The sequence below is a fragment of the Arvicanthis niloticus genome, chromosome 13 (genome assembly GCF_011762505.2).
Source record: "Arvicanthis niloticus isolate mArvNil1 chromosome 13, mArvNil1.pat.X, whole genome shotgun sequence".
Lineage (NCBI taxonomy): Eukaryota > Metazoa > Chordata > Mammalia > Rodentia > Muridae > Arvicanthis > Arvicanthis niloticus.
In genome coordinates, this window is record NC_047670.1 from 30,222,344 (window position 1) to 30,291,766 (window position 69,423).

At 38.8% G+C, this 69,423-nt stretch overlaps 1 pseudogene; it reads right to left on the bottom strand.

The window, feature by feature from the left end:
- Positions 1–36,554: 36,554 nt before the first annotated feature.
- Positions 36,555–37,163, bottom strand: LOC117719062 (high mobility group protein B1 pseudogene; annotated as a pseudogene).
- Between the last annotated feature and the right edge of the window lie 32,260 nt (positions 37,164–69,423).

Sequence of the window (69,423 nt, forward strand, 5' to 3'; positions counted from 1 at the left end):
TGGCTCCGTGTGCAGGTCCTTTCTTCCTGCCTGGGCTCCGAATGTCCTCAGTTTGAGAGTAGCTTCCATAGATAGAGTTGAGTGTCTGTGCTTAAAAGACATAGAGACTCCATTAACTGTGCCCTGTAGTCCATCCACATTCAGATGATACAAAGACAGTCTTTTGGATTAAATCCACAGTCATAATAGCGAAATGTTCCACCCTTCCTCCCCAAACTCATACTGTTCCAAATCTGAAGTCATTGCTGTGGTGTTGCTGAGGGCAAGGTCTTTAATTAGTTCAATATGCATTGAGTACTCTAAATGACAGCCATTGTATTTCTTTTTTCTTGAATAAAAAGGTCTCGGTCAAACTAAGTATATAATGAGTCAGCTTATTTCACTTCCTGACAATTTTTCTACCTTGAGTGTGAGAACTGATGTGTCAGGAACTTAGACTAATACCTCTTTGACACTTAAAATTCACTGCTGAAATTAAGTAATTAATTGGTGAATCAATAAAGTAACCAATTCACAACAAAAACATGATGTCTGTGGCGACAAGCACTAAACATGTGCAATGGAAATATCTAGGCTTTTATAGTTAGAGTCAAATTTGGGTTTGTCTCCCAAGCTTTTGGTAGCCCCATTATATATATATAAAAAATATTTATCTGACAGAATTGTAAAGACTAAGTTCATAGTCATGAAATGCTTGACATATTTAATAAATGTAAGGTAGCTGGATTCTTGTAATGGGTCAAAATGTTTATTCATCACTTCTATTTGCTGTTTTTAAACCTTAGCTAATAGTTATTACCACTTGGAGTCATTCGGTGTTTTGGAGGATTTTTCCTGAAGGTAGTCCTCTCACCTCCCTCTTCCTCCCTCCCTCCTTCCCTCCCTCCCTCTTTGTCTCTGTCTTTCTCTGTCTCTGTGTCTCTGTCTGTTTCTCTCCCACTGTCCCTCCTTCTTCATCTCCCTTCCCTGTACACACTCTGCAATGAGATGCTTTGTCCCTAGCCATACTCCTCTACTATTTGCTACCCTTTACCACCCTCACCAGAGCTCAACCCAATGGGAATTCCAGTCTGCTACTAGATGTTGAGCCTTCCAGCCCATGAGCTAATTTGAGCAACGCTTAAGTCACAAGAAAATTGTTTCAAGTATCTCAGTCCAGCGACACAAATCTGACCAACAGGACTATCTTTAAATTACAATGACATTGCCCGATTCTCCATGGTCCTGTGAAGATTAAGTCCCTGTAGAAAGTGGATAAAGAACACTTGGCACATCTCTTCTGTTTCATTATTAAGCTAACGGCTAAAGTTGGAAGAAAAATGTAGATTAACCATAGCCACCAGCCTCACTGAAAGTATGTCAGAGTTGTGATTGCTAGGACATGAGATCGTAACAGAGACAGAAACTACCTGTGCCCTAAAGTTTAATTTTTTTAAAGTTTATTTATATTTAAATATAATATATTTAAAGTTTAATAATTTATTATTTATTAAACATAATATATTTAAAGTTTAATATATATTTAAAAATAAAATTCTCTTATCTTCAAGTCTAGAATCATTCTTGTCCAATGCTTTCTAGCCCTTCTTGTCACTAATCTTGTCCATATGACTGAGTTATCAACAAGAAGACTAAATAGCAATGATCAGTGTCATCTAGATCTTGCCTTTGTAGAGTGAAAAATTATAAAGACCATTTTGTGAAATATATGCGGGCTTTTTCTTTGCCCTTAGACCTGAGCAGAAAGAGTGCAGGTTCCAGAACGTGGAACTGGATGTAAGATTTCAGGCCTTTACTGCCACTGCCCCAGATACATTCAGGGAAGAGCAACATTCCTCAAGCCTCAGGGTGGGAAAGTCCCAAAGCAAGAAGACACATTCCTCACCACAGAGAAAGATGCAAGTCATCTGGGTGGTTCCAAGAACTAGCTAACTTTCCACTGTTCTTGGTTACCCCGCCCCCCTGGAGGTTTTCCCAGTGTTACAGCCTGCTGATGTTCAAAATTTGTAAAACAACCAATCATGTGTAACTGCGCGAAAATGCAACCAATCATGTGTAACCGCACGGAAATTCCTTCTTTTCCCCACCCCGAGCTAAAAAAAAAAAAAAAAAAAAAAAAAGCCCCTCAGCTTGCTGGCCTTTTGTCAAAATTCTGTTCCTGCATCGACAAGCAGTTTTGACTTTGGCTAGCCAACTCTTCCCAATAAACCTCTGCTGATTGCATCCAGATATGGTTTCTTGTGATTTTTGGGTGGTCATGATTTCTTGAGACTTGAGGAAGGGTCTCCCAAATTTGGGGGTCTTCACCTTCACGAGGGAGGGATGTATATATTCTCTTTCCTATTCCTTGTGTATGAGACTCAGTCTTAGCAGTGAGCCATTTTGGTCAATGTGAGCAAGAACACTAACCTGTAGAAAGCAGATCATAATATAACAATAGCTGTCACAGTCTATTCGTACTGGTATAAATGCTTTATACTGGGAAAACAGTAGACCTCTATTGCTCACAGTTAAAACTAGCCTACCAACAGACCTTGTGTCTGGTAAGGGCGCTCTCTTTGCTTCGTACATAGTGACCTCTTCCTGCCACCTCACATGTTTGATTAAATAAGGATGCTTACTGTGATCTGTTTTCTCAGATAGAAATCTAATGTCACCTTCATGACTTAATCATTTCACAGACTTAGTACCGTCTCATTCTGTGCACATTGCAACAGAGACAGAAACTACCTGTGCCCTAAACTTTAATGTATTTTAAAGTTTATTTATATTTAAATATAATATATTTACCATTTAATGATTTATTTATTATTATTTACAAATATAACTTGTTTAATGAATTGGAAGGCCCATCAGCATTGACACGGTAACAGTAGCATCTGTAACTGAATCATAGAGGAAACCATGCTAGTCCCAGAATGGTTGCATTTAGTCATCTAAGACAGAGAAAAATATGTCTTTTTCCTAAAGTGCAGATAGTCTGGGAATTTACTGTTGCAGACAAAACCAAATCTGATTGAGTGCAAAACATCTAGACATCTGTGGCTATCCAGACTCTATTCATTCAATCTTCAGTTTATTTCAGCCTCCCCTGAAATCTTCTCAGCCACAAGAACAAAACTGACCTGCTGGGTATGTATTGCTTATTGACATTCACACTGGCCTCCCCTTCCATAGATTTTAAGACCACACTTGCTTTGGGGATAACTAATCAGAATCCGGCTCACCCCTCGAAATGAAAGCTCCCTTCAAGGGCACTGTTGTCTGTGAATCCTTCCCTGCTGGATGGCTGTTCTCTGGGATTTTTCCCTTTGTCTGAGCTCTAAAACAGCTGACCATACCATCTGCCATTTAGTTCCAACACCACTTTCTTTTCTAACCCATGGGTTTTTATTAAAACAACTGCATCCTCCTACCCCACCCCCCTTTATCCAACAGCAAATGTACTAGTAACAAGAAACATAATTTAGACATATTTATCATGTTTATATATTCTTATCAAATTTGAGAAGTAATTTCTAAGTATGAAACATCATGTTCTTTACTCTCAAAAACATTTCTGGTCTTTAATGGTTTGTTTGTAAGTTTTCCTACAATATGATGTTCTCAAAAGTAAACAAGTGTATCATAATAATCTGTGCATCCATAGCGTCTGACTCATGAATGAAATTCAGAAAATGTTTACTGATAGATAAATGAATCATAGTAGCAGCCTAGCATCTCTGATAATGCTTGTACTTACTTCATGTCCAAATGCCTAATTCCCTGCTGTAGGTTGCCAAGGAGGAAAGCTTCTTGCTTTTGTCCTTTTATTTTAAACAGCATAAGCTTGACAAACTGACTTATGCAATAAGATATTTCATAATCTTATAATAGGAAATTCTAATGAGTTTACATATGACTTGTCAAGACATTTGAAAAAAAAAATCATAAGAGCAGTGTGGATCACTCTCCATGTCTTAGATGTGAATCTTCGTAGTCGCTTCATGGATGAGCAAATATTACAGGAAAACAAAGAACATGTCCTAAAATATCAAAAGTCGACAGTAAGTAGTTTGAATGGTGAAACCTGAGGGAAATGATCTATGTTAGCTGTGTTAAATGTTCTGTTAGCTGTTGTAGCCAATAGGTTTATGCATGTTACTGGAAGTACCTAGGTCACATTTCTACTTCTGAAGGAATAGAACAGAATGAGCTGAGAAATCTCCACACAAGCCCCAGGAAGAAGAGTGATAGTCCAGGAAGTGTATTATATGTTATATCTTTATAATATATTATTTATTTAAACCTCAAAATATATCTATCACCATTCTGTAGTTCATAATTGCTCATAGGCTCATTCTACCCAAACCCTTTTTGCCAAAAACTATTCTGATTTTCTTTTACCCACATGTTTGCCTCCTGTTATTTTCCAGTTACCTTAAAGCCTTATTCAGCGTTTACCCATGAATTTGTCTTTCCCTGAAATGGTCCAAATCTACCAGAGTTAACGGGCATCCAGAGATTTGCAGAACTGCTTTACCTCCTATTTTAAGCTTATAATGCCAGGTACCTTGAGCAAGTCCCTGGAGACGTCACACAAAAGTTGTAAAGCATGCCTTAGTGACAAGGAAAAAAAATCAAGTTGACCTTATTGACCGGCCCCCATCAACTTGGCAAGAAAGCACTTGGTAATTAATCAAGTAATTTATCTTTTAATTGAGATCAGGGTTATTCTGCAACTTCAGAAGACATTAGACTAGTTTCGTCATTGAAAAGATAGGCCCTTTGAACAATTTAAGAGCCATAAGGTCTCTGAGTTCCTGGCTTGCCCAGTTTTCCAGTACTTATTGAACAAGTACTCTCCTAGTGAAACAAGAGTTGCCCTAGGTTGTATATTTAGAGGTTCAAAATGTGAATTATGAATAGGAGGCTGGAACCCCAGTATTCTTTCCATGCCTTTCCCTCCTTCTACCAGCCTATACTCAAAACTCTTTGAAATCTTAACCCAGATTTTATGCAAGACTTCCAGAATCACTGTCTCCTGCCTGAGCATTCTCTGCAGTCAGAGCCATCCTCTGCTGTTCTTACAAGTATGTTCTTGGTATTTTTAACACTATAGGCATCTTTCTAATATGGCTGCCGAGCCATATTTGCAATCATTGTTTCTCAAGAGTTATTCTGCATTGCCACAGCACTGAGAGATAAATGGCACCATTCACTTTGCGTGATGATGAAATCGAGATTCAGAGATTATGTAAGTATTTTAGGTCACGCGGCTAGTAAGTGACACAGCATGTCTCAAATCCAAACCCTCTCACTAAAAACCTCTTGCTTACAGTGCTCAAGGGATGGGTCAGTCTATAAATTGCCAGCTGTGTGAGCTTACGCACCTAAATTGGTTCCCCGGCCCTCTTGGAAAAGTTGGGCATGGTAAATGGTGCTTGCTGGAACCCTAGTGCAAAAGCGTCAGACTTGAAGCTCACTGGCCTGCTAGTGCAGACCCTGAATTTAGTAATGAACGCAGTCTCAAATAAGGCGAAGGAGAAAAGACACTCTCTGTAACTTCTGACCTCTACACATGCGTGCAAGCATATACGCATGCATCGGCATGCAGAAGCATTCACACAACACACACACACACACACACACACACACACACACACGTTTCTTTTCTTCCCCTATGACACTGACTCTAATTATAACCTGTTTGATCTAGACTTATCAGTAAGTCTGACATCTTGCGGGTTTGAGACAAGGCCAATTTGCTTCTGGGTTCTGTCTTCAGAAAGCCTAGACTAACTTGTGGTATTGATTGGTATTAGTGTTAGTCAGTTTTGTATGGCTCTCATAAAATACCTCAAAGAAACATACTGAAAGAGAAAAGATTGATTTCCTTCACAGTTTCAGATGTTTGGGCCCATGCTCATACATCCCCCATCTCGAAGGAAATAGGCATGCATTTCCTGCGCTCCTAGTGAACCTGGTGTTCTTGGGAATTCTGCCTCACTTAGGCTTTTTTAGTGAGTTTTGGAACAGGAGACTGTACTCTCATTGATCCTAGGAAGTGCCAACTTACAAGCAAAACACACAAAGAACCAAAAATACATGGTGATAATCTCTGGATATGCAAGGCTTGCTTAGTGTCTAACCCCAGTTCGAGTGTAGTCTTTTCTGTAAACTGCAAATGGCCATTGGCAACCAAGGATCCTAAGGCTGAAGCTGTGATGGGTGGTGACACTACTCTCGTTGATAACCTTCAGAAAAGAAAATATAATATGTCTGTGGCCAGGTTTTTCTGAGAGATACCAGGTGTGCAATTTGTAAGCAAATGACAATCGACATGACTATTGATTGCTCTGACCAGCCAATTATGAGCTCGAGATTTCCCCGAAGCCTTAAAATTTCTCCCGTTTCCCATCTTGGACACCTCCCAGCCGATCTCATTTGTTTGCCTTCAACCCATCCCTAGAGGGAAACATCTTCTCTCACCAGCATTCCCTGTGTCCTTCTCTAGCTTGCCAGCTTCTTAATAGCTGTCACCAGATATCAAAGGGGCTTTAGCTTATTGCATAATCAGCTCTTCCTCTGAGACCCACCCCCCCTCCCATCATTACCTCAGGGTGTTGGAACTTTGCTGAGAGCTGCTGACAGATCTTTAAAGATCCCAGCTGTTTCTCAGCCCTAACAACCTCTTTCAGCTGGTCTCCTTCCGAGAACAGCTGCAAAAGCTTCAGCAAAGAAGGGTGGAGACACAGTTTAGCATGATAACAAATCAGTAGGGAGTGGTCAGTTCCCAAGAAAAGCTGTGAGGTAGTAGACGCCCAGCCACACCCTCGGCTCCCACCCTCCATAAGAAAGGCAAATTTATGCTACCTCTGTGTGAAATTTCCTCTTCACTAAAAGAAGGAAATCGAAGAGTCATAGCCCCACGCTTGATGCCAGAAGGGCTGGAAAAGTTTCTTGCTGTCTCCAAGGTTCACAAAATGATCTGTCAGTAGACACAAAAAGATTATCCTACACACAAAATGTGAAATATGCACTCACTTGCACTAAATTTACCAGGTGGAAGAAACACTGATAGCTGACATGTAGTCACACTCGGGGTGATGGGAAAAGTACTCAGCACATGTTTTCTTGTGTATTTTCATAGCAAGTGACGCATGGTGGAGGGAGCCAAGGCCCCAAGTGATTGAATAATGTGTTTAATGTTTCATAATTCAAAGGCAGTAGAGCTAGCGTTTGATCTGGAGTCTGGCTAAAAAGTAGAGTGTAGTACTGTAGCCAACACATTTCCTTATGTATATTCATAGCAGCCTGCATCACCTCGCCAGTAGTAGATTGAATGGGTTCCTTTTTTAACGAAGCCCTATTCTTATCATTTTAAAAATAATATTTTCATTAATTGTTTGAGAATTTCATAAACATCTTTATCGTATTCACCATCCACACTTAAATTCACCCCACCTCTCTACACATCCAAGTTTGGGTTTGCCATCTTTTAACCCATGAAGTTCAGTTTGTACTGCCTAGTTACTCTTGGGCATAAGGCTATCCCCGTGTGCAATCTTCTTACCAGGGATCATACCCTTAAAGCAACCCAGCTCTTTCTCTCCTGGAAACTATCAATTGCCAATAACTCCCCAGCCAGGGGTGGGAGTTTGCACCCATTTTCCCTTCCCATGATGATGGGATTGTGTTTGTCTTGAGCACATGCAGGTCATTTTATGCTGTCACGGTTGCTGTGACATATACAGCTGCCTTGTTGAGTCTGGAAAATACTATTTCCTTATTGTTAGTTCTTAACAATTTTTCTTACTCCTCTTTCATGATGGTCTCTGAGCCTTTGGGTAAGGAGTATGATATAAACAACCTATTTAGGGCTGCGCATATTACAGTCTTTTAGTCACTGCTCATTGGCCAGTAGAATTGTTCTTTGCATTCATTGCCATCTACTGTAAGAAGATTCTCTGGTGAGAGATGAGGGATATTCTCACCTACAGGCATAGTAACATCTTAGTATGAGTTGCATTAATATTATGTTCTTTTAGCATCATAATGGTAGTAGATTCTCCTCTAGAGTCATTATTGTAGTTCACAGGGTGCACAGCTGAGCAAGACTGGAGACTGCTTTTCTACTCCAGTGATAGTCATAGCACCTTCCAGAGCTTTAAAAGTGACTCAGCACATTTACTGCATGGATGTTGGTGGATGAATTGTTCAGTTTAATACTGACTTAATTTCTCTATGGAGAATGTAGTACCTTTACTCAAGTATGCAGTGTCTTCAGCAATAGGGTAGCAAGAAGTTCTTGACGGTAACCAAGAGCAATGGCAATACTCTGTATGTTTGGTGGAGTCTATGGGACTCGTTGGCTAACAAGTCCAAAAATGGTAACTCATTCCTGGTATTGAATTTTTTATTTGTTAGTCTGTGATGTCTAATAAGGGGTATTGTCTACCCATTACATGATAATTTTATTGAAATACTTAACTATAGCATTTTCTTTTCCTAAGATATTTTTTTACTCTTAATCACTTTATTAAGTTAATTTCTAATAACTTTTTCAATGTTTTTCTTTATCCTCATATATAATACAAAAAAATCCTTTCAATTTATTCACTGAATCCAAGAAATTAATTATTTCTTCTAATTTGTTTGTTTGTTTGTTTGTTTATGGAGACAAGGTCTCACTATGAAGCTCTGGCTGTTCTAAAACTCACTATGCAGCCCAGGCTAGCCTCAAACTCACACACATCTGTCATCCGCCTGCTTTTGAGTGCTGGGATTAAAGGTATGTGCTTCTTATTCTCTGTCCTTAAATCTCTTTGTGGCATAATTCTTTATGTATAAAAGCTTTTAATTACTCTCTAAACCATGAGAGGTAAGAAAAGTGTGTTGAGGTAACTGGAGAGATGGCTCACTCATTAAGAGCACTCGTTGTTCTTCCAGAGGTAATTCCCAGCACGCAGATGGTAACTTACAACCATCTAAAGCTGTAGTCCTGTGACAGTCAATGCACTCTTCTGACATGTAGATACACATGAAGACAAACACACACACACACACATATATATAATATATATGTATATATTATATATAAGCATTATATATAATATATACATATTATATATAAGCATTATATATATAATATAAGCATTATATATATAATATATACACATATATTTTATATATAATATTTATATATATAATATATACAATATATTTATATATAATATTTATATAAAATATTATATATATAATAAATCTTTTTAAAAAGGAAGTATGTTGAACTTCTCGTTTTCAAGGCCTCAGCGAACATTGCCACAATATTTCAGCTAGTTCCCAAGAGTTTTATAGCAGCAGCTTTGCTCCATCTCTGATCCCGTTTCCTCTTGTGGTGCGTTTGTCTATCACTACACCACTTTGAAACGAAACTCAATACCTTCTCTGCTTTCCACCGTCAATATCAGTTTTTCATGGCTGTCATAGTTTTAAGGGGAAAGCATCAAATCAAATCAAATAACGTAGCACTCTGCCTTTTACCTTCTTATTCACTATTTGCCTCTTCTCCCTCCCTCTATTTGGGAGCAATAGGATTCCCAAATTCTTCACATATTCTATGCAGGAGAATGTCTTACATATTTTTGGTACCAAGTACTGTCAAGGCCTTGTAGTAAAGATGCCATGAGGGACTGAGAGTTGAAAGTGAAGGGTAGGGAGTTAACATTCCCCAAACTCAAAACCTCCTGTTTTAAGTGTGTATTTAGCTTAAATACTCACTGTTATCAGGTAAGGATCCAGAGATAAAGAGTGTGAGGAGCTGTTTCTCCATCGTGATAAAAATCTATCTACTGAAGATTTTTGGGCTAGAGGACAGATAGATAGATCAACATTTCAAAGTATAAAAGTAGAGTGCAAATCTTAAAAGGAACAAGAGATGATGTTTTACTGAATTTGTAATGTATGATGTAGTTAATTAGAAAATAAATATGTTGACTCATTTAAACAAAGGTCAAGAACAAATACACAAAGATCAAAATAATTTAGATATGATTATTAATAGAAAACATGAAGCTGGTATCAGAAATTACATTCAATGTAAATGGCTGTTAAAGATTGAGTTAAAGGGTAACTATGACCAGACTGTATTAAACAGAAATTAACTGTATCTCCAGATAAGAGATAGAACTGTGAGAAAATGTGAAAGCAAAAGAATGTTTAAGAAGGATAGCCAATATAAACCCATTCAAAAAATGCTGATGTTGAAATATTATCAGTTACGGTAGATCTTTAAAATTCCATTTTAACATAACAAGCAAAATAATGGGTTCCGTGATGGTATTTTTATGTACCTTTTCTTTCTTTTCATCCCTCACCACTGTCCTGCCCTATTCCCTCTCCCATCCTCTTGCTGTTGTCCTTTGCATCCCCAACAGCCCCTTCTACATTCATTGCAATAAAATTTTAAAACAGAAATAATAAATATCAATAAAGGCAAAAAAGCATTCCAAACATTAACAAAATTGGAAAACTCAAAAATGATTGTAGAAAAAAGGGGAGAATTACAATTACAGAATCAAGGAAAATTAAGCCATCACTCCAGTTATAAAGAGTTGAAAGGAAAATAATGCAATATGTATATTCTAAAAAGTGCTCTTAGCAAGAATTTATGAGTGCCTACAGAAAAAAAGAAGCAAGTAGCCAATGTTTATAGAAAAAAATCCTTAAAAGATAATTCATGTAAGAAAGATTTAAAAATGTCAATAAAGAAATGTATATATTAGGCATAAAAATATGAAATTCAAAATGTAATAATATACTAGCCAATCTGCAGGGGGAAACTGAAAATTAAAAAAAAAATTAATTAATAAAACCAAGTTTAGATTAGGACAGAAAAACAACTCAAATTCTCAAGCATAGCTGGATGGGATAAAAGCTGATAGTCTTTGGCAAGCAGTTTATCAGTGGCTGTTTAAGCAAGCATGCATGTTTCTGTGACTTGCCTTTTCCAATCCTGTGTATGCTGCCCTCCAAATGTACACTTATGCCATTAAAAATGTGTACATCAATGCCGTTATTGAAAAATACATAAACAATAATGCCTGTAGAGGCTTTATAGCAATAGTCTAAAACTAGCAATAACCATGTATCTAAGATTATGAAAGATGCATTCATACCCACAACCAATAACACGAATCTTACAGATAATGCTAGGCCAAGAAAGACAGAGCAGATTCATGCTCCATCAGTCCATTCTTATGAAATTAAAATCTATGAAGTTAATCTATAGTATTGTATGTGGCATGTGTTGAATACAAAGAGGCATAAAGTGCCCTTCTAGAGTATCAAAGTGTACTGCTTTGATCTGAGCTATAATCTCACAAGTCATCTATATAAATGATTATTGCATACTATAGCCAAATATATGGACTTTACTGTTTGTGGAATAAGTTCCAGTTTAAAAATCTATAAAGATTATATATATATAATATTGTATGTATAATATATATATAATCTTTATGGATTATGCAGGCAGATGGCATGGAGACAGAAAGCTGGTTGGCCACATTTACCCACATACAGGAACCAGAGGCATTTCTTTTTTTATTGGATATTTGATTTACATTTCAGATGTTATCCCCTAACCTCATTTCTTCCCACCCCCACAAGAAACCCCCTATCCCATCCCTCCTCCTCCTGCTTCTATGAGGATGTGCCCCAACATACCCCCCACTCTCACCTCCTCACCCTCGAATTCCCCCACACTTAGCATCCAGCCTTCACAGGACCAAGGATCTCTTCTCCTACCTATGCCCAACAAGGCCATCCTTCCCTACATATACAGCTGGAGACATGGGTCCCTCTCTATGTGCTCCCAGGCTGGTGGTTTAGACTCTGGGAGCTCTGGTTGGTTGATATTGTTGCTCTCCTTGTGGGGCTGCAAATCCTTTCAGCTCCTTCAGTCTCCTCTCTAACTCCTCCATTGGGATCCCCATGATCAGTTCAATGGTTAGCTGTGAGCATCCGCCTCTGAATATGTCAGACTCTGGCAGATCTCTAAGGAGACAGCTAGATCAGGCTCCTGTCAGCATGCTTTTTTTTTTTTTATTATTCAAACATCATTAACTCTAGAAACTGTGCATTGGTCAATTACATTGAAGACAAGTTGAACAAAGACAGTACCAGTGATGCAGTCAGTATATAGCTTTTATCCTTGGTCCTCCTTGAAGTCACCCATATAGACAGAAAACCCAGTACCATTTAGTTGTGATCTCTTCTTCCTGGAGAATAGGACACTTCTTCATAGAAAATATCTACACAGGAAATGTTTATGAAACTAGAACCCACCATGGTACATTATCCTTTTAGTTTAGATCCACAGAATCAAATATAGCTAAGAATTCAATGGGAATTCTCTTACTTAATTTCCATATAGCCTTAACAAATGACAAAATTCAACTTTAGTCTAACAGGTTATAATACTAAGTTTTAACACAAAATCAAAAAGTATGATATTTCATCTAGTATAAATAAAACCCTTTGGGTAATGGTTCCGTGGTGCTTTCTGAACATCTCTGAATAACCGAAATGTTCTGCCTGAGCCTTTCAAAACTACAGTCTGCTGGAAACCCAGGGCTTGGCTTTTATAAGTTCTACTGTTTTACTTCCAAGGAAGTCAATGTCTGTAAAATATCAGTGCAAAATAGTCACAGTGGGAGGAGCAATGGATGAGGAGGAGGATGAAAAGGCAGAGGAGGAGGAGGAATAATAAAATGGTCCTATAATTTTAGAAGAGTGAGGAAAACATTAGATTCTATTTCTTCTCCTGCTTCCACTTTTAAACCAGCATCTCTCTCTACTCTTGGCTCACTTAATAACAGAACATACAGACAGTATACAGCACAATGTCACACTCAGAGGAAAGCTCTTGTATTTGTGGCCAGCACAAACCCAGAACTGATCAGGCAATGAAACTCACATTGCATTGTAAAATACTGGTTTCACTTTCTCTGGGAACACTTTCACTGTGAATTCAAAATTGCATATGTATGTGAACACACCAAAGATCAATGGAGGATATTGAAAATGGCTATTAATTTTGCTGAAAGGTGATCATACACAGGCTAACAACAAAAATTGTAACTCATCCTATCCTTTCTACCCCAGCACTCCTCCTTTGTCATTAAATGTCTCACTCTCCCAGGTTAAATGTTTATATATTTTCATATGTATGTATTATGTGCTGTTGATATATCAGTAAAAATTACCATCTATGTTACCTTTCTCAAAATTATTTCTTGTTAAAAAAAAAAAAAGAAAGAAAGAAAGAAACCCAAGGAAGAAATGGCTGTGTTCCCAGCACTATAGCCTAGTAACTATCTCTCTATTCTGATACTCATGTGAATACTTTTCTGTTTTGGGAAGTAAAGTAAAGGAAGAAGAGACATACAAAGTACTGAGGACCTTCTAAATACTGTGTAATGCTAGTGAACAGGATACAACAGTTGTTGAACCTAGCCAGGCAGTGGTGGCGCATGCCTTTAATCCAAGCACTTGGGAGGCAGAGGCAGATAGATTTCTGAGTTTGAGGCCAGCCTGGTCTACAGAGTGAGTTCCAGGACAGCTAGGGCTACACAGAGAAACCCTGTCTCAAAAAAAAAAAAAAAGAAAAGAAAGAAAGAAACAAACAAACAAACAAAAAACCCCAAAAATCAAAAAAACAGTTGTTGAACTTAAATAATTAATGCTTCAACACCAGTATTCCTAGCAATACATATCCTCAATTGCATTGATATAGTAGTTCAAGTTTCAACACTAGAATTTCATTAAATAGATAAATAAATAAATAAATAAATAAATAACTCAAGAGTATCCAAAGGGATAAAGATGTGTCTGAAGACCGTTTGTTTGGCAAATAATTCCAAGAACATCAGCTCCTGCTTCTCCAGCTTGAAGAAGTGGTCCAGGGTCATATAATACTGTATAGTGCTTGGTAAATTTTCTTTAGTTCATAAAGTTTAATGGTGCTAGCACAGTAGATGTCATCAAACATAGAAAGGTATCTTTAAATCATGGTCAGCATCATCCTGTATTTCCCCCAAAACAAGACCACTTTCTTTTCATGTGTGACTGGTAGAATTGGGTTCCCAAACTTCTACAATACCTCTCACGGTCTGAATACACTCGGCCCAGGGAGTGGCGCTATTTGGAGGTGTGGCCTTGTTGGAGTAGTATGTCATTGTGGGTGTGGGCTTTACAGCCCTCGTCCTACCTGCCTGGAAGCCAGTATTCTGCTAGCAGCCTTCAGATGAAGATGCAGATCTCTCAGTCTCTTCCTGAACTATGCCTGTCTGGTTGCTGCCATGTTCCCATCTTGATGATAATGGACTGAACCTCTGAACCTGTAAGCCAGCTCCAGTTAAATGTTGTTCTTTATAAGAGTTGATGTGGTCATGGTATCTGTTCACAACAATAAAACCCTAACTAAGACAATACACTTTCCTATTTCTCCTTCATGATATCTGTGTACATCAAAGAGTCTAGGTTCAGATACACTGATATTCTCATATCCCCCAGCCTGTTTCCCATTTGTGGACCAAAACAGTAATCTCTTTCTGAAACTGTTGATCTAAAGGAATTCACTCAGAAAAGCTGATCACTAAAGATTCTTGCCTCTACTGTGTCGCCTGTACACCCACATATGCAGAATTTTGTTTAGCTTCACTGAAAGTTTTCCTATTTCATCATACACAAAAGTATTGATGCCAGATCAGATAACTCAATGTTACAGCACCTTCCCAAATGCTGTTGAATTTAATTTGTAAGGAGTTACGATAAAATAAAATAATCTTCAGAAAGGGCCTGAGGCTGAAATCTGCTTCTTAAAATATGTTTTCTTATTCTCATTCCTTTATCTGCCACAGTTCCTCACGTTCCATACTCATAGATGTGACTCTCATAACAACCAAACTCCCCTGCTAGGAATCTGTTCTAGTTAGATTCAATCCAACCGTGATAAAATACTCCCGCCTAAAGCAAGTTATGGGAGAAATGGGTTTGTTTCAGCTTACAGATGGCCTCAGTCATTGAAGGAAGCCAGGGAAATAACTCAAACAGGATGTGAAGACACCAAGGAGGAATGCTGCTTTCTGACCCAGAGAATGGGGCCTCCCAACATGGGATGGGTCCTCCTGCATCAACTAGCAAGCAAAAAATCCCCTACAGACAGACCCAAAGGCCACACTGATCTAGGCAATTTGTCAATAATTAAGACCCTTTCAGAGAATGTTGTTGTGTCATTTTACTGGATAAAACTACGTAGAACTGAATTTTCCCACCCCAGTTCTTCATCTCAGTCTCTTAATAATCTCCTGGTAATTTTAGTATCATGCACCTACATTTTCTCCTCTCTCTGGCCCTCTCAGGTTCTGCCAGAACCAACCCAGATATTGATTATGCAGCAAAGAAAGAAGCACTATTCTTTGTTTAAACAAAAGAAGGTGGCTGGGAAGATGGCTCAGTCAGTAAAGTGTCTGCCATGCAAACGTAAGGACCTGTGTTTGGACCCCAACCCCAACTCCAACCGCAACCCCAACCCCAGCAACCAACTGAAAGCCAAATATGATGGAGTACTTTAGTTAACCCGGCACTTGGATGGGTGACTAAGGGAGAGATACTCTTCAAAAAACTAAGCTATAGAACCACAGAGGAAGAGACCTGACATTTACCTCTGGCTCCATACACATATGCACACCTACTCACATAGACATATATATTTATTCAAACACACACACATATGCACACCTACCCACATATACATACACACACACACACACACACACACAGAGAGAGAGAGAGAGAGAGAGAGAGAGAGAGAGAGAGAGAGAATAAGCATAAGCAATTGTGCTACACAGCTTTGTGTTTTTCAACATTCATCATTAAGAAGAGATTCCAGTCCTTCATCTTGTTAAGCAGCACAGAAATTTTCACCAAACTTTTTTGTGTAACATCAAGCTCATTCTGGTTCTAATGTCTCATTATTTTGTATGTAGGTCCTCACCAAAAGTAAGGTACTAGTTGTTGTCATTTTAAAGTCATTTTCTTCTCCTCCGTAGACAAGGCCTTTGTCAGAAAACATCATCATTCAGACTCACATAAGGACATTACTACTTTGGTTCGTTATTTGTAAACAGTGCAACAAGGCCCTAAGACTATGCTTTGAGCTTAGGGTGGTGGTCTGTGAACCAGACTTCCTGTTACACGGCTTCTTGTTGTCTCTCTTTGGCTATTTCTAGGAAGGAAGGAGTACTGAAGTACAGGTATCTGGAACACTTACAGGACCACAGACTAAAATGGCTGGGGACGAACTTCAGTGATCAAGAGCAATTTAGGAATTACACAAATCCCAGAATATATTGGGAGCCTCAAATGTTGGACTATAGTTGGAAATAGTATCTGTTGTTTTCCAGCCCTGGTCCATGATTTTCTTTTCATATGTATTCATTTAGCAAATATTGATAAGTATTTAAAACATACCAAGTGTTTTATGGACTTGATGGGTGTAATAATAAAAATGTGTCCATCTCTCCAAAGCTCAAAAAAAAAAAAAAAAAAAACCCTACTGGTATACAAGATAGCAACAATCTAAAGCTATAAGAATATGGATAAAAGTATATATATTACACACACACACACACACACACACACACACACACACACACACACACAGATGCAGTGGGAAATTTAAAGATCCTACCCATGGGAGTTAATAAGGCATAAGGCATGTGCTCATGCTTTTTTGTTCTACCAACTATAGAAGTGCTGAGCATCAACACAGAGAAAGGTGCCAGGGTAATTTGTCAGTTGTTGTTGATTGAGACCATCCCAGGTGGTCCTTTGTTGCTGGACATTTGAGCTTTCAAGCAGAAACACCTCTTGTCTCTTCCTCTGCTTTCTCCTTTCTACTCCCTTCCTATTTCATAGCTGTTTTCACCTCTCTCTCCTTTTGGCCCACTCCCCTATATTCTTCTTTTCCTCTCTTTCTCTCTCACTCTCTTTCTCCTTCCATCTCCATTCTCTTCCTCCTCCTCTTCATCTATCCCAATTGTCATCTACCTTCCCCTGATTTTTCTGTTGCTAGCCCCATTTTCATGACTGTTCTGTCTTGCACTAGTGACCAAGAATAAGAATCAAGCTCAAGGTTCTAGGTCAGTGGTTCTCAACCTATGGGGTTGAGATAATGCAACCCTTTGGAGGTTTCATATCAGATATTTACATTATAATTCATAACCATACACAGATTTCAGGGAATTGTCAATACACTAATGTTTCCACATCATCCTTCAAGTGGCCCCCAATTCCAGTTGTCTTTCCCAGTGCTCTCTTTCTTTGCCACCACCCACACCATGCCTGATCACTCCTCTTCCCATTCCCACCCACAAAATCTATTCCATTTCCCCTTCCCAGGGATATCCATGCATCCCCCTTTATTCCTCCTTGTTACTTAGCTAGCCTGGGTCTGCAGACTGTTGAATGGATGCCCGTTACTTAAGAGCTAATGTCCACTTACAAGTGAGTACATGCCATCTTTGTCATTCTAGCTCTTGGTTACCTCACTCAGGATGATCTGTTTTAGTTCCATCCAATTACCTGTACATTCCATGATATCATTATTTTAAACAGCTGAGCAATACTCCGGTGTGTAACTGTACAATATTTTCTTTATCCATTCTTCGCTTGAGGGACATCCAGGTTGTTTCTAGCTTCTGGATATTATGAATAAAACTACAATGAACATAGTTGAATTAGTGTTGTTGTAGTAGGATGGAGCACCCTCTAATATATGCTGGGTCTTGAGAAAGATCAATTCCCAATTTTCTGAGGAACTACTATATTGTTGTCCTTAGTAGCTGTACTAGTTTGCACTCCCACCAGCAATGGAGGGGTGTTCTCCTTGCTCCAAATTCTCTCCAACATGAGTCGTCACCTGCGTTCTTGATTTTAGTCATTCTGACTAAGATTTCATTTTGTAAGATTCCATTCTGTAAGATGGAACCTCAAGGTCATTTTGATTTGCATTTCCCTGATGGCTAAAGATGTTAAACATTTGTTTCTCAGGCATTTGAGATTCCTCTGTTGAGAATTCTCTGTTTAGATTTGCACCCCATTTTTAATTGGATAATTTGAATTCTTGATGTCCAGTTTCTTGAATTTCTTATATATTTTGGATATTCGCCCTCTGTCAGATGTGGAGTTGGTGAAAAATGTTCCCCATTCTGTAGGCTATCATTTTTGTCCTATTGATGGTGTTCTTTGCCTTACAAAAGCTTCTCAGTTTTATGAGGTTCCATTTATTGATTGTTGTCATTACTACTTGTGCTATCAGTGTTCTGGTCAGGAAGTTGTCCCCTGTGCCAATGAGTTCAAGGCTATGCTTCACTTTCTCATCTATTAGGTTCAGTGTGTCTGGTTTTATGTTGAGGTTTTGATCCAATTGGACTTGAGTTTTGTGCAGAGTGATAGAAATCTATTTGCATTCTTCTACATAGTGACATATAGTCAGACCAGCGTCATTTCCTGAAGATTCTTTTCTTGTTGTTGTTGTGTATTTTTGGCTCCTTTATCAAAAATCAGGTCTCCATAGGTGTGAGGACTTATGTCTGAGTCTTTGATTCAATAACATTAAGCAACCTGTCTGTTTTTATGCCAATACTATGCTGTTTTTATTAATATACTTCTGTAATTCCACCTAAAATCAAGGACACTGATAGTTCCAGATGTTCATTTACCATACAGGATTGTTTTAGGTATCCTGAGCTTTTTGTCTTTCCATATGAACTTGAATATTTTTCTTTCAAGGCCTGTAAAGAATTGTGTTGGAATTCTGATGGGGTTTGCATTGAGTATGTAGATTGCTTTTGGTAGGATGACCATTTTTAGTATATTAATCCTACAACTCCATGTGCATGGGAGGTCTTTCCATCTTCTAATATCTTCTTCAGTTTCTTCCTATAAAGACTTGAGGTTTTTGTCATATAAGCCTTTCACTTCCTTGGTTAGAATTACCCCAGGATGTTGTATATTATGAAGGGTCTTGTTTCCCTGACTTCATTTTCAGTCCATTTGTCACTTGTGTACAGGAAGGCTACTGATTGGTGTTGGTTTGTTTTAGTTAATCTTGTATCCAGCCACTTCACTCAATGAAGATGTTTATCAGCTGTAGGAGTTCCTTGGTAGAATTTTTGGGATCACTTATCTATACTGTCTTACCATCTGTAAATAGTAATACTTTGACTTCCTTCTTTCTAATTTATATCTTTTTAATGTCCTTCAATTGTCTTATTTTTCCCACTATACATCTAATTATTACAGTGAATAGATATGGTGAGAGTAGATAGCCTTGTCTTGTCTCTGATCTTAGTGGAATTGCTTTGAGTTTCTTTCCATTTAGTTTGATGTTGGCTATAAATTTGCTGTAAATTGCCTTTCTTATGTTTAGGTATGTCTTTTGAATCCCTAATCTTTCCAAGACTTTCACCATAAAGAAGTGTTGAATTTTGTCTTTCAGCATCTTATAAGGTGATCACATGGTTTTTTTCCTTTTATTTGTTTATATTATGGATTACATTGACTGATTTTCTTGTGTTGAACAATTCCTGCATCTCTGGGATAAAGCCATCTTGATCATAATGGATGATCTTAATGTGTTCTTGGATTCAGTTTGCAAGTATTTTATTTATTTTATTGTTTTACATCAATGTTCATGAGGAAAATTTGTCTGTAAATCGCTTTTTTTCTTGAACCTTTGTGTGATTTGTATATCAGGGTATCAGTGGTCTCACAAAATGAAATGAACAATGTTCCTTTGGTTTCTATTTTGTGGAATAATTTCAGGAGGATTATTAGCTCTTCTTTGAAAATCTGGTAGAATTCTGTGCTGAAACTATGGCTTTGGGTATTTTCTGGTTGGGAGATTTTAATGTAGGGTTGTAGGGTTATAGAAATCTGATAAATTTTTATCTGCTCTTGATTTAAGTTTGGTAAGTGATATCTAAAGAGAAAATTATCCATTCCTTTTAGATTTTCCAATTTTGTGACATACAGGTTTTTAAAGTATGACCTAATAATTCATTGAATTTCTTCCATGTCTGCGGTTATTTCCCTGTTTTTCATTTCTAATTTTGTTAATTTGGATATTCTCTCTGTCTTTTAGTTAGTTTGGATAAGGGTTTCTCTGTCTTGTTGATACTCTCAAAGAACTTTGTTTCCTTGATTCTTTGTGCTGTTCTCGTTGTTTCTATTTTATTGATTTCAGTCCTCAGATTATTTCTTGCCATCTCCTCATTTTGGGTGAGTTTGCTTTTTTTGTTGTCATAGAGTTTGCAAGTGTGCTGTTAAGTTGCTAGTATGACATCTCTCCAGTTTCATTATGTAGGCACTTAGTGCTATGAACTGTCCTCTTAGCACCACTTTTATTGTATCTCATTCATGAAAATGAATGTACAACATTCATTTTCATTGGATTCTATGAAGTCTAATTTCTTTCTTTATTTTGGCCTTGACCCAATAGTTATTCAGTAGAGAGTTGTACAATTTCCATTAGTTTGTAGTCTTTCTGTTGTTTATGTTATTGTTGAAATCTAGTTTTAATCTATGGAGCTCGAATAGGATACAGGACATTAACTCAATTTTACTATATCTGTTGAGACTTGTTATATTGTTGGGAGTCGAGCTTTAGCAGAAAGCGGCTAGAAAGCAGTTGTCCACATACTAGCCACGCCTCCAAGGCTTACGTCATATCCACGTGCCTACAAGGGGCGTGGCAAAAGTGTATAAATACCCCAGATTTCCCTTCAATAAAAAGACTTGAGACTTGATCAGAACCTCTGTCTTGTCTCTATTCCTTGTGTCTCTTCCCCTTATCCCACTCTCTCTCTAGACCCTGGACCAGACCGGAGCAGCAGTTTGAAGCCAGGCAGTGGTGGCGTACGCCTTTAATCCCAGCCTTTGAAAGGCCAAGCCAGGCAGAGCAGAGCAGGCCGCAACATAGTAACTATTCAGGCATTGTTTAGTCTTTTGTCTCAAGCCAGGTAGAGCCCAACCGGTTGCAACATTATATGACTGAGATGTGGTCAATTTTTGAGACTGTTCTGTGAGGTGCTGAGAAGGTATACTATTTTGTATTTTGGTAAAATGTTCTGTAGATATTTGTTGGGTCCATTTGGTTCATAAAGTCTGTTAACTCCAGTATTTTCTCTGTTTAGTTTCCCTTGTCCACTGGTGAAAGTGGGGTGTTGAAGTCTCCCACAATCAATGTGTGAGGTTTTAAGCTTCCGCGGTGTTTCCTTTACAAACTTAGGTGCCCTTACATTTGGGATGTAAATGTTAAGAATTGAAAGATCATCTTGGTGAATCTTTCCTTTGATAAATATAAAGTATCCTTCTCTATCTCTTTTGATTAATTTTAGATTGAAGTCTATTTTGTGAGATATCAGAATGACCACATCTACTTGGCTTTTTTGGGTCCATTTGCTTGGAACTTCTTTTTCCAACCGTTTACTCTGAAGTAAACTTCGATGTTAAGCTGTGTTTCTTATATGCAGCAGATGGATAGGTTCTGTTTTTGTATTGATTCTGTTAGTTTATGTTTATTTATTGTAGAATTGAGTCCATTGATATTGAGAGATGAACAGTGAATCATAATTCTTTTAATTTTTATGGTGTGAAATTATTTCCTGTGTTTTCAAAGGTACAGTTTACCTCCTTGGGTTGGAGTTTTCCTTCTAGTACTATCTGTAGGGCTGTATTTGTGAATAGACATTGTTTAAATTTGTCTTTACCATTGGATATCTTGTTTTCTCAGTCTATGGTGATTGAAAGTTTTGCTGGGTATAGTAGTCTAGACTGGGATCTGTGGTTTCTTAGTCTGCAAGACAAGTGTCCAGCCTTTCTGAGTCTCTATTGAGAAGTACTGTGTAATTCTAATAGGTCTCCCTTCATATGGCATTTTCCCCTTGCAACTTTTAATATTACTTCTCTGTAATTATTATGTGGCAAAGGAACTTTCTTTTTTTGTAAAATCTATTTAGTGTTCTGTAAACTTCTTGTACCTTTATTGACATGCCCTATGAAGATGGGAACAAAGAAGCAAAAATGAAAGGAACTAGAAAAGGCTCTCTAGGATGCAGTCCTTGTTACTGTAGGGAGCCCTGGCTGCTGACCCTGGGGTCCTATGTAGGAATATACCCAGCAGTGTCTTTGCATATCTTTGCAGTTCAGACTGGAACTCAAGGCAGAACATCACATGGACCAAGTCTTGGCTTTATACTTACTTTTGGGTTGCCCAAATTCCCAAGGTCAAGGCTGAGTCTTGTTTTCCACTCATCTTTCCTATCTACTTTGTCATCACATCTTGCCACTTCAGCAAACTCCAAAGATATTTTTTCATCCACATTATCTCTGCCCAGGCCAGAACTTTATCCTTTTTTTCTTGACACATGAGAGTGACATGAATAATTTTTTTTGGTCTAATCAAGTTTAGTTCTTTTGTTTAAAACAAAACAAAACAAAAGGCTTCATAGTTTGCTTTATAGCATGAAAATATGATGAGTCCTATAAAACGTATTAGTTCCTTAGTTAAATATCAAGATCAAAGAAGGCTTTGTATTATAAGATCCCTGGTTGCTTCTTCAACCTCTCATTTCCTAAAAGCATATCCTTTATGTTTAGGTCATATTGAATTACTTCTATTTTACCAAAGAGATACATTTTTACCTCCATGTTTCCACCCATGTGCTTAGAATTCATTTACTTAATAACACTTATTGAACTCCAAGGCTGTTCCAGACACTATTCTCAAATTTAAAAGATACTTACAAAGCTCTAAGCAAAGGTAGGGAAATGTCTGCCTCTGTGCAGCTTAGCTTCCAGCAGGATGATAGAGGGAAGAATTCGCTAGGTAGAATATCAAATGCTGTCATTGCCAAGGAGAAACATAAAGCAGGATATATGTGAAAGAGCAAGAAGTTCAACTTTATATGTTTTAGATAGAAAATGGGACATCTGGCCAAAGTCCCACTGGAATGAGTCTTGTAGTTATCTGGGGAACATCATTCTGTAGAGGAAAAATACAGCCAAATGTATGTCCTTGTCTCCCAGTCTCTGCCCAGCTTCATTTAGCTAATTCAGTCTTCAGGATTCCTACTGGATCTCTCCCATTCCCTGAAGCATTTTCCTGACTCTTTCTGTCCACTCTCTATTAAGAATCCAACCTCAGTGCTCTCAGAGGATACAGTCATACTCTCATGACAGATTGACAATATTGGTGATATTAAACTGCAGTTCACATGTATAAAATACTACAGAATGACAAGTGCTGTGCTAAATGATTTATATGAATAACTTCACAGTTCTCACCACTCTTGGAAAAAGGTGTATGTTTTATATTATCTCATTTTCTCAAAGAAGAAATTGACATTCAGAGAAGTTAGGGAATTTGTTCAAGAGCATCACAGATTTCATTTTTTCCTCAAGAACTGAGCTCTTGCATAAAATAGGAATATGTATCTCTTGAAATTGTATGTTCCATGGGATCTCAACTTCGATGCTTCAAATAAACCTTAATTAACTTATAAAATAAAGCAGAATTGTCCCCTGTATATATCTTGACAAATAGTAATGACATGAATACCAGGTACACACTTGAAACCACAACCCTCATGAAGCTCAGAAGAGAGATTTCCTGGCCCAAGGCCATCAAGCCTACCTAGAGAGTTCAAGTCAACTCTGAGCTACATGACAAGAACCTGTCCCAAGAAACCAAAACCAAGAATGTGAAGGAGGGAAGGAATAGTCATGTGAATTTGTATACATTTAATGAATATGATTGTGGTTGGAAAGTAGAATCTCTAGAGTCATTTCACCAAGAAAGGCCAGCATCTTTCCTTTCCGAGATGCTGGTATCAAAATTCAACACAAAGCTCATTTGACCACTACTTGAGAGACTCCATCAACAGAGTGATACAACAGTTTCAATTAGAAGGTCTAAATGGCACGCCTTTAATCCCAGCACTTGGGAGGCAGAGGCAGGCGGATTTCTGAGTTCGAGGCCAGCCTGGTCTACAGAGTGAGTGCCAGGACAGCCAGGACACAGAGAAACCCTGTCTAAAAAAACAAAAAAAAAAAAAAAAAAAAAAAAAAAAAGTGCCAGGACAGCCAGGACACAGAGAAACCCTGTCTCAAAAAAACAAAAAAAAAAAAAAAAAAAAAAAAAAAATGAAGGTCTAAATGGAATCTTTCCACAGGTGCTCTGATTCACATTCCTTCAAGCTGCTTCTCATCAACTCTGTGTTGTTTCCCAGGTGAGAAGCAGGTCTCAGTGGAGTAGCTCTAGGGAGTTGTTTATATCATAATGGTCAATATTCTTCACAGGCAACCTAATGAAGGCCTCTGAGTCTCTAGTATTTCTTAAATTCTTTTTAATAGCCTTACATGACTCAATTCCCAAATTTTGATGCATGTCATTGTTGCCTGAACTTTAAACAAGGATAATTTTTTTTTCATTGTCATTTTGAGTTGTCGTGTTTTTGTTTGCGGTATATGTGTCTTTGTTTATTTTAAGGCAAAGTCTTTTATGTGGCTCAGGGTGGGCTCAGACTCAGTCCTCCTGTCTCAACCTCCTGAGTACTAAGATTACAGGCATGAGTCATAGCTCGTGGTCCAACTGAGAACAATTTGGTCCCTCGAGGGATAGCAACAGTATCTGGTGACATGTTTATTAAAGGTAAAGAGTGACATACTACAGGAATGTTGTCAGTAGAAGCCACCAATATTATTAAACACCTTAACAATGCACAAAACATTGCTCTACAAAAGAATTATCTAGCCTAGACGTTTGATCCCAGAGGTTCCCATCTAATAGCATGCCAAAGGCGTAAGTGCTGTCCTCACTCTTGTTTACTGGGAGAAGCCTCATTGAGTCACCTTTTTTAGCATCTACTTAGGATGAATCATGGGGATAAAATCTAACTGAGGTTGTGATGTCATCCTGTCATGATTGTCACACCCTATCCAGAGGCTGAACACCTATTTGTCTTAAAGTTATGGGGTGTCACTTCCTACATGAAATGAAATAAAAACTCCTCTTACACCCAACTGAAAGAAATGGCCACTTTCTCTTTTCCAACTGTATCCCATATATACCTTTCACACAGGGACCATATCCCCTGGTTATCATCCCTGTCACTTTTGTGTTTCTTTATAGCTTTCTCACTGGAGTTCAGAAAGCAAGTCCTCCTCTTCCTCCTCCTCCTCCTCCTCCTCTTCCTCCTTCTCCTTCTCCTTTTATTTTTCTCTGCTAGTGTAGCACCTGGTCCTTGGATATTCAATACCCGTGTTGGAAGTGAATGCATTTTCAAATGGTAATTTGTTTCCAGAAAACATTCTAAATTGAGCTACTTTAACTTTTACTGTAAAAGTGACTTCCCCCCACCTCTAGTTTCCACATTGGCTAGGAGCCATACAAACTACATCGTCCATCCCTTTACCCACACCACTGACGTTCAAGTTCATCCCTATGCTACCCTCAAAACAACAATATGAATTCCAAGCCATGGTGGGAAATGCTGACAGAAATAGGCTGCTTAAAAATCAAGCACTTTTGCATAGAAAAACAGCCGCTGGCACCTTCCTGTGAGTAACAGAAGTTTCTATTTTAAAAGAAAGGCAGTCGAATAAGAAGCAACTATATCACAATGCTGCTCTCCCAGATTTCTTGGCCACCACCAAGAAAGCCTGTATCAAACTGTTGGTGTTTCATGACAGACCCCCACTCCAGAGACGATTCAGAATAACCTTGTTTGGAACAAACATTTCCACAAGAACTAACCCTTTTAAAGAGGAAAGCGTAGCTAGTGAAAGGGCCAGCTATCAGTCATGTATACAACTCTTTTCTCTCTAGCAAATAGCAGGGTGAATGGTGAGCCTTGCCAAAGCCCGAGCCATTCAGGTGGCCTCCATTTTTCTTTGCCCAATACATATTCCCTTGGCTCTGATGTTCCTATCTCGAAAAAACTTTCACAAACATATTACAGAGACTAGGATTCGAAATTTAATAATCTTTTTCCTTCATCCTTATATTTTCTTTGGTTTTTGAATGTTCTCTGTGGGTTTTGGATGGCTTTTAGTTTTTTTCAAAAACAAAAAATTCCACTTACATCATTTTGACTTCCGGGTCTGAGATTGTTGAGATTTCTAAGTTTGTTTGTATTTTTGTAGAGTTAAAGGTTCTGTCGCCTTCTCCACCTGAGAGGATTTAAGGAACAATGCCAAGTAAGCCATTAACACAGTGCGTATGAAAGAAGTCAAAAGGATGATGGAATTTTGTGGCCTAAACTGAAAATATGATCATTCTTGAGCAATATTTAGGCTTCAGATTTCCCTGAATCCAAGCCAAAACAAAGGACGGTGTACAAGTTTGAGTCCATGCAGAAGGAAGGATATATTGAAAAGCAGGAAGCAGCCTTTAGCATCTCCCTCCCACACGACAGACTGCCTGCCTGTCCCAATACAACGAGCAGCCTTGCAGTGCCTGCACAGAGTCCCAGAGTGCCTCTGAACTTCAGTCAGGGTGACATGGTGAAGAGCAAAGAGCCAGAATAGAGGATTTTGATCCTCTGATGAGAGCTTCCCACCCTGGTATGCAGCATGTTCTTTAGATCAATTAGTCGTGACTTCAAAAGAAGTGGTCTCAGAACAGGATTGCAAACTTCGATGATTCATTCAGGTGACATGGATCGACATCCCAGTGGCTGACCTCATTAGCAGCATTTATTTTTATTTATCTGTATATGTGTCTGTGTCTGTGGGTATATGGTTTGTGTGTGCAGGCACCCATACATGCCAAAAAAAGGACACTGAATCTTCTGGAGCTGAAGTTACAAATGGTTTGTGCTGCCAGACATGGATGTGGGGAGCTGAACGCTGATCCCTTGGGGAAGTGTCAAGCACTGTTAACTGCGGAGCCTCCTCACTAGCCCCATAGAAACATTTGTTAAGCAACTTTTCTAGGTGAGGGGTTATTCATTCCTTTCTCAGGACAACTCAATAGAAGGAATAATGGCATTCACAGAAACTTACACATGTCAAGAACTGTCCCATGCTCTTCTTGTACCTTGATGCATAAAGTCCTCTCAAAAACCGCAGACAGGAAGTCCAGCATTTAGTTAGAAAACTGAGGAACAAAGTTACCATTTCACAAGTTCTCTATCTCTCTCTCTTTCTCTTTCTCTCTCTCTCACACACACATACACACATGTGTGTATGTATATATATACACATATATATACACATATATACATATATACATATATGTATATATTACACACACATATATATATACATATATACATATATGTATATATATATTCATTATTCAGACTGTCCTCAGAGTTTTAAGTTTTGATTCTCCTCCCTTGCCCTACTGAGTGCTGGGGTTACAGGCCTGCATGTACCAACATACACAGGTTAGTAATAGCTTTATTATTGAAAGTATAATTCACAAACTATAAAACATTTTAAAATATACAATTTAATGATTTTTAGTATAGTCATAGTGGTGAGACCAACATCTCAATCAATTTTAGAAGACTGTGTCATACCTAAAAGAAAGCCCATATTCATTAGAGATACTGTGTTCCCAGGCCTATGTTGTCACTAGCCTGCTCTCAGTCTCTTAAGACTTGCCTTTTTGGGATATTCTATATAAGCAAGTTTATACAATTCATGGTCTCTCATGACTCGCTTCTTTCACTTAGATAGTTTTCGAGGGTCACTCATAGCTTATAGTAGAATGTCATTTCTTTTTATTGCCAAACAGGTCCCAATCCTGACCACTCCACTGGGCTTCTCTATAATGTTTATAATGTTTACATATGAGAAAAACAAAGATTATGCAAAATGAAATATATTTTCCCAAAGTCTCACAATCAGCAAAGGCAGATGTAGAATCTGCTGACCCCCAATCCACTCAAGTCCGATTGAATTGCCTCCAACATGTCTTTCCTTAGGGAAATTAGCCTCAAGGGGCCTAGTATCTTTCTGTTTATTTCCATGTAAACCAATAAGTTACTCAGTGAGAATAACGGACCTTAGGCTTGAGTTCAGAACCTATTTGTTTGACTTTATATAAAGGAGCTCAACAGCTACACTTTAGTTTCCTCTCTCATAAAGTAATAATAAGAATGACTGCATCTTAGAGTCAGGAGACACTACATATGGCATGCATTGGCCAGCTAACTACTCTGTAAGGGCTTCACCAATGACAGCATTCTGCAGGATCAGTGCTTGAGGCAGAGCCAGAACAATAAGAGAGGTTTAACTAAATGGAGAAAGAAGAAAGAGACAAAATTATGGTCATGACAGAATGTCTCCAGTGTTCTCATGCCCCTATCTCTAGGAGAATCAACACCACAGCACAATTTAATCGGTATGCACATCTGTAAACACTAAGGAAATGTGACATTCTTCCCTTCCTTTTGTCCACCCATGAGTGACCCTTGGGTAATCTGTTTATTTCCTTCCGTAAATCATTTGATGTAAAAGAGATAATAAACTTTTAGTAGGGGTGGAGACTATGGTGCACTTCCTGGGAAGCGTAAATAGGCTAACCTCAATACACGCATGCCAATTACATATTCCACCAGATTTATTTCCGCATTCGTGTTCATGCAATTAGAGAAGATAAGTATTAGGTTCAGAATTCACAGTAGGCTTCTGCATTTTGAAATGAAATCATTTATAATTAATTGAAAATTGTCTTGCTTAAAAGTAATGCAAGCCTATTTTTAAGATCTTACTAGCAGTCCTTGTATTAATTTGGATACTGGAGATATAAAATACAGGAAGAGGAAAAGACAACAATTAAAGCATGCTCTTTTAAAAGGGTGGGTAAAGGGGGAAGGATTATTTATATTACTGGGTATAAAAGAGCAAGTAATTTCAATCACCAAGTAGACTTTTTCCTTTTTCAAATAAAGCCTTTATTCATTTGTGCAAGGGATATATATACACCTATATGTAAAATATAATCATTTTCTTGTTGCTTTTGAAAAGTCCATTCATTGTCAAAACAAACTAAAAAACAAACAAACAAACAAACAAAAACCCAAAGTTGTTTGTAGACAGGGAACAGAGGTATGCTATAAAATAATTTTTAAATATTACAGACATTTTTAGATAGTGCATTTAGGTAGTACATTTTTAGATAGTATAGGCCACTTGTGAAAACTCTTCATGTTGAACACAAATTATCACTCCACTGAGCGTGAACTCTTTGTATGTTAATGTAAAATGTTTATATTTTGGAAAGTGACGGTGAGAGAAAGAACACTTTAGCAAAGCCTTCTTGGCACCATCCAAGGCTATTTAAAGATCATGCCTGCACTGATTCAAGGAAAAATTTATGAGAATCATAACAATGAACACAAAAACCAAGTGGTTTGAAGAGTTGTATTCTGGGATCACAGATATCTGGTAGTAGAAAAGCTCACTTTGGTGGCCATGGACAAAGCGTGATTGCCTGTATCCACAACTTCTATCACTTCCGCAAACAAAGCCTTCATGGCAGTATCTGTAATTTGAGCCCTTCCTCTCCGCTATTTGTCTGAGATGGGCCATAGGACTGATTCAGGCCTAGAGAACAGTAAGGAGCACAGAGCATTGTCTTCTTAGAATGTTTGTTTTAGAGACACAGACCTGTATCCCAAGTACTGTGTTGGAAGAACCCAAAAACCAGCCATGCACAGGGGAATCAGGACCCTCATGGAGGGTTCTTGCTGAGCTCTGCACTAACAGGCAATAACATTTTGTCAACCATCTTTGCTAAGTGAGCCAGCTGGACACAAGATCTTGCTGGCCCTTTGGAAACTTCCTTGACAAGCAACACTGGCCAAGGCTACATAGAGTAGAGAGAGGTAAACATAATTAAATCATATCTCTCTCTCTCTCTCTCTCTCTCTCTCTCTCTCTCTCTCTCTCTCTCTGTGTGTGTGTGTGTGTGTGTGTGTGTGTGTGTGTGTGTGTGTGTGTAAAGAAATACATCTGTATTACAGAAAAAGAAAATGAAATTTGGAGAAAGGCCATTGGCCCAAGATGTCCCATCCAGCACATCCCAATTACAAAAATATTATTCTATCTACTCCTTTACCACTAAAGCATGGTACCATCAGAAAGATAGTAAAGACCCCTTTCCACAACCTGGACTTGCGTGTCTCCTAGTAAAATAGAGAGTCTTCACATCTCACCATATTGTTCAATCATTATCCTCCCATGAGTGCAGAGTTGTCTGTGCACACCAGAGATTCTCAGGTCTAGTTCATGGTCCATTTCTGGCCCCCACTGGGCATCCTAAATCACAAACAGGAAACTCCTCATGTGACTGGTCTTGTCACAAACATATTCTTTGATATACATGCATTTGGACACGGGGAAGACAATGATATAGAGTTTATTCTCATATGCAAACACTGGTTTTTGGTGACAGAGGATAGATTACATGGTGCCCTGCATGGGCACCAGAGCCTTTATATTTCCTTTTCCCTTCCCCTCCTAGTCCCACATCCACTCACATTTAGTGAGATTTTTGGTGCCTTGAAGATGTTATTGAAGAAGAAAAACTCGTTAAGAGAAACCGAGGCTAGGACTATCTACTAACTACTGCTCTACGTGCCTTTTCAAGTTAAGAAAGCTTTGAATAGCAGAATCCTTATTTATTGAAACATCTACTACGTCTTCTTAAATGTTAAGAATAATGATAACAAAAAGAAAACAGAAGAGGCGAATGGAGGTAAATTTTGTGATCGAGAGTTCTGCCTTAGCAGTTGCTGCTGCTTCTAACCCTCCCCTGTGCCTCTCCTCTAGCTGATAATAACCATTCATTTTGAAAACTGTCGGCCATGCTAAATCATGAGTGCTTTGACAAAAGCGATCCTGTTCTAGGTGCATTTGCAACTCCATTTTGTGTAGTGCTGGCATGTACCTTATTTGAGTGATTGAGGATGAATGAACAAATGTCCTAATTTCTGTGGTCCTCTTAGTTGCTGGCATCTCGACTGTGTGTCCAGATTCCTTGTTCTCTCTCTTCATATTCTATGGGTCATAAATCATGATGTGACAAGAAGGCATGGAGAAAATTGCCTTTGGCCAAGGTACAGAATCCCCAATCCATGAATCCTGCCCTCCCACAAACTCCCTTTTTAAGAATCCCAAGTTATATGTAGAACAAAAACATAAAAAAGTATGTGACTATTGCATAAGTGCCCTGCTCCAGTATCAGTCTCCATCCCCAGCCTTGAAACTGTAGATTACTCAAAGGGCTCTGTCTAGGCCAAAAAAAAAAAAAAATGGTCACTTAATGAGCATCTTGTCTTTCCCCACTGGATCCATAGTTGCAGCCAAGTAAAGTGAGTCCATGAAAATCACACTAAAACTATATACGCTGCAAAGAAGACATTTTCTATTTCAGAGGGTTTCATGTCAAGTACAGGAACAGAGATATGTCCCCATATCTCTCTGCCTTGAGTTTTAAACTGTTCTGTTTTAAACACAGAGACCAGGCCTTTTACTCTGATTAATCTTGGAGCTTCACGTGTGACAACCCATTCTCCTGTTTTCTCTGCTGGAAGGTACATGCCTATCCATCTATCCATAACTCTCTATGTACACATATAATCAAAAGTCCATACACTTTGACTTCATTGATAATTGTGATGTTTAGACTCAGAACACAATGATCTTTGTCATTCTATGTTTCATACTTTTAAGATCAATTGGAAGTATCTTTGACACAATATGAAAGTTTTCAAAGATGTGAGCCTTTTAGAGAAGAGGTAGAGGGGCTTCTCCTTACACTTTGCACTGCCCCTCCCTTCAATCAGTTTTGCTAGGATAATTACTTAAATCACTGAGACATGGTCTTCACTCTGAGGCCCTGCCTTCAACACTGCTTCAGTCTCGTACCACTGACAGCTTCCAAGACTGAACATGAGTTCATACCTAATGCTAAGTAGAGTCAGAACCAAGTATATCAATCACTTAACTAAAAGCACACTTGAGAGGAGGACAGAGTCAAGCAGAGAGCATCCCTGTGCAGGGATTGCTCTGGCAGTTCTCTGATGAAGACACTGCTTTGTCACGCTCCTCAAGAGCATCTAAGAAGACAGCTTCATAGTCTCACAAGGAGAAATGCTTCCAATTCTATGAGCCAGAATAGAGGAAAGACAACATAGACGACCCACAGCAATGATGCTATTTTATAATCCCCTCGTCTGTCACCAACATTCATATGTTGACCTTGCCTTTAGCCTTCCTGGAGCTAGATCAGGAGGTGCTCCATGCTATAGTTGAGGAAACAGATATGACATGTCTATTCACTCACAGTAAGTCATGTTTCCTGAGAAGTCCTGAATCCTTGATTTCTCAATCACCAGTGCACTCAACTTCTCCAAATCAAGGCACCAGTAACAAAAGCCAACCAAGAGAATCAGGGGTTGGAATGCTACTGGGACTTCTGTCCTTTCTTCACTTCCACATTGTTTTGTAGGCTAATGAGTGCACAATTTCTTTTGCCAGGATCTTCTGAAGGGTGTTTTGATCTTGGGTTATGTTACCAAGGAGATTCTGAAGCAGAAGATGAACAAATCCTTTACTCAGGGACACAAGGAAAGCTTGCCGTAGTCCTGATCTGCTCCATCAGCTCCACTTCCCATATTTATATTTGAAATGCCCTGGCCTTGGTTCTCATGGAGGAAAAAGACATTGGAGAGTACAGGAATGAAATAGACCTCTTCCCTTCTAAAGCAAAGCAATCTACCTCAGTCCCATAAAGCTGATTGTGATGCTAAAACATAGTGGCAGAAGAAAACGCCAAAATAAATCATTCATGAGTTTTAAAGAGGCTCCCCAAAGGAAGTGCTCTCTCATGAGGATAGTTAGAATATCTACCTGTCATTGAAGGATATGCAAGCCACCCCTTATGCCAATTGCCACCTGTGAGCCTGCTGTTACCGGGGAGGGTCACCGAGATTCAATTCCATAAAAAGCAGCTTGTAAAAATAAAATTCAATTCTTGGCTTGCGTTGCAACACTTCCTCTGTTCCAAACTTAATACTGAAGCCACCCACAGGACCGCTGTCACAGCCAAATACAGTAAGGAATCAAGTCTTCTCACAGGAGGCCCACAAGGCCAGCATCCCACAGCCAGCATCAGGTAACAGTACAAACAGGCTGTGGAGGCCCCAGAGCAGGATCACTGTGTTTGCTTCATCTTGGCATGCCAGAGATGCTCTACAGGCCGTCTCAAAGTACGACTCATAAATATAATTCTGTAGACCACAGAGACAGATATTCCCTGGCACTCAGAACTTCTGACTCTGAAGGAAGCAATTCTCAGTTTGCCAGACTCTGTAAACCTAAAATGATGACCACAGAGGAAAAGACCTCTCATGTGATCTCTGTCTAACCCACAGTACACATTCAGTTGCCCTGCTGTACCTGCTCCCCTGTATAATTTACTAACGTTTCCACATATAATTCTTCTCTTCTCAGCTAGACCATAAGTTATATGAAGTCAGATACCGTCCAGTCCCAGATGTCAACTTTAAGCTATGAGGACCAACCTCCTCAAACAAACCTCACATCATTTGCCTTCAAAGAGAGAGAACTATTTTCCAATATGTTGCGTCAGTCATGCCACAGTCCTGATTCATTTACTCTAATTTATTTCATTTCTTGCTCCCTGAACTGTTTTTTTAAAATATTTCTCAGCCTTTCTTCTTACAAATGATCTAGTCTTGCTTCTTGTATTTAGCCTTGAACATGATACTTTTTGAGCATCTAACAAGAGAGCTGGCTCTGAAGACAACCATCCTGAATGTAAATTCTAATACCACTGTGATGGTTTGTATATGCTTGGACTAGGGACTAGCACTATTAGGAAGTGTGGCCTTGTTGGAGTAGATGTGTCACTCTGGGCATGGGCTTTAATACCCTAGTCCTAGCTGCCTGGAAATCAGTCTTCTCCTAGCAGCCTTCGGGTGAAGATATACAACTCTTAGCTCCTTTTGTACCATGCCTGCATGGATACTGCCATGCTCTCACATTGATGATAATGGACTGGACCTCTGAACCTGTAAGCCACCCTCAATTAAATGTTGTCCTTTTAAGAGTTGCCTTGGTCATGGTGTCTGTTCACAGCAGTAAACCCTAAGTAAGACAACCACCATTTATTAAAAAGTGATCCTAGGAAAGTTATATTAATTCACCCAACCTTAGTTTTCTCAACAATAAAATGGTATCCATAACTGTACCTATTTTCTTGAATTGAGAATATAAAGTGGCTTTTCAGCAAGAAAACCTGAGTAATATCCAATATTATGGAAATGTTCAATAATTGTCACTAGTTGAACAATTTTTTGCCCCCTCAGTGGCCAGGAGGATGCTTTAGTGTTTAGTGGCTATAAAAATATTAAGTGTAGCTCATCTTCCAGGTAGTTTACATGTGGTAACCCACTCTAGGATTACTCCAAAAAGATGGAGGAGAAAGCTTCCACTTCTGTTACATGAACAGGACACCGCCTGCCTTATACAAAGAAAGGAATTTAGTGTGAAGATTGTCTCATCTGGTGATTGATTTCCTGTAGGTCCTAGATTCATTAACTAGAGTACCACAGAGCTTTAGCGAAATTAAACACAAAAGGGTTTTCTTTCCCCCTTTTAAATTGATTTTCTATCAAAGAAACACCTACCTTGTACTTCTCTGCACAGTAACACTCACAAGTATGCCATAACATTTCCTATACATCCATTCCTGGTCTCCACCCTTGATTGACACCAACCAGGACTTTTTATTTAATCAGCTAATAATTATTTTCCACAGATACGGTAGCCTTACATAGTTTATATCTAATAGGTAAAACAAGGCAGAGAGACAAAAATGTAGGCATAAATTTTTGCAACCTACTTTTAATAAGGGTTCAACCTCTCCTCTAGCCCACCACCCAGCAGAGGTAGTAGAAGAGAGAAGTTATTAGGATCTGGGGGAAGTGGACCTGTTAAGCAATAGTTTTTAGGGGATAAGCTCTATTTTCTTGGGCATCAGTTCAGTCCTGTAGCTAGTATCAAATACCACTCAGCAGCTGCAGACCAGTTCTTTCAGCAGGCAGACACCGGGCATGAACCAGCAGCTGTCGTTCAATTTTGAAGAAACCACAAAGCTTGCCAACTGACCTGAGGCAAGTCCAAGGCCTCTGAAGCAGCAAACTGCTGCAAGAAATTCACAAGCAGTTTCTTGGGTGAGTTTCTCTCGATGGCAGCATTACCACAAGCTGAGCTCAACAACACTATGTTGTACGTATGTATTGTCAAACCAGTATATACACGTAGTTAGTGAAGAATAGCAAGGCAGAGTAAAACAAACCAATGTTCAGTGCTCATCCCCCACTGTCTGTGGGGGTCATATTTATACTCCTTCATCAAGTGTCCTCTCACCTGTTTCCTATGTCATCCTTTCACCTGTGTCTGCTTCAGGAAAACAGTCTTTCACCTGTGTCCCCAAGCAAAACAACATTTGACATAACTAATTTTTCTAAGAAACTAGAAGTTTCCACTTCACAAAGATTATCAAATAATAATAAAATTAAATAGTGAGTAAAGTAAATGGTGATCATTTTAAATACAGCCGTGCTGAAGAAGAGATGTACCAGCTAATGGAGCAGATGACAGAACTCACTCAACATTATTTGTGGTATTTGTATGCTTGTTTCCATACTGCGCTCTGGAGGTAAGAGGAAGATATTTTGGTCTTTCTTCTCTGTGTTCCTCTATGATATCACAGACACGTACTTCAGAAAACAGATTGATCAATACAGACATGGTGACCTCATTCACCTTGCCATTTTCTGGTTCTTACATGGCCATTGAGGTTGAGAAGAAAAGGCTGTTTTCTTTTGGTTTTTTGGTTTTTTTTTTTTTTTAATTAAAAAAAATTGTATTTACTTAGAAGCATTCAGAATGTCAACAAAACAGGTTTGGGGGGCTTTTTTCTGGTTTGGTTTGTTGTTGTTGTTACTTGTTTTATATTTTTGTTTTTTGTTTTGCAATACAGAGTGGTATTCAGTTAACAGAACAACAATTATCTTCATATAAGCTGCATCAGAGACAACTGAAGATGGAAAAAAACAAAAAGAAAAACAAAAGAAAAGAAAAACAAAAACCAAATTACTGTCCCCTTATATAACTAATTTGTGCTGGGCACCAAGGATCTGCTTTAAATTTCCATGCCAATTTACAACCCCTGGACTGTACCAGGCAAAGTTAGTGGCTATTGAAAATACCACCAGGACAGGGCTATCTAAAGACACACTCAGTATTGTGTTAACTATACAAAAAAAGACACACAAAAAAGTTTAAAAACAAATCTTACACAGTCTTACATTTCAATTTTTTTCTTTAAAAGGAGTGAGTTCTGTACAGGGGGTTAAATGCTTTATAGACAAGAAAAAAACTGTGCTAGAACCAACTTATTCATCATCATCTTCTTCATCCTCTTCATCCTCCTCATCATCTTCCTCTTTCTTCTTTTTCTTGCTCTTCTCAGCCTTGACTACCCCCTTTTTCACTGCATCAGGTTTTCCTTTCGCTCTGTAGACAGCAATATCCTTCTCACACTTCTCCTTCAGCTTGGCAGCCTTCTTCTCGTAGGGCTGCTTGTCACCCACTGCAGTGTTGTTCCACATCTCTCCTAGTTTCTTGGCAACATCACCAATGGAAAAGCCAGGATGCTCGCCTTTGATTTTTGGGCGGTACTCAGAACAGAACAGGATGAAGGCCGAAGGAGGCCTCTTGGGTGCATTGGGGTCCTTGAACTTCTTTCTGGTCTCCCCTTTGGGAGGGATGTAGGCTTTCACTTCCCTTTCATAAAGAGCCTTGTCAGCCTTTGCCATATCTTCAAATTTCCACTTTTCTTTAGCAGACATAGTCTTCCACCTCTCTGAGCACTTCTTGGAGAACTCTGAGAAGTTGACAGAAGCATCTGGGTGCTTCTTCTTGTGCTCCTCCCAGCAGGTTTGCACAAAGAATGCATATGAGGACATTTTGCCTCTCGGCTTCTTAAGATCTCCTTTGCCCATGTTTAGTTGATTTTCCTCCGTGAGGCAGAGTCGCCCAGTGCCCTGGGCTCTCGGTTGCCCTGGCACTGTCTCTATGGAGCTCAATGTACTGCTGAGAAAGCTGGTTTTTGAGACAGTTTCAGGTTAAAATAAAGCATTAGAGAAAGACACTTCCCTTTTCTTCTGAAAATTGACATATACATATCTAAAGTTCATTACTGTTGTTGCCACTTGCATCTTGATACCAGCTTGAAAATAGAAGAAGAAGAAGAAGAAAAAAAAGGAACGATCCAAGTAGGGTACCAGACCCAGGATGACCACCACTACAGCACATCAGAGTTTTTATAGTCTTCTGTTTTGGGGCTTCCGTTAAGTAACCCAGATATTTCTTTATTGTTTATATTAGCTTGAGTTCTGCTTTTGTCCTTGTTACATGAAGCTAGACACACTCTAACTCAGAACCTATGAAGACAAATGAGACATGAATAGTGTTTATGGAGCTAATCAGCTAGTGTTAACAGACATGGAATTCCATAGCGCTGCAGTTTATTAGCTAAGTACAATAAAGTGACGTTCTGGGAATGGATGTAAATCAGGAAGAGTCAGCAAAGATTTAAGAAGGGGAGCTCTGACAACTTCAATTAGTCCTTGAAGGTCAGTTGGTAAATGACGGAAACAGAGAATAATTAACACTTCCCTGGCAAATCACTGCAGAAATTGGCTTAATCTTTATTTCTTCATCATTTTACTTATTAGCTTCAGACTCATAATCCTCCTGAGTGCTGGGATTACAAGTGTACACTGCCGCATTCCACTCCTCTCACATCTTACGAGAGGGAGGAAGAAGTATCTTCCTAAGTAATGCCTATTTTCCTTTTGAGGGATTCCTGGGACTGGATTGAATATGAAAACATCTCTTGTAAAGGTTACTGGTTTTCATGTCTGGAGGGTGTAACTGCCTACAAGGTGATAGAAAACCAGAGGACATTACCTGTTATGCACAAGTCTATGTGTGCAAGAAAACAAAATTGTTTTCTCTCTGTGATAGCATTAGATGGTAGAAATTACCCATATTAAGTTAGGCAGGGTTTATTAGCAGAACAAGGCAATTGAAAAATGTACATGTATATTTAACATATTAATATAGCATAAGGAATTTATTAAATAGTCTTACATGATTAGGGCTAGGTAGTCACCAGTTTTTGTCTCCATAGCAGAGCAGCTGAGACAAGGCTAGAGGTCTCAGAGGTCCCAGGCTGTTGCTGAAGGCCTGAAGAATTCCTGAAGAGCCATGGTCTGACATCAGTGAAGGATGTCAACAGCAGAGACACCTGCACTCATTCAAAAAGTGCAGGCATTTTCCTGGGACCTCTTTATATCTGCACTGCCTTTTGGAAGGTGCAGTCTATCCTGAGGTTGGGGCTTCCTTTCTCAGACAAGTGAACCTTCCTTGAATATGTCTCTGAGTGCTTCTAAATCCCAACAGGCTGATAATCAAAACCAGTCATTACACTCCATTTCCACCTAGCTTTCCTTGCAGGTTGAGATTTGTCTGCCAATTTAAAAAAAATCTGGATTCTCTCTCTCTCTCTCTCTCTCTCTCTCTCTCTCTCTCTCTCTCTGTCTCTCTCTCTCACTCTCTCTCTCTCTCTCTATATATATATATACATATATAATATATATATGTATATATATATTATATACATATATATATATATAATTATTTTATGTAAGGCATGACTTCTTTATGTAACCATAACATTAGAAATGTACAAACTAGACTTGGGGAACAGAATTCACAGTTTCCTATGGCTGTGTTTGGGAAAGTTCTGGTATGAAAACTTTGGTCATGGTTCAGTTCTTCAAATTAACTTTCATAGCTTTTCAGTTGTTTTCAAGATTTCCTATATACATACAATGAAATATATTCTTATATATCCATTCTTGTCTCTAACTTCTTCTCAATGTAGCCCCTTCCAAAGTTGAACCCCTTTTTTATAGCTCACTTGATCCCGTTAGTGTTGCCCATAAGTCCATGGTACTATTCACCAGAAAATAGGAACCCTAGCAAGGCCCACATCTGCAAAAGTGAGTAATTCCCTCCCCCAGCATCCTCTCACTGCCAATAACTCATCACTAATAGATAAGTCCTAACGATACTCAACCCATCTGTGCTGGGATTTCAGCTTGCTTGATCTTGTGCAGGCCATGTGCAGATAGCCACAGCTGTATGTCTTCCTAAGTCAAATAGTCCCAGCATGTTAGGAAGACAGCATTTCACAGCACGCCTCCCCATACTCCAACTCTTATAATCTTTCAATCTCCTCTTACAAAATGTTTCCTGGCCTTGCAGGGTGGGGGTTATGATATAGATATGTCCTATTCATGACCAAGCACTCAGTCTCTTATTTTTGATATTTTGATCAGTTATGCATCTCTGCTAATTGCTTCCCAGTACAAAAAATAAACCTCTTTGATGAATGCTGAGAGCAACATAAATATTTAGAAAAAAGGCTCTCAACTTGTGGGTCATGACCCCTTTGTAAGGCAAACAACCCTTTCACAGGGGTCTCATATCAGATAAGCTACATGACAGATACTTACATTACAGTTCATAGCAGTAACAAAATTATAGTTCTGAAGTAGCAATAAAAATAATTTTATGTTTGGAGTCACAACAATATGAGAAATCACATTAAAGGGTCACAGCATTAGGAAGGTTGAGAACCACTGGTTTAAATGATACTTTGACATGTGACCAAACTACTAAAATAACAATAGCAGGTTCTAACATAGGGGCTATGACTTTTGTCATAGGCTTTTGACTAGGATTATAGTACCAGAAAAAAATTTCCTCTTGTGAGGAAGTCTGAAGTCCAATCAGAAAGTAGTTAGCAGCTTTTGACAGTTATCCCGCCATTGCACCAGTGGGTGTATCTTGCCTGGGAGATGAGACTCAACACTCAGGGTTCAACATTGGGTAAGACCCTAATGTTTTATCCCTTAGCAGCCTAAATAGCACCATCCAACTGTGAAAACAGTCCAACAAGGAGTTTCTTGGTAAGCTTAACGTTGATTTTTCTATGTCCTACAGCCAAAGTGTATGGTGTTCTCATCTGTAAGAGTTCAACTATAAGTGTGATGGGTGGCCAAAAGCAATGGCAAAAGTCTGTGTTGTTTGAGAGATCACTAGAAAATACCTGATCAATAACTTGTAGTGAGGTATTCCATGCCTTGCACTGTGATTTTCATTTAGTAACTTGTATAATCTGGTAGCAACCTTGTCCACTCATGTAGAGTAATCCATTATAATTCTTAATAGGAATATATCTACTGTGGTAGTTTCTTAGTAGGCCTATGGGAAGACCAGTAAGCACTCCAAAACTGTTTACCCATTTACTTTATCATGTCTGATAAAAATTTATTTCTACTAGGAAATAAATTTATGGATATTAAAACTTATACTTTTGACTCAGATTGTCCTGCATTCAAATCTCTCTCTCTCACCAAGTGTAATACATTGGGAAAAGTATTTACCTTCCTGGATTACTCTGTAAACTATAATTGACCTAAGACTGTTTAGAGAATTAGGTTTAGAAAGTAGCCAAGATAAAAATGGTGCCAGACTGTAGCTGTCTTTCAACAAATTGTCTGAGCTGAAGGCATATTGAAGACAATATTGTTCCATAGAGCTTGTGTGATGATATTGTTATGGATTGGACTTAAATGTCCTCTATAGGCTTGTGTGTCAGAGTGATTGGTTCTCAACGAGTGGCTGTCTTGAGAGGTTGTGAATTCTTTGTGATTTGGAGAGTAGCTGGACAAAGTAGGTTGCTATTAGGTGGGCCTTCACGTTTCTAGCCTAACCCCACTTCCCATCCTCTTTCTGCTTCCTTATCTTCAATAAGCAATGAGCAAGCATCCTCAGCGTCCTGTATCTATAGCCGATCATCAGCTCTGATATATTCTCCATCATGAAGAACTGTACTATCAAACCTGAGTTAGAATAAATCCTTCCTCCCTTAAGCTGCATCTTGTCAGAGATTTGATCACAACAGTGAGAAAAGCAGTAATACAAATGTTCAGTAAGTAACAGCCCCTACCATTTCTAATAATACCTCTTCCATCATTTTCCTCATGAATTCTACCCGGCATACTAAGTTCTATTAATTTTAGGGCTAAGCCTTTGAAAAGCATCCCCCTTCTTCTCTCCTCCTGACACAGAACAGGCCACTAGCATGGCAAGCACAGCCCCTTAGCTGAATTTCTTATGATCAAGGACTTCCTTGTTAGGCGCTCCCTCTCCACATGAGTCAATATATCAACAGTCCTTTGGGTATGAAAGAACAGTTCAGAATGTAGAATATTCCTTGATCTAGAGATTATATTTATATGATGAAACTAAACTTCCTAGTCTGTGTGAATCCTTAGAGCCATGCCCCCCTCCCCCAGTCAATTAAAAACACCCCTGCCTTGACTGCTCAGCTCTCACTCTGTCCCAGTCTTGCTCTTAAAGGATGTCTACATGCTGGGAGAGTAGCTAAGCTGACCTATATAACAAAGCGATAGAAGCAGGGTTAGAGAAGGAGAGAGATCATAAATCTTTGTACCCTGGCTATCAGGGATAAGTATTTTTGAAGACATTGCAGAAGCATTGGGTGGAAACAAATCAAAGAGGGGAAAGATTGGTGACTTTGTAAAGGGTCAGGTTGGCTTAGTAATAGGTTTCTCTTTGATATTCTCCAAATACTGCAAATAAGAGGCTTCAATTACCTTGAATTGGTTTTAATTGTTAGGTTATGTTTTCTTGAATATGACATACCATAACTCTATGACTGAGCTACAGAGCTCATTGAGTTTATAACATTACACATAAAAAAATTAATCCTTTATAATAATTGCAATGAGTTGTATTCATAGGCATTTTGCAGTGCAGCACGAACTGCATAGAGGTATCTATATTTACTGTCTCAAGTAATGTCTCAGCAATCCTTTGAGGTTTATTCATCATAGCCCCTCATTTTCCAGATCAAGACACAACAAAATAGAAAGAAGAAAAAGGAAGTGCCAGTTACACAGCTAAGCAATGATATAGTTAGTGGCAAGATCCATATCTACCTGAATCAAACTCCCATAACCCTCTCTTGTTGGAACAAGAGCCATGGTTGTCCAGGAAGAAATGGAGAAAGTCTGAGCTGTGAATCCAGTATCCCAAAGGCTTCTGATGCTCTAGGGAGTTCAGGATGCTGAAAATTTGTCTCGTGGACTGACAGTGAAGCAGTGAGGCAATACAGAGATTGGAACCAAAATCAAAGTGATAACTGAGGTATCCAACCACATTCCTTAAAAAAGACCCAAATGTTCAGAGACTTCAATCTCATTTCCCACATTGTCAACTGCACAGTTTTAGCAAATGAGTATTTCATATCCCCTGGAGCACATCAATTTAGAAAACTTAAAACACAAAACTAGGTACATGAAAATGTAATTGATAAAGCTAACTCTTTCCTAGCTGACTTTTTATGGTTTCAGTTGAAATGCAAGCTAAACTGAATTCCATAATGGACTATACTTCATAATAACTGTACTCTATTTCTATGCAAATGGCTGGACTGGCATCTCTCAATTTTAGACTCTGGCTGTAAACTCACATCAGTTTTGGGTAGATTCTAATTATGCATCTGATATAATAGGTATTGAATCAATGAGAAATTTCAACACCAGGTTTGAGAGTTAACACTCATTACTCACTGTTTGAAATTTGAGTTCAAATGATGTGTCGCTATGATAAAATGTTGGGTGGTACCATTACTTAGTAACTTCTGGAATTGACAGTTATTTAATTTCTTTAAGCTAAAGTGTTGGGAAAAATGGGGAAAATGATGAATCCCTGATAGGCTTATGAAATAATTATATAACATAATGTACATAATAAACTCAGGAAAACATTTGTAGATCAATGAATTATGACACCGTCTTATCTATTACCAGTTCACGATGATGTTCAACCGGTACCCCAGAGTAGCTTGTTCTTAATGCTTTTCTTATAGCTGTGTCTTTAAAAAAAAATGGAATTCTATGAGAGTCCAATCACAAATAAAAAGAAAGTTATTTAATAGGAACTTAGCCATAGGATAGGGTACAGTAGATACCCCCTCTATGAAGTCTGCTTTGGATCTACAATGGTCCATTAGTGTCACATGACAACAGTACACATGATCTGGTACATATCATCCCTACCCAGCCTGCATTTCTGAGGACAAAGGCTGCAAAAGGGAAACAGCATTGCTTATGGGAGATGTTTATTTCCCCATTAATAAAAGGAAATTACTTGGCTGGTTGGGAGCCCAGATTTTAAAATTACTCCCATGGCTGTATCTAAAACAAATTCAGTATTTTAAAACTGAAATTTGCTTGTCATAATAGATATGAGGTTGTTGGATATTGTAACATGGCCAACTACAAAATACGTCATGGGAGCAGAATAGGGTACACTAGAAGGAGTGAAAAGAGAAAAATGTTACCACTTATGTCAGAGGGATGTAGTAAATGTCTAGGATAAACTCAGCTTCAGAAAGCTGTAAAACTTCGTGCAAATGGATTTCCACTGTTTGCTGTATAATGTGATTAAAGTCACCAGGTTTTGGACTTGGAAACAGACCTCAACTAACCCTCAGACTCTGTTCTTTGAATTACATTGGGTAAGTTTTGAGCCTTGACCTCAGTTTCTTCATCTGAAAGAGAAAGATTTGAACATTAACTTCACTATTGAAAGGAAGAAGATATAAAAAGCTCCTCTCCTGGTCCTAATATATTGTAAATAGTTCTTATAAATGATAACTATTAGGGTTGTTTTGTTGTTTTCACATCAGTAGCTACTGTTAGTTCAACAAATTATTATGCCTTTTATAGTTCCTTGCTTTGTTATTATTGTTTCTATTTTACAGTGGTGTTAACTCACCCATGTACAGTGCTTCACTAATAAAAGAAAATACTGAGATCTGATCCAGGATCTGCCAATTCCAAAGCCCATGATGTCTTTATTGCTGATACTGTATAGAAGTGAAGAACTTTCTCAGAGAGATGTAGGATACAGTCTCAGAAAATCTTTGACATATGAGAAAGAAGAGACTGTGGGGCAAGGACATCCAGGTAGGTGGTTATGGAGAATCAAGGATAACACAAAAAACATTCCAGAGAGCTGGACAAATGGTGCTGTTCAAAAGCATCATCGAGAAAGGTCCTAAAGAACTCAAGGCAACTAGGTAAGACTCAGGTGGCTCTGGGTTACCCAGAAGTCCACTAAGTTAGTTAAAAGCACTGACAACAGTAGGAAGTATTATGCTTGGAGTATAAGGTAGCTCCAGGAACCCACAGATGGGGTTGGAGTAAACCCAGATATGGTGGAAGCGGGGGGGGGGGGGGGGGGGGGGGGGGGGGGGGGGGGGGAGGGGGGCAACAGAACATCAGCCAAGTCTTAACATCAGCAACCAGTTGTTTGGCATCTTTTACTTTTTAACTTTGAATGATTCCCTTGAAATTGTGCAGCTACAGTCTTAAACCTGTCAGTCCCAGAGACTTGAGATTTACACATACACACTACACTGCTGTTCTCCAAGACTAGGACTACAAAATGTGGTGGTTCTTTCTCTATATAGCTGTCCACTGTTCTATGACCCAGAGTTTAATAACAGCTGCCTCTCTAGCTCTTCAAATAGACAAACACCCTTTCAGGATATTTGTAACTGCAAAAGGTAAATCCTATGTTGTGACTGAAGACTTGCTTCTGTGACCCATGACCTCAGAGCCTACAAGAGTCATCACATCCAGGAAACAGTTGATGTCATGATAGTAACAAAAGACATGGCAGAAGTCAGCAGTCCATCACAGATAACAATCCAAAAAATCCTCATGATCATCTGAGTGACCACTGAGAGTTAAATTTAGCACATGACAAAGCTAACTAAACAATAAAACCTGATAGCTCACCTTCCAAGTTATTTAATTTAAGAAATTAATTTAATAGTGGTAATTTTAAATTAATATTCCAGGTTAGTTACATAAGTAGATACCCAAAATACATTGCAATTTTGTGATTTAAAAAAAAATTCAGAGAAGAAAGAAAGAAGAAAAGAGAAAAAACAGAAAAGAAAAAGGAAAGAAAAAAGAAAAGAAAACAAAAGAAAAGAGACTTTTAAAACCACAGTTCATCACATAAGAAGGAAGGAAGTGTTCCGGGTTCTCTCATTAACTATCTAACAGAGTCCAGCTCTGTAAAAAGCATGTACTGTATGCCACAATATATTTGAAGAACTTTTAATGTGGCATCTCATTAGGAAACTGAACACTTTCATCATTCTTTAACCGAAGACAAATGGAATATTCAAGAGATAAAATAATTTCATAGATGACATTTAAGGTTATCAAGCAGCAAGATTCAAATTCAGATCCACATTTACAAGTAAGATCCCTGAATCCTTATTCTGTCTCCCATCTCAAGCTGACATATGAAAGCCATAATAGAAACAATAATGCTAAGTTAGGAAACTAGGGGCGTCATAGAATACAGATGGTCTCTAACCTAAAATGGTTCGATTTACAATATTTTAATTTTAGGACAATAGAAAAGCAATATATAGTTAGTAGAAGCCATATTTTGCTATTTTTTTAGAGCCAGTGGAAGGTAGTGTGGTCTGCTGTCAGGAGGCTGGGTGGCAACCATGAAGTACAGTCCTCACGAGGACAAACAATATACTGTGTTGCCAAGTTACAAACTTGGATATTTTTAGTGCATTACAACTTATGATATTTTCAACTTAAGATGGATTTGTTCAGATGTAACCCCACCATAAGTGGAAGAGTATTTGCATCCTTAAGACTGCCAGATCTTTAAAGCCCTCAGAGCAGTTTGCTCTCTTGGGGACCAAAGAATAATAAGATCCAAGACAATCCAGGCCAATCATTCTCCACAGAGGCTATGGGACTGGGATGTCAGAACATTTCCCCTTGGGAAATCTCACTGTTGGAGTTACTTAGGAGATGAAAGAAGGACAGCATACACACACAGCCTCTTGGCTCTTCTTACTGTCCCAAGTTCACTCTTCACAACACCTGACTTCTATCCAGGGTCATATGCATATTCTTAACATGTTCCCTTGCAAAGTGGCAAGATTGGAATATGATAGTCAATGTGAAGCCACCAATTACAATGCAGATGCAGATATGTGGCTGTAGATTCTTCCTTCCTGTGCGATTCTAGTAGGAGATACCCATCAGAATCACAGATCCCCACCTCTGCCCAAACAGCAAGTTAATCTCTCAAATCTTCTGCGGTAAGTTGTGACCCCTCTAGCACGAGCTTGTTCTGCTCTTCATCTCTGGTATTCCCTTTCACCTTACCCCCTTTACTGTGCTCTGAGAGGAGACCATCTCCTCATTTACTAGTGCTACTTAGCTCTTGTCTTCACTTCTGGAACACTGCTCCATTGGTTGCCTGCTTTCTATCTTTAGAGAGACACAGAGAGAACCCGGATACATACCACTCTTCTCCAGCCTAAAAGCATATCTTGAGCCTCTTTCTCTTCTACTGCATGGCCACTTTCTTTTCCTGCCTCTCTGACATTCTTGGAAGAGCCCTGCCTCTCATTTTCATCTCCCTCTGTAATTCCTCTATACTTTAACTCCAAGAGAAAGGATTCCCTGCTTGTCAACAGCATGCATATCTAACTCAGATGGATAATGAAGATGAAGGAGTTCATCCTGATCAAGGATAAAGGGAAATGAGGGTGTTGGTTCACCAGCTCATATATCTAGTCCTTGGGAAAAGCTAGAATAGAAAAGAGCACAGTCATGGTGTTCTCTATGACTTCCATCTGTCTCTCATTTCTATAGTTGGATGCCAAATGGACCGCAAGGCATTCAGAGCTCATTTTTTTTTTCATTATATCCACCCACTTTATGGGGAAATAAAGGGAAAAAAAAAGGGCTTGCCTTGAGTCATGTGGCTACCTCTTTACCCATTCACTATGGCCAGGGTAAACAACTGTGATTGGATTAGTCTGTGTCCTGGGTGTACTTAGCTGGCTACGCTGCTGTAGCATCTGGTCACAGCTGGGGAACCCCATGCATGACTGCTGGGAAAATCACGAGCTGGCCAGCTATCATGACAGATTGTGTACAGCTGAGAATCATGCAGAATAAAATTATAGATGCTGAAAGACGAAGGGCCATGGTCAAAATCACACAATCATTGATGCTAAGCAGAACTATTAAGGCAGCACTGATAGTTCTAGCAAGTAATGTAGTCAAGAGCTTGCATGAAGTGGGCCTAATGAATCTGTGTGGCCTAGCTGTATGATTAGTAGAGTTATCCAATAAGGACAGAAGCCCTGAAATAGACTTCTATTAGACATACCTAGCTGTTGTGTTTTTGCTTCTACAGGGTGACTTTAGTTTCAAATTTTCACAGTTTAAGCTACAGCTCCTGCCCCAAGGTGCATCTCTGAGAAATTGGTTCCAGAACGATCCAAACAACAACTAAAATAAAACAAAATAAAATACCTCACAGCAACAGAACCAGAAAATGAGAGGAGCTGGGTGCTGGTGGGCAGAGGAGAGGAGAGTAAGTCCTCCCAGATGTGAATTTACCCCAGTCATTCCACACTGAAGGAGGATGCTTTAGTGTTTTCTCAACATAACTCTCCTCATAGAATGAAGAAAACAGTGAGTCCGAAAGATGCATTAAAAAGAAAGAAGTCTCATGTTGGTAGTATGCTGGACAGTACATATTCCATAGGACTTGCTTCAATGCCACCTTAACTTCATCTTAAGGCTCCAGAAGTTAAGGACCAGTTAGTTGTTCACAAATAAATCCTGACAGGTGTAGGCTTCTGAATTTATTCCAGATCTACTGCTGAAGCACTGTGAAAGGAGAGTTTACAGTTAGAAAATGGCTCAGATGTTAAAGGTTCACAACCGAAATGTCCAATGGACAGTTCACAAGTAGGAATGTTAAGGCTCTCCTGCTCTTTCTACGCAGTCACTACTTTTCATGTTTGTGTCATAATGCTGGCATAGTCTTTCTCTCTTCATCTCTGCACAGTGGGCAGACAACAGGCTATTTACCCCACTTAGAAACAACAGGACTCTGATGATAAACATCCACACAGGATGGCATGCACCCCAGCAGAGGTAGAACCCGCCAGACACCTGACTTTTTTTCTTCATAATCCTCATCAGCTGATCCTACAGGCAGTGCCAATAATTGTTTTTCTAGTCAGCCCATCTCTCTGGGTTCTTCACTTCATTCTTCCTACTTTATATTCTGAGCCTTGCCTGGATTTTTTTCAGTCTCTCATAAAGAAAAGTTGTTACAGTAGAATTGAGTGACTCTGTCTGCCTCATTCCTCATCTCAGACTATATTTTTACATTATCAAGCAAATTAAAAGCCATACATTTTAGATATGTGCATGATGGAAACTCATTTAAAATTCTGTTTAGCACACATGTGCAGGACTTTCGCTGATTCAGTGAACACTGCACTTACCGATCAGGTGTAAATCAGCATTTTGCTTTGTGGGAGACTTTAGGGGATGTCAACCCTGACTGAGTCCGATTTGAAATTTCTCACATTTCAGATTGTCTTTGGGCTTCTCCATCTGATCAAGTGGCTAACAGATAGCCAGGCCCCATGAAAGTACTATAAAATGCAACTTGGGCAATAACATCACATCTCACAGGCAAGAGAGAGATCTCAGTGACAGTAATACTACCAAGTGCCAAGCAGCCTTGCTGGGTCCCATGCTTAGTTTAAGTCTCTGATATAATCTTAAAATCTGTTTTGTTTTGTTTGGAGACAGGGGTTGTAGCTCTTGCTAGTCCATGGCTATGTACATCAAGCTTCCCTGAAACTTAAATAATCTTCCTATCTCTACTTCATAAATGCAGGGATTATAGGTGGGCACTATAACTCCTGCCTTTAAAATTGTGTTTATTTTATTTTGTTTTATTTTATTTTATGTGAATGAGTATGGTGCTTACAAGTATACCTATGTACCACATGTGTGCCTGGTGCCTGCTGAGTACTCAAGAGGCCATTGAATTCCCTAAAACTGCCACATGAATGCTGAGAATAAAACTCTGGTCCTCTGTAAGAAGAACCGGTGTTCTTGACCACTGTGCCATCTTTCTCCATCCCCCTCTTGATACTTTTTAAACAATCGTTTCCATTTCTTTTCGAATAATATATTACTCACAATATAAATACAAAAATATAATGTGCAAATGAGAACAAAAAAAAATACATGTATATGATACTTTCCAATCACACTCATCTCCCTACCCTCTCTTATACTCTTCCTCATCCTCTTCCTAGGAATCTCCCCTGATCCCACCAAGTCCTCATTCTACTTTCATCTCTCTTTTGTTTTGCTTTGGGTTTTGCTTTGTCTTCTCTAGGGCCTAACTAGGCCTCCCAAGTGGACACAGGTTTAATGCTATCTATCCACCAGAGCATAAGTAATTTCCAAATGGCCATATTACTAAATCAATAATAACTCCCCTCTCCCAATTTCTCAATTTCTAGCTCCCCTGGTAGGGAGGGCAACATCCGGCTCCGTGTACCCTTCCCTGACTCATGTGTGTGGTCTTAGTCTCATGCAGACCCCTATGCGTGCAAGTGCAACCACAACTACTGTGAGTTAATAACCAGCATTGTGTCCCCATGATCTGACCTTACTTTCTTTCCATCTCTCTTCTGTGATAGGAAAATGGTGGTATGAGTCCCATTTGAGGCTGAGAACTCAGCAGTATCTGGTCCTTATCTCTGCACTAACCACTACTTGCAGTAAAGAGGAGCTTTTCTGAGAGATGCTAAGGGCAGCACTAGTTTATCAGCATAAACAAAGGTATTTAGGATGTAGTGTTGTAAACATATCCATTTAGCAAAACAAGAGTACTAGGTTCATCGATAGTGACTATGACCTTTTAAGCCACAAGCCTTTGGCAAGGTCCACAGTATCGGATATGTAACCCTTGATGTGGAAGAGGGCTTCAAGCCCAATTTTGAAAAATTGTTTACCTCCTATCCCCAGCCAGGCATGGTGGTGCATGCCTTTATACCCAGGACTCAGGAGGCAGAGGCAGGAGGATCTCTATGATTTCAGGGACAACTTGGGCTACATATCAAGCCCGGGACAGCAACAGCTCTGTTACACAAAGAAACCCTGTCTCAAAAAAATTATTTATCCCCATAATAATGATGCCACTGTTGTAGCAGTAGGCACATTTTACCTGGCAGGTTGGTATTTATAGTACACAAGGTCCAGAGTTAGTAATACCGTGGCTGGCTTTTCACTCCAAGCTACCTGCATAGCAACTTCCAGCATTGTGAAAACTATCTTTCAAGGGAGGAAGATTCCAGTTTCAGGATGGTTTCTCTGCGTTCTGCAACCAAAGTATGTGGCATCTTCAGCAATTGGTTCTTACTGTATAGTTCTGGTGGGCAACTAAAGACAATCTCCTTTCTGGTCAGCTACTTCTATGGAGGTGTCCCATAGCTGACACTGAGATTTTCATTTATTAACACATAGTTTCTAAGATTGGTGTTACTAACCCACGTATGGTATGTCTATTCATTTTTATTATGATTTAATTAACATATAAAGTCATAGGTGTCTATGTGGCTTCTTCATACATCTATACTTTGGGTTAGTGCTCCATCTCTTTCATTTTTTTTTCTCCCATTCTTGACTCTTATTTCTGTTTTGCACTTTGTTCTGTACAGGCCATGACCAGTTTTGTCAACAGAAACCATCCAGTGGGCCTTTTCTCCACATTAGACGTTGTATTTCTCTTGCACTAGCTATTTCAATCCTTGCATTACTTGGTTGATCAACAAATGTTAAGCCATCCATTACCAATCTCAAATATACTGAAATAAATGCAACAGACACGGCTCGCACATTTGTGGAACTTACATTCAAACAGCACAGACTCAAATAACTCCAAGTTGTAATAAATACACTCAAGAAAAACATAGTAAAGGACTACGGTAACTGTAATAGAAAGGAGCCATTTGGAATAAAGTAGCCAAGAAAGGCCTTTCTGAACTCCAAAGAGATAAACTTTGACACATTTATGCATTTTATAGGTAAATAAACTAGTTTCCACATAGAATAGGTGACTTAACCTAAAGGACAGAGTTAGAATATGAGAGAGTCAGGCTTTGAAGTCAATTGTAATGGATGTAACTGGGTTTTCCTTGTTCTAAAAGATACATTGGAAGCTCTAAAAGAAATAGGAATCACAGAGGGTTATAATAAACTATACATTTTTATTCAGTAGGTTTAAGGTAGTGTTGATCCTACTGGGAACAGAGTAACCCTTTTGTCTGAGTTCTGGAGGACATGGTTAGAGATGCCCACAGACAGAGCTCATGAGATGTGAGCACTGATGGGCTAACCCTTGCTCTTACAAGTCTGTACCAGTGGGCAGGCACAAAGGGACAAAGTGGGAACTCAGAGCTACATGTCCTCAAGATGTCATAATCTGTATCAACCTGAGAGGGAAACAACAACAACATCTCACTTCATTTCAACAGTTCTGACCAGGATCATTGCCAGAGGCGTGGGGAGGCTGCAAAGAAAATGTTCCTTCTTCTATAGACTCATTCTCCACCTGAGTGTAGGTTGACCAATTTGAGGACTGAGGTCATGCTTTTTTATACTGATCCTTAAGTTTACAGATTGATTTCTGTTTCTTTCTTTCTTTGTTTTATTGTTGCTGTTGTTGTTGTTGTTGTTTCTCTGAAGATAGAAAACAGTCAACATCCCTAATATTTAAGCTAGCTTTAAGACCTTTTAGATTTCTGAGTTCAGATCTAAGTATCTTACTCCATTTTATTTTTGTCCCCATAAGAATATGGCAGTCATTTTTTAAACTGCTTTTTTTTCCTGATTCTTCTGCAGTTTTTATGAGCCAAATATAACATTATAAGATCTGACTAATTCATAGCAAAAATAACCACTTCCCAGCTCCGTAGAACATATTCCTTTTCCATCCACAATGTATTAAACTTATGGTCAGTGATGAATGCCAGGTCTCTCTCTACTGTATATTTGTCTTGAGTCTCTGTTCTCTGAATTTATCAACCTTGCTCATACTGAAGTCATGGTTGTTAACACTCTGCCGGGCTCACAGTAGATAATAAATAACTACCTGTGGGAAGCCTATGTCACTACTGAAAACCAGTTTCTGCCGAACTATTATCTGTTTTTAAACAACATGCCTGCTTTTCGTGCCTGATCACCATGAACTTACTAATGGGGATGTGATCTCACGTTGAGCAAAAACGAGACACCTCATAAGTATCTTTCATAAGTTTTTGGTGGGTGACCAAAGCAAGGGCAGACTGTGAGCTGCTGTAGAAAACAGTAGGAAAGAGGTAGACTTGATCTTAGCACCAAGTTTCTAGCCTTGATCCCAACCCCGATGATCTTGAAGAATTCATGAAATCTCTCTGGGTTTCAGATTGACTAGTCGAGAAATGACTGGTGAGATGAGCTGATCTCAAGGGTTCTCTTTAACATAAAAAAAAATCTGAAAGTCTATATGAACACTTGAATGGGACTGAAAACACAAACCTGTGCGAAAAGAGAAGTATTCTCATAGACATAAAGAACCAAAAAAGCTCTAGCATCCTACCTGAAAGCCATAGTCTCTCATGGTGTGGCTACTTCAGTAATTATGGATGAACATGTGTCCTATGTAATCCTTTTCTAGCCTTTGGAACTGGCTGCATATATATGGCATGCTGTCATAGCCCTCGGATCCCCATTCAGTATGAGTGGCTATGGCTGAAAGCTCATAGCTACAGAGGTATATCTGATCAGCCCTCAGGACTGCCACTGGCTCTGTGCACTGACTCCTTGCTTCATCAGGCTAGGAGCTGAACCAGCACAATTATTCAATGTGAAGGTGGAAAAATGAAGCAGTCGATGGATTCTGACCATGTTCTCTAAGATGGAAAGGATTTCCCCACCGCAGCTGCTCCCTGGGTTCTTCATTGCCCTTGAGGGCTCTCCTTGCAGGGCCTACAGATAAATCATTCTTCTTCCTCACAAGCACTACGATTCTCCTTTCCCAGGGCCTGCCCTGTTTCTAAGGTATCTGCTACCCTTATCTGAGGGCTATGGCCAGTTATTTCAGATGATCTCAAGTCGGAGAGGACAGTATTATGACATGAATCAGCCTCCCCTCACCTGTTTCTGCCTGCATGCCCTCTGCCAAGGGCCCATTTTTTCTGGAAGATTTTTTTTCTTATATTTTTGTCTCCATCTGATCCAGTACATCACCAGCTTCCCACAGGTACACAGTGTGCCATCTGCATTTTAGCAAATATTATCTTCTCATTCATCCTAAATCAAAGCTTTTTCTCTTAGCATCTGAAATTTGTAGGTCGCTGTGTGCATTGGCAGAGCCAATCACAAATGGAAACAAAACAACATCTGCAAAATGGGACGGTACAAGGACAGAAGCCAAGAAGCTCTCTAGCTCTGTAGGGAGAACAGGGATGACCAAGGATATACAGTGCTGTGCGCCTGTTCTGTGTTTTTCTTGATGACAACTAATCATCTCAATTGGTCCATGTAGTTTTACCTCTGGTTTGCAAATGGAAAAAGTAAAGTGGAGAAAGGTAAGCAAGTCGCCAAAAAGAAATGCAGCCAATACATAGATTCAAACCCAGGGCTATTTAGTTTCAAGCCATTTCCTCTCCTGTTTTATGTAACTGTTGTGGGTGGGTAAGAAATAATGAATGAATAGAAACAAGAAGAGGAGTGAAGAAGGAAGTCCAGAAAAGGACTCATGGTTGTCTCCAGCAGCACAGAGAGTGTGCCATCCACATCACAGACTGTGTCCTCCTCACTTGATGACGCAGACCCAAGACAGCAATAGTCAACAGGGGTAATTATAGCAAGAATCTGTTTTGATCACACCTCTCCTTGGAACATTGGATGAGTCCACACAGTGCATACATTTCCCCATGGCCCACTTCCATGTCCAGGTTTGGCTACAGATCACCTGTTTATACAGCCTCTACCTTGGCCCTCTTATATGTAGGCACTGTTATCTGTCATTGTGGAAACAAGCCTTCTCCAAATGCAGGAATTTACAAGAATCAGGAGAGCAGTGTGTTCCTATTAGCTCTTCTGCCTTGGATCAATACTTTATGCCTCAGGCTTCTCATGTGGCTTTAGTAAGATAAGGGACCAGATCTAAAGAAACCTCCAAGGTATCTCCACTAACATGTCTGGGGCTGGGGCCATTATCTGAATCTGTCTCACACAGTATGTCCATCCTCATCTGACAGCTGAAGCAACCTCACAGCCCAGTGCTGGGCTCAGACAGGAGCATCTGAAAGAATTAGTACAAGCTGCACTAACCTTAAGACCAAGCTTAGGATGTCCTTTTGCATCACTTCTGCTATATCCATGGTTTGCCTAAATTAAAAACAAAGCCACAAAGACCTCACCATTCAGTACAAATTCTATTCTGTGACATCATTTAAAATGGGATAGAAGAACTTGCATGGTCATATTGGAGACCAGTCTTTCCTCAAGCCAGACTTCATCTCCTTCCCACATACATTCAACCTTTTCTCCTGATACTGCCAGTTCTCTCTATATCACTACAGCTTGAAGAAAAGGATCTTATCAACTAAGTAGGGCTTGCTTGAGGATAAAATTATTTGGACATGCACTCTTCTTCTTCCCTCTGAAGATGTATGACTGGAAAGACACGTTTTCTACTCACACCGACGTCATTTACTAGACCTTTATTCTGTATTAGGTCCTGCACCTACTAGGTCAGTGGGCTATCTCACTAATGCTCAGGTTTTCCTAAAAGTAATAATATTCATAATGCCCCAAGATCATAGGAAATGAGTAGGGGTCTGGAATGGCTATTCCTGAAGTCAACTTGATGACATCTGGAATGAACTACAATCCAGAAATGGAGGGGACACCTGTAATCCAGATCTTGAGGCTGGAAGACACAATTCTGACCTGGACCTCGACATGGGAGGATAGGCGTGCTTTTTGATCCAGATCTTGAAGCATAGTGGCCATATGGGTTTTAGGCCAATAAAGGTGTCTTAGTATACACCTTTAATCCAGGAGACTGAGACAATCAGATTTCTGAGTTCAAGGCCAGCCTGGGACAGAGCAAGTTTCAAATTCAGACGTGGTGGTACATACCTTTAATCTGAATCATACTTTCAGCTGGAGGCCTACATAAGGACAGTGGATGAAGGAAGTCTCTTTCTCCATTGTCTGCTTATGCTTAATTGCCAGCACATCTGTTGGAACCTACTTCCTCAGGATTAAGTTATACAGAAGACCAGCTGAAACAACTAGCTTCGTGGCACTGAGCAACTACTAGATTCTTAGACTTCCTATTTATAGCCGCCTATTGTTGGGTTAGTTGGACTGCAAACTGTAAGTCATTACAATAAATTCCCTTAATATACAGAGACATTCCATAAATTCTGTAACTCTAGAGAACCCTGACTAATGACTAATACAGGGTCTTTACAACTAATGTGCATTAGTTAAAAACACGTTCAAGATAATAAATTACAGATTTTTTTTTTACCACACAGTTCTCTTAGCTATAATTTATATATAACAGTTGTTTTCAAAGTGATCATAAAGCCTTGAGTCTACCTGAGACATTTTCATGAAATCCTAGCGGTCAACACTAGTGTGTGGTAATACTGTTAGGCTGTTCCCTGCCTTCTTAACTTGAAATTTATACTGCCAGCATAAAAGAAATGGAAGCTAAAAGAAGGCAACTTCCCTTAAAGAAATAGCTGAGTTAAGAAACTGCCTTAGATACTGTTCTATTGCTGCGAAGTAATACCATGACTAAAGCAATTCTTATAAAACATTTAACCGAAGGCTTCCTTACTGTTTCAGAGGCTCAGTCTGTTATCATCATGATGGGGAACATGGCAGTGGGCATGGTAGGCATGGTGCTAGAGAAGTAGTTGAGAGCTAATCCTGATTCATAGGCAGAGAGAGAGACAGAGAGAGAGAGACAATGACACACACACACACACAGAGAAAGACAGACAGACAGACAGACAGACTCTGAGCTTCACTTGGCCTTTTGAAACCTCAAAAACCCACTCCCATGATACACTTCAAGACCATTCCTCTTAATCCATCTAAACCTATAAGGGCCGTTCTTATTCAAACCACCACAGGAACATAGCAAGTTAAATACAAGATCAGCTGGAAACTACTCATACTAGAAAAAAAACTAAGAACTAAAAGAACTAAGACTTCCCTCCAAACTCACTCTTTTCATTCTGCTCTGGCTTGAGCATGCACAGGTCTTGGGAATGATGTTGCAACAGCTGTTAGTTAAGTTGCTCTGTTACTCTGCTGTGTCCCAAAGGCACTGCTTCCTGTAGTCATCCACCCCCTCTGGCTCCTTCACTCTTTTATTACCCTGTTCCACAATGGACCCTAAGCCTTGGGAGGATGGGCTGAGGTATACATCTTTTATTTAGGGATGAGAATTTTAGAATATCTCATTCTATGGCACCGTGGCCAGTTTGGATTTTTGTGCTAACCATCATTTATAGCAAGTAGAAGCTTCGTCAATGAGTGTTGAGCTGTGTATTGATTTTTGGGTATAAGCCATTGGGAGTCAGTTTAATACTAGACCCACTTAGCCGATTAGAAGTAGTGGGTTCTCCCCTAGTTCCTAGTACCTGTCTAGCTATACATCCATAAGCTGACAATTGTGCTATACATTGGTTTCATCTTGTGGAGTGGGACTTAAACCCAACTATAAAGGGTTGACTAGTTTACTAATGTTTGTGTTACCATTTCACCAGTGGGCATGCTTTGCCAGGCCAGCCATTACTATAGCTCACAGGGTTCACTGCTGAGTAAGACTCCTGATTATTATTAATTGCTAGTGTACATAGCACCTTCTAACACTATAAAAGCTATCCCAGTAGTGATGACACTTCCCACTCAGTACCAGCTTGATTTCTACATGTTATATCACTCAAGTATGCCATTATCACTGAGACTTTACTATCAATTACTGGATGGTAACCAAGAGCAATGGAAATAGCCTATAATATTTGGGAGTTTATGGGACCTAACTGGTCAACAATTCCAAAAGAAGTAACTTATTCTTGGCACTTGACTTTTTATTTGTTACCCCATTGTTCCCAGTAGAGACATTGCTATCTCATTATAGGGTAATGGCAATGTACACATATATGTTCAGGCTAAAACTAGGGAAACCTGGCTTCCAACACACTGTTTTACATGGTTATATTTTTTTGCCTAGAGGAGCTGAGGGTATTTCTTCTTTAGCTAATTAAGGCCTTTTATTTCTATTCTGGTTTTTTTTTTCCTATGTAAGTAAGTGAAATGTTTTGAAAGAGAAAGGCAATCTAAAAATAATGCACTATACTTTTGTGGTCATAATCATTATTATTATATGATAAATGAAAAATCAAATGGAGCTTGTCAGGATAGTCTAGAGAATATTAGGCTTGATCAAGAAAAGTAGAATTATAGTTCTACTTTTCGTTTCACCTAGTGTAGTTTTTGATCAAGGACTCATGATCTTTTCAGGCCCATTCAGCTATGGAATGTAGAGTTTAGCAAAGCAATGCTTCAGCAACTACCGCTTCCAACTCCATGGCTCCTAGCAAGAATGGATGCTTCCTGTCCTTAGCAATGCTGTTGACAGCACAGACACTGGATCCAAGAGCACAGAGGCCCACGCCAGGTGAACCAAGGTCTCAAACATATCTGTCAATTTTCTCATTTAGAGAATGGGAATGATCACATCAAGGTCATTTCATAGATTAATGAGGTAGGTATCTATAATGCATTTCCTGCGGAACTGCAATAGAACAAGTGAAGGCTAGCAACAATGCAGCTACAACTGCAGCTGAGCAGTCTCCACATATATTCATTCTACCACTGTGTATATTTTTGCAGGCAGTTTGCTATTTCTTCTTCTGTAGTTTTAAATGTGTTGTACCTACAACTCGGAGAAAGGCTAAATTTATCACTTTACATAGAATCAGCAAAAACAGTAATAAAGAATATTTCTGTGAGTAATGGCACATATTTGTGGAGGATCAGTGATTCTTGCAAAGGACAAGAGGGTTCAGAGTCTGTTTTAAAAAGCACCCTCCACCCCTACACACACATACTGCTAATGCCCATTTGTTCATCATGTTACTGAGATGAAGCTCAGGGAAATAAACCCTGGGAAAAGTTATAGCAGCTAGCATATGTTCAGTGAATGTCACTGTTCTGGACTTGACATCCTCCATCCCTGATGTGTCTGTTATGAGATTGATTGTCTTCACTCAAATCCTATATGCCAATAGTCCAGCATGGTAGTATATCCCAGTCAGGTAGCTCTTGAAAAATCATGGCATGTTGAATTCAAGGCCAGTTTGGGCTATGATGGGAGACCCTGTCTCAAAAAAAAAAAAAAAAAAAAAAAAAGACAAAACAAGTAAATAAAAAATTATAGCAACAACAATAAAAACAGCCCCCAAACAAAACCTATATTCGAAAGCCTTAATGTTCTACACTGCAGAATGCAACTGTATTTAGAAAGTCATTGAAATGGTAATAAATGAGGTCTTTTGGATAGTCCCTAATTCAATATGACTGGCATCATTTAAGATGAGGAAATTTGGGTCCATATAAGCACAGAGGGGCAATCCTATAAAAATGCAGGAAGCAACCCAAGAGAGATGTCTCAGCATGAAACAGCCTGCCAATAACTCGATCTTAGACTTTCTAGACTTACAGAACTATGACAAAATCCATTTTTGTTGGCTAAGTCCATCACATACTTTATATGGAATCCTGGGCAAAGTCATATAATAGGCTGTTAGGCCTAGGAATTTATCTTGTACACAATATGTATTCACTAAATATTGGTTGAATGAACACAGCAATAATAGATATTGACAGTTGGCTCAAAGATCTTGACAAAAACAAGTTTCTGGACACAGCCAGCACAAAACTAGGTTTGGTTAACTGGAAATGTATGTCTGGGAGCGCTCTCTGCAGATGCCCAGTGCTCTCCATTCTTGGAGATGCAGAAGGTTCTCTACAGGAACAGTCACTGGAACAAAGGCAACAGTATACCAGCAACAGGGTATGTCTAACATCCGTTGGAGTCAAGACCGTGGCTCTTTAGGAGTTAGGACAAAACAGAAGTAACTGCTTATCTGTGTGGCAAGATGTGACAAATGTGTTGCCCTGTCACTGAGTCGTGGCCAAAGTAGAAACATTTCAAAGTGTAGTCACTGGTGAACATGACATATTGGAGTTGTGGGATGAGTCAATTTTGATGATTCCCCAAGCACTATCGCACAAACCTGAGTTTTCCAAAACTTCCAATTCCTTTTCGATTTTCCATGTCATGCAATATGCAAACTAAAGCTATCAAAGTGACACAATCTGCCTAAGGTTCTAATTTAGTTAGAACCCATGTTACTTTAGCAGTTTCAGATCCAAGTAATAGCAATAACGACTCAAATAGCTATAAATAAGTAGAGAATATGGTGGCTCCTGAAATTATAAGGCCACAATCCAGGGTATCTTTCTCTGAAAGCCTCACAATGTGCTGCAAGATTCCCAGTAGTTCTGATGGAGAGCCACAGTTTTATAATTTCCTTAGTGTTAGCTCCCTTCATGGCCACAGTATGACGACTTCTTCTTTAAGATTATATAGAGTGAATCTTTTTTTACGTATTCTTAAAATGTAAGCTAGAACTTCCTAAGAATCCACCAGAAACCTACCTTCATTTCTCAATTGCCCCCATTTAGGGGCCATATGCCTATTCACGACACAAGCAATGCACTGGGGAAAGAAGTGATGATTTTCTTGAGATAATGTGGCTTAGTCCTGGATCACAAAAGTACTGTTCTCTTATGGAAGAAAGGTGCAAAATATACGCATCCTAGGTAATCAGTGATATCCACGCTAATGTCCCAAATGGAATGTGAGTCATGTCTTTCCAAGGTACAAAGCTGTATCTTATCTGAAGAAACCTTAAAATCTACAAAATAAGTAGCACAGTAAGAGCAAATGACTAGCTGTGTTGTTAAACATTTTTCTTGCAAAAGAACAAACTTTACATTTCTTTTAAATATAAACCCTCACTGGTAACTAAAAGAGGCTGCAATAAAAAAAAAAAAAAAAATCAGGTCTTTCCATGACTTTCAAGAATTGGCCATTAACGTCAATTGAGATCTCCCTATATGAAAGTCATTTCTTTCTTATCCCATCTTTTAGTATATTAAATATAATTGAGACTACTCCAGAAACACTAAAGCCACTACTTTATTACAAACAGTATTTTACTGCTCATTAAAGTAGATACATTACAGTTAATGAAAGCTCAATAAGTCACCAGGCATTCTCAGGAGGAAACCATCATGACTGCCAATGCCTGCTTTCAGCTACAGAGCCTCCCCAGAGGCCATTTGGGACAATGCTGGGATGCTACAGTTTGTACCTATTGAAACCTTGGCACTGAAGACTGCTTTCTTTGAGCAGAGCCCTACAGGCAATTGAAGCTGATCCCTTGGCTCAGGAAATCATTGTTTTTCAGGTTTTGTAACAAGAGACCAATACAATCGAATACAGATTAGAACCATGCTTGGGTTTTATTAAGTTTTGAATTTCAGCCCTGAAGGGCCCACTAGACAGATCCAATATACACCCCATACCAACATATCAGCAAATATATCAGGATGTACTAGGAAGTGTTGACTTCTACAAGACAGAGAGAAGGAGAAAATGGCAAATCTCCCTGCTTTAGTTACTTTTGCATCGCTATAACAAAAATAGATGACGTGATAACTTAAAAGAAAAGTTTATTTGGGTTCACGGTTTCAGAAGTTTCACCCATTATGGTAGTACAATGTAGAAGAGCATAGATGTTCATATTATGGTGAAAGCCATGCAGAGAGCAAAAGGAAGCAGCCAAACATAACATACAAATGATCTAAGAATCTTCTCTGAGTGACTTACTTTCTGCAGCTAGAACGCACCAGAGTTTCCAGAATCTCCCAGTGTGGTTCCAGCCAAGCACTGAGCATTCAAACCAAAAGTTTATAGCAGGTATTTTAGATTCAAATATAACTCTTCCCCAAATGATAAAGTGTGCCACGAACAATACCAAATCCAGTCAAAAACGCAAATTCTCACTCAACCTTTAAAATGGAGGGGCCTCATCTGTGCTTTGATTTTGGTAATATCTTCACGTCGGTCACTCGTTTGAAACTCCATTGTTACAACGTCTCCCTTTTCTTCATGAGCAAATCCTAACCAGCTGTCAAAGTCTGTCATCTCCATCTCTTCTATATCTCTCCTCTGTACTTCTGTGTCTCCATTCTACATGCTGCTTCTAAATTCATACTGGATTAGTCTCTGTTAAAATATTGGAATGTTCTTAACATTTATTCATCTCCTGCCTTTCTGGTGTCCAATTAGTCAACTGATTGCTTGACTTCCAAACACACAGCTCCAATTCTATTACTTACTGATGAGAAACATCCAAAGTCCTTTTTCTTTATAAAAAAATTAACTTCTATCTCTACCTTATATTTGATTATCTGATATCTTCAGTTTCCACTTCTAATGTCCTCTAATTTTACTAGCCACATAAGCCTTCTCAGACCTTTCCAACATAACCCAGGTTTTTCTTTTCGGATCGTATCCAAGAATTATGTCACATCTGCAATCCCTCAAATACTATTTCCATTTGTCATGTATTTTCTTATAGGTCATATTCAACAATTATGACCTCTCTATTTTATGAAAATTCAAAAATATCTGCTATAGCATTGACATCTCTATGTTTAAAATACAATCTATAGTATTCCTATTGAATCTGTATCATCAATACATTCATTGGACAGTATTTATCCTATAAATACTATTTATAATATAACTGCTTTAGTACGTTGGGGTATAATGCCAGATTATAAAGCAAGGCCAATATCCTGCTATTTTACTTTAGAGTTTATTTTTCTCAACTAGAAAAATAACAGGATTAAGTTGGGCATTGTGGCGAATGCCAGTAATGTCAGCATTCAAGAGACAGATGGGAGGTTTGAGAGTAGAAAACTCAACAACAAGTTTCAAGCCAAGATGACCTATGGAGCAGGACCATCCAAAGAGAAGGAAAAACAATGGGAGGGCTGGGGAGGATTAAGAAAAATCTTTGGAACATTAGGCTATGGTGCTGGCTAAGGAGAAAATATCAAGCAAAGACAGCAGTGTTACCATGAAGCAATCGGCCTTTCACACGGGCAGAGAATTCAGTTCAAAAGTAACTTGAGAGAAATTCTTACTGGAGAGAGGAACTAACTCTGCAGAAATCTCCCAGAAAGAACACCAAAAGCAAGGGGAACAGAAAACCCAAAATCCCTGCACTAAAAACTTGTCTGGCAAATTCAAAGAACAAGAAGGAGAATTGGCCAAAGGGGACAGAAGTTGAGAAACAGAACATTCTGATGCAAAAAACTATATTTGAAGTTAATGACATATATACAGGAGAAACCCTCAAGGGGAATACAATACTGTCTGCTTAATTATTGAATTTTTAGATTCTTTTTTTTTACATTTTTATTACTTCTTTACACACAGATCTACTGAAAAATAAATTTGCATTGTTTTGTTTATTGAGAACTATTTTTAAATTATACTTGTCTGGGAAAGACAATTTCTTCATGATAAGGCATGATTTGCTTTTATAAAGCCAGTATAACTTCCATTGTCTTCTTCCATATTTTGAGATAAGAAGTCAGCTGACTGTCTCATAAAAACAAAAGCTTAGAATTTAATCTTTATTACATTGGTCATTTTTATTTTCTTTTACTGGGTTTTACAACAAACATATTTTAAGTATCTTTTTTGTTAGGGATTCATGTAGATTTTTATTTGTGATTTGATATCATTGATTGTTTAGGAAAATCTCAACCATTTTTACTTCAGATAAAGTTCTGTCCATTTCCCCTCTGCTTTTATATTAGCATGTAGTTATATTCATGATCGGTGCCTCTGTTGTCTCCCAGATATTTGTTTTTATTTGTATTATGTTTTTATTCTCTTTTGCCTTTTATTTTCCATTCTCAAACTGAGTTTTTCTACTGGTCTAGATTTTTCTAAGCTTACTAATGATGGCCTCATTTATGGGCAATCTATTACAGTTTCCATTTGATTATCTAGAAAGGATTATTATATTATGAAAGTTTCTATATTTCTGTCTACTTTCTCATGTAAATTAGTGATCAACATTTTAAAGTACATAACAAACTAGCTCCACTTGGGGAATCATCTATCTTTATTCACCTGATTTTATTTTTATTTTTTAATCTTTCTCTTTGTTTGGTTTTTTTTTTTGACGTAACTAATGAAATTGAGGATTATATGTTGCAAACTATTCACACTTGAGATGATAATTTACCCCAGAGGTGATTCACTATACAGTAGATAGCAAAAAAAAAAAACAAAAAAAAAAAAAACAAAAAAAACCAAACAAACAAAAAAAAAACATATTTTTCTTCATTTGTTGACAAACAAAAGCATTCTTTAAAATAGTTAATTTTTTTTAATTGTCATGTAATGATACTTTCTGGCAGAATTGCAGTTAGGACCTAGCAGGGATTCATTGTTGCTCTGCAATGCTATCTAGAGTCATGGTTGGGGTGACTCAATAGAAGATGGTTGAAACATTTTAAACACTCATATATCTGGAGCCTTTGTTCTTATCCAGTTAACTGATTGGGAGTTCCCTCCTTCGCATATGTACTTGTAACCTGGATTGTAATGTGGGAGCAGGCGAAAGCAGGGGTGAATTTACTCTCTATGTGTTATGATTATAAGGCAATAGGCTTTTTGTTTGTTTTTGTAAATAGAGTATTTCAAATAGTCTAGGTAGAAACTTCAAAGTTTATTTTTATATTGTCCTTAGAAATTTCCTAAAGAAAGTTCATTTTCAGAGAAAATATATGGCTTGCTTATATCCAATAAATAAATAAATAAACCAACAAACAAAAAAATATCTGATTTACATACGAACTATCAAAGTAGGAAAAAAAGACTCTTTGGTGATAATAAAAAGTAATATTTCTTCCTCTCTTCAGGGTACAGTAATTTTTGTTACAAGTTACTAAATATATCAATGGATGAACCACCACCCATCTGGCAGTATAAAAGAAATTAAATGTCAAAAACAAAAGAGGCAAATGGGTCTCAGCTTCCTGCAACACCTTTAAATGTTCCTTCCTAAGTTGGGCTTTGCCAAGATTTATGTCAAATGGCGCATCAGAACTCTCCAGCAATAGCCTAAATTGCTAGTGTCTGTGAGAAAGTATTTACTCTTATAAACAGATTCAATTCTGTGCATGCGCTATGTATATGTATGTGTGTGAGTGTAAATATGTTTTTGTGTAAATGTATAATAATAATTTGATAGATGATAAAAGACATTATAGCCACTCTTATTGATTTTTCTTGTAACTTACATGTTTTTCTTGAAGGGAACGAGCCCTTAGTTGGATGGCAAATATTTGACCTTGCTGATATGCACTTCAAAAGTTACTCTGAAATGGGTAACTATGAATAATTGATGACCAGTGAAATTATTAATCTCTACTATAATAGAACCCTCCCTCCAAAAAACCAACCCAATAAAAATCTCCACAGCAGGTTTTAAAACATGAGCATGGAAACGGGAACAGATACTCAGGGAATATGAAGGGGCACTTCATTTTAGTCTCCCTTAGACTACTCACAGAGCAGCACACACCAGAGCGAATGTCCTGTAACATACTTTCGTAAAGCTGAAGGATAACTAGTGAAAACAGGGAAAGTCTAGATTATCTTCTCTGATTGACAAGACACAATGTGTGTGTCTAGGCTCCAAAGGTCAGTTTCATTATTAACATGTGTCCCTCAGGTACACAAGTATTTTTTCTTTCTGTGTTGTAGAGGACACATTTAACCATCTCTATCTGAATGGAACAGTCCCAGGCTTTACAACTCCCCAGAGTTTGTCAGGTAACAAACATCTATTCAGTACTAGGTATAAAATAGATGCTATATAATCATTGAAATATAAAAATGGCTAACATTTTTTTAGCCTCACACTTCTCATCCTGTGCCAGAAACATACCTAAATCAAATACTCTAACATAATGTTAAATTTGCTCAGAGCAACATCTACAGATCTATGGTAGAACACATAAAGGCAAGCTAATGTATCCTGGAAAAGGATCTGGGTAGAAAAGAACAAAAAAATCTTGAGAAAGTATGCTTGGTTCACATTAAAGGAATAAATGTGGGGAAATAACATGAATTCAAACAATAGAAATAATAGAAGCAGCTGGGCAGTGGTGGCTTGTGCCTTTAAGCACTCCAGGAGACAGAGGCAGGTGGATCTTTGTGAACTTGAGGGCAGCCTGGTCTATAGGGAAAGTTCAATAACAACCAAGACTCCATAGAGAATACCTTTCTTGAAAATCAACCAAACAAGAAAGAAAGTAGAAAGAGCCAAGACAAAAGGAAAATATCAATACCCAGTACCCAGACTCACAAAACACATGCAGGTAAGAACAACAAAATGATGATGATGAGGAGGAAGAGGGTAATAATAATAGTAATAATAATAATAGGAAATTTGAAAGCATAGACAGAGGTATTAGGGGTCTGCTCATGAGAGATGTAACTCAATCTTCTAGGCAAACTGTTGAGTATTTATAAGGAGCTTAGTGATGTGCTCCTATTTATTTCTAAATAGGAATATTTAGAAAAAGAAATGTTCCATATCATATTTTCTATATGTGTTTACTATGGTATGTGTGTTTACATCTCCAAAATTTCTGTATATTGAAACCAAATTCCCATTGGGATAGTGTTAAGGAGGTATGGCCTTAAGATTAGAATTGCCATGGCCCTTCTATACTTGGGGAAGGGAGGAGATGTCAGGAGCAACCCTGCTTATACACTGAAGGCCTAAAATCAGCCATAAGCCTAAAATCAGCAATAGGCCTGACATACATGCCTGCTAACACAAAGTCTTGGGTCTCTGTGGAAAAACACTGAAACAGATGGCTATAAACTATTGTAAACAGGCAGCTTCTGTGTAAACTTACCAGCCTGAGTAATCATAGGCCTTGTAAATAGGCAGCCTTGGCGGATAGTACCAACTTAGATAAGGACAAGTGAATCACGGGCAGAGTCATAGTGACCTGTCCCCTGAACCTTCACCCAGCTGATACCCTGTTCTGAAAGATATCTGTACTCCCCCTGAACACCTATTCTCCTGTGTCATCCCCTTCCCCACATTCTGCATTTTTGTGTTTATAACCCCTGTGTTAAAAAGTAAAAATTATGATTTGATAATAAATTTTTAAAAAGATAGATAAAAAAAGGAGGTATGGCCTTGAAAACTGCTTAGGTTGGAGAGCTCTGCTTTGAAGAATGGAAGTAGTGCTTTTGAAAACAGGCTTGGAGATAGATATTTAGAATATAGGTAGGAAATATGCAGGTTTAGTAAAATAGTAATGGGCTTCATAAAGGGCCATAGGTTCTCCCCTCATCAGCCCTGGCTAGCTTTCCAGTAGCAGGCATGATTTTCCTCCAGTTGAATGAACCTTAAGTCCAAGCAGATAGCTGTTGGTTACCAACCCAGTACACATGCCACAATGGCATCCTTCGGGTGCTCTCACAATGATGGTCATTGCAGTGACTCACGGTCCTCATAGGTGAGGAGTTCCATGTGTTGCTTTCTTTCCTTATTCTCTTTTCCACAGATAGAGAGCATTGCAGAAAAATACAACTATCAAAATGCAGAGAACAAGAGCTATTATAACAACCAGTCCCAATGGATGCATCTACAATACAATTCCCACAGCCAGGGCTCAGAAGTCAGTTTGGAAGAAGAGGTGAAATGATTGTAAGAGCCAGAACAAGGAGCTGTGGGGTCATCTCCTAGAAATATCAAGAAGGCTATATCCATGATGTCTCATCAACATGGCTGCCTAAACAAGAGCTGAACAATAGTAAAACCAATGGATATGCTAACATGTAAGGGAAAAAATCTCGCAGGGCCTCAATCCTAGAGGTAAAATTACAGGCTACTTAAAAATTTTGACAATCCTCCCATGAGTATTGTGTTTCCCCTTCTAAGAAGGACTGTAGCACCCACACTTTGGTCTTCCTTCTTCTTGAACTTCATGTGGTCTGTGAATTGTATCTTGGATATTCCGAGCTTTTGGACTAATATCCACTTATCAGTGAGTGCATACCATGTGTGTTCTTTTGCAATTGGGTTACCTCATTCAGGAATATTTTCCAGTTGCATCTATTTGCCTAAGAATTTCATGGAGTCGTTGTTTTTAATAGCTGAGTAGTATTCCATTGTGTAAATGTATCACATTTTCTGAATCCATCCCTTTGTTGAAGGATATCTGGGTTCTTTCCAGCTTCTGGAAATAAGGCTGTGTATTATAAGTAAGGCTTATTATAAATAAGGCTACTATGAACATAGTGGAGCATGTGTCCTTGTTATATGTTGGAGCATCTTTTGGATATATGCCCAGGAGTGATATAGCTGGGTCCTCAGTTAATACTATGTCCAATTTTCTGAGGAACCTCCAGACCAATTTCCAGAGTGGTTGTACCAGTTTGCAATCCCACCAACAATGGAAGAGTGTTCCTCTTTCTCCACATCCTTGCCAGCATCTGCTATCACTTGAGTTTTTGATCTTAGCCATTCTGACTGGTGTGAAGTGGCATCTCAGGGTTGGTTTGATTTGCATTTCCCTGATGACTAGGGTTGTTGAACATTTCTTTAGGTGCTTCTGGGCCATTCAATAGTCCTCAGTTGAGAATTCTTTGTTTAGCTCTGTACTGCATTTATAGGATTATTTGGTTCTCTGGAGTCTAACTTCTTGAGTTCTTTGTATATATTCGATATTAGCCCTATATCGGATGTAGGATTGGTAATGATCTTTTCCTAATCTGTTGGTTGCCATTTTGTCCTATTGACAGTATCCTTTGCCTTACAGAAGCTTTGCAATTTTATGAGGTCCCATTTGTCAACTGTTGATCTTAGAGCAAAGTCACTGGTATTTTGTTCAGAAAAATTTTCCCTGTGCCCATGTGTTCAAGGCTCTTCCCCACTTTCTCTTAGTTTCAGTGTATTGTGTTTTATGTAGAGGTCCTTGATCCACTTGAACTAGACAAAGTGTGGAACAGAGACTGAAGGAAAGTCCATCCAGAGACTGCCCCACCTGGGAATCCATCCCACATATAGACACTAAACGCAGACACTATTGAGAATGCCAAGAAGTGCTTGCTGACAGGAGCCTGATATAGCTGTCTCCTGAGAGGCTCTGCCAGAGCCTGACAAATACAGAGGCAGATGCCCACAGCCAGCCATTGGACTGAGCACAATGGAGGAGTTAGAGAAAGGACTGAAGGGGCTGAAGGGGTTTGCAACCTCATAGGAAGAAAAACCATATCAACCAACCAGACCCTCCAGAGCTCCCAGGGACTAAACCACCAACCAATAAATACACATGGAGTGATCCATGGCTCCAGCTGCATATGTAGCAGAGGATGGGCTTGTTGGGCATCACTGGTAGAAGAGGCCCTTGTTCCTGTGAAGGCTCAATGCACCAGTGTAGGGGAATGCCAGGGTGGGGAAGCGGGAATGGGTGGGTGAAAGGGGGAGCACACTCATAGAAGCAGGGGGAGGGAGATGGGATAGGGGTTTCTGGGGGCAGATGGGGAAAGGGGATAACATTTGAGATGTAAATAAGTAAAATATCCAATTAAAAAAATTAACAGTCAATGAGAAGTAGTCTTTCCCAGGGAAGAACCCACAAATTGGTTACCCTAAGATCAGCTGTAAGATTTCATACATACACGTAACATTATACAGTAATGATGTGTGTGTGTATGTATGTATGTATATATATATATACATATACATATACATATATATATATATATATATATTAATGAAAAGGCTATAATTAGAGAAGGAGTAAATGGGTGTATAGAAAGTGTTCTAAGGAGAAAAGGGGAAGGGGAATATTATATAATTATAATGGCAAAAAATAAAAATTAAAAAAAAACAGACTTGAGGGACCTTACTTGCTAATTCTATCATGTGTGGGTACACAGAAAAAGCACAGT